Source organism: Camellia sinensis, chromosome 13, assembly GCF_055761805.1.
Source record: "Camellia sinensis isolate YWXY chromosome 13, ASM5576180v1, whole genome shotgun sequence".
Classification (NCBI taxonomy): domain Eukaryota; kingdom Viridiplantae; phylum Streptophyta; class Magnoliopsida; order Ericales; family Theaceae; genus Camellia; species Camellia sinensis.
Window position 1 is genome coordinate 69,907,015 of NC_138973.1, and position 72,089 is coordinate 69,979,103.

A 72,089-nucleotide genomic window follows, 5' to 3' on the forward strand; every position below is an offset into this window, starting at 1 on the left:
AAACATATTATGTAAAATTTGAAAATATAAAAAAAAAAATATTATACAAATTAGTGCTATATATTATGTAAATGTTTGATAATTGATTAAAAATCTACCCAAAATTGCCTAAATCGTGATATGTCAATCCGCCATTCAATTTGTAATTTACTCTCAAACAGCCCGAACCAAACCACGCAAAACCCTAACTACAATCCCTTCAAATTACTCATTCATAGCCCCTCTCTCTGTTTCTCTCTCCTCCCAATATGCTTTATTTTCACTCTTCTCTGCCTTCACCAACTCCATTACCACCTTCTTCATCACCTGACTTGCCTCCTTCAAACTCCTCATCAATATCGGCCCAGTCTTTTCAAACCTTCATTAACATCTCTTCCTCATCATCATCATCATCGCATGTCTCCCAATTAGAGCCAATCAGTAACAAAATCAAAACCAGGCAAACCATCGGAAATCTTAGAGAAATCACAAAAACCCACAAAATTGTCTCCAAACTTAGTTTCAAAAATGGTAGTTTCTGTTGGAGCAATCTTCTGTGTAAATAAAATAAATTGAAACTAATTCAAACAAAATAAAATAAAACTTACAGAATTTATTTTGTCAAACCAAAGAAAAATAAAAGACCAAGTCGAGTGTGTGACAAGCTGTCCTTAAGACAGATTCGCCCCGCTACGGTGCTTACGGTTGAGTGGCGTCTATCTCCCAAGATACAATGATCTTCACAAAATTGTTATAGCACTCCAAACAAATTTGTACGACGAATCAAACCTGTGTTCTATACTCTCTTTATTTTTTTTTCTACAACTAGAATGAAGAATATATGCACTAGAGCAAAGTGGGCAGCAAATGAGATGGGATTTCCAGACTGATTTTTTCGATTTCCAAGACTGTTGGAACAGTAGGTATTTATAGGCAAAGAATACTTGTCTGAACAGGTGTGAATCTATCCAACAGATTTATATTTGAATTTGAACAGGTAAGGTTTCAAATGAACAGGTGCAAACACCAACTGAACAGATAACTGCTGGAAATAAGATCTGTTTGAACTATGTGAACCTGTCAAACAGTGTAGATTCGAAACTGTAACTGCTGGGCAGTTATGAGTAGTTTTAGCAGTTAATCTGTTTGAAAATACAGACTGAAATTGGAAGTATATGGATAGGAAATTAATTTCAATTTTGACACAAAATTGGAATTTAATTTCATTAAGAATTTCTAGAAAATATTCAAATAAACTAATATGAGAACCAACCCAACCCACACACCACACCCACGCCCAGCACGGCACGGCACGACACGGCTCGGCCAGATGGATGGTGGCCGCGGCGCGCGTGCGTGTGTGGTGGTTTGGGTTAAGGTTTACTTTGTCCATAACTCCCCCCTTTTACAAACTTGGGGTGCTCCTTGGAGCCCAACCCAAGTGTTGTAGTCTAGAGCTTATAGATACAAAAAAGCTCTCTTAAAGTTTCAATGTGGGACAACCCATTAAAAGGAAACCCACATTTAAGTCTTTAAATGTCCATTCCTCGAACCCGAAAATGACGTCAACTTCCCATTCACTCATAAATAGTTTTGACGAACCGTCTTCACCATGTGACTTGCCATGCGGCAAGGAACACATCACCTCTTTGAACCCGCCCCAAAAGACGTTCAGGGCCCACTAAATTTTGGTCTCCAAGATGGCCCAAAATAAGCCTATATTACACTATTTTTCCAATAATCCCCCACATGAATGGAATTTGACGGAGAGAAAATGCAACAACGTGATCTAAATACAAAGAGTACAAAAATTGGAAATATTCTGTAAAGGTTAGATAGCTTTTGGCTTTGAACTTTCCCTTGTGAGGCACTATCAGATTTACTAGCTAACCAGTGAACATGATGTCTTGAACTGTTCAGCCATTTCTGTAAACCAAGACAATAGAACTCACACAGTATATCCCCAGACATAGTTTAGTTCTCACTATTGTGTTCATATTGGCCCTGAACAACCTGGTCTTCCATGAGTGCTCTAGAGAATTGTAACCCTTCACAAATCTCATAGAACCGGCCCAGTTCACACTCATATAGGTGATTCTTATGACGAGTATCCTGTCATAGTCCACTAGGTTTACCTAGATATAAGTATCATTAAAATTTTACTTAACGTAAAACGCTGCAGACATCACTATTTCATCATAGAAATGGGTAGAAGTTAGACTCCCCAATGATCCTTCTGAGTCGATCACAACTCGGTTGTCCCTTTGAACCTAGATCTTGGGATCTCCAGTCAACTAGATTGGGCTGCCGTTGTGGCAACTCTTATTTAATAGGCTTAAGTCCCATTCCCCTCGATGAATTCTCAACTAGCTCTCTTGCTAACCCTTTGGTTAGTGGATCCGCTATGTTGTCTTTAGACTTCACATATTCAATAGAAATAATTCCATTAGAGAGTAGTTGTCTCACGGTGTTATGTCGACGACGAATGTGTCGTGACTTACCGTGATACATATGACTTTGTGCTCTACCTATTGCTGATTGACTATAGCAAGTATGCCTATAGCAAGTACTGGTTTTGGCCATATTGGAATAGCTTCAAGGAAGTGGCGAAGCCATTCTGCCTCTTCCCCTGCTTTGTCTAAAGCTATCAATTCTGATTCCATAGTAGACCTAGCAATGCAAGTCTGTTTGGAAGATTTTCAAGATACAGCCGCCCCACCTAGAGTAAAGACATACCCACTGGTGGACTTTGAGTCTCTAGTATCCGATATCCAGTTTGTATCACAGTATCCTTCACGTACTGCTGGATATCTAGTATAATTCAGCCAATGTTACGAGTAAATCGGAAGATATCTTAGAACCCTTATAATTGTTTTCCAGTGTTCTACTCCTGGATTACTCGTATATCTACTTAATTTACTGACTGCATAAGCTATATCCGGGCGAGTGCAGTTCATCAAGTACATTAAGCTTCCAATAATTTGGGCATACTCTAATTGAGAAATACTTTCATGTACATTCTTAGTAAGAAACAAATTAACATCTACAGGTGTTCTAATAAGGTGATCATCATCTTTGCTGAATTTGTCAAGTATTTTCTCAATGTAATGAGATTGTGACAAAGCATATCCTTCTGATGTTTTGGTAATTTTCATACCAAGAATTACATCAGCAATGCCCATGTCCTTCATGTTAAAATGTTTATTCAACATTTTCTTAGTAGTTTGAATCATATCATTATTACTACCTATGATGAGCATATCATCCACATAAAGACATACAATGACATAACCTTTGTCTGTGTTTTTAATATAAACACATTTGTTACACTCATTACTTTTAAAATCATTTGACATCATTGCCTTGTCAAATTTCTCATGCCACTGCTTTGGCGCTTGTGTTAAACCATATAATGATTTAACCAATTTACACATTTTCTTTTCTTTTCCTGGAACAGAAAAACCTTATGGTTGTTCCATGTAAATTTCTTCATTTAACTTACCATTAAGAAAGCAGTTTTTACATCCATTTGATGAATTTCTAGATTGTATAAAGATGCAATAGCAATTAGCATTCTAATGGATATTATTTTACTAACCGGTGAGTATATGTCAAAGTAATCAAGACCTTCTTTTGTCTAAAACCTTTGACCACAAGTCTTGCCTTGTATTTGTCAATTGATCCTTCCGCTTTCACTTTTCTTTTGAAAATCCACTTGTACCCAAGAGGTTTACAACCTGGTGGCAAATCCACCAATTCCCAAACATGATTTTGCAAGATGGATTCAACTTCACTATTGACAGTTTCTTTCCATAAAGGAGCTTCAGGACTGGACATAGCCTCTTTAAAAGTTAAAGGCTCATTTTCTAACAAACATGTTAGAAAATCTGGACCAAAAGATTTTGAGGTTCTAGCACGTTTACTACGCTTAAGTTCCTCTTCCTCATTTTGATCTTGTTCTTGATCATTACTAGTAATAGCATCAAAAGATCTTTTATTAGTACTAGTCAATTGTCTAATCTTATTCAAAAACACATGTTCAAAGAAAGATGCATTCTGAAATTCAATAATAGTATTTACATGCATTTCGGAATGTTCTGATTTATGAATCAAAAACCGATATGCACTACTATTCTTAGCATAACCAATGAAAATGCAATCAATGCTCATAGGACCTATCTAAGTCTTTTTAGGACTAGGAATAACCACTTTAGCCAAACACCCCCACACTTTTAAGTATTTGTAGGATGATAATCTTCCATGCCACAATTCATAAGGTGCTTGATTCACTTTCTTTCGGGGTACTTTATTAAGTATATAATTAGTAGAAAGTATTGCTTCCCTCCACAAGTTCTGGAATCCATAACTTATTAACATTGCATTCATCATTTCTTTTAAAGTCCTATTTTTCTTTTCAGCAATTCCATTTTGCTGAGGTGAGTAAGGAGCGGTGGTTTGATGAATTATTCCATGTTCTTTACAAAACTCACCAAAAGGTGATTCATATTCAACACCTCTATCACTTCTAAATTTCTTGATTTTCTTACCAAGTTGATTTTCAACTTCATTCTTATATTGAATGAAAGTTTCCAAAGGTTCATCCTTGGTTCGAATTAAATAAACATAACTATATCTTGTATAGTCATCTATAAAAATGATTAAATACTTTTTCCCACCTCTAGTTTGAATTGATTTAAAATCACAAATGTCACTATGAATTAATTCAAGTGGTTCCATACTTCTTTCAATTGAATGAAAATGAGGTTTAGATAATTTTGCCTCAACACAAATTTCACATTTATAATTTGAATCAATGTCAAATTTAGGTAAACATTCTATATTAATTAATCTACGTAAAGATCCATAATTAACATGTTCTAGTCTACCATGCCATAAATTTGAAGACTCGAGCAAGTAAGAAGAAGATGCATTTTTATTAATAACTGAGGGTACAACGGTCATTACATTTATCTTGAAAAGGCCATCAGACATGTAACATTTTCCTACATACATCCCATTCTTAGTAAGTACAAATGTATCACTCTCAAACACTAGCCTAAACCCATTCTTACTCAACAAAGATCTAGAAACAAGATTATTGCGAATGTCCGGTACATGCAGCACATTGTTGAGAGTGAGTTCCTTTCCAGATGTCATCTTCAGAACAATCTTCCCTTGTCCTTCAACTTTGGAAGTTGAGGAGTTGCCCATAAAAAGTTGTTCACCATTGTCCACTATAGAATAAGATGTGAACATCCTTTTGTCGGCATAAATGTGACGAGTAACACCAGTGTCCACCCATCATTCTTTAGGATTTTCGACAAGATTTTCTTCAGAAACAACTACAGAAAGATTAATGTCATCTACACCATTGGAAATATTGTCCACTTCGGTCATATGGGCTTGAGCAAACTTCTGGCTTGTTCTTCTTTTGCTTTTGCCTTTGCTACGACAATCTTTGTCCCGATGTCCCTCTTTGTCACAGATGTAACACTTGCCATTAAACTTGTACTTTTTTATTTTCCCCTCGTTTGGAGCCTTGTGATGAACTTTCTCCGGAAGGCTTTCATTTCTTGGTTTTTGAAGCATGTTCCACCACATTTTCCTTAGACTCCATAGGATGCTTACCAGCCCGCTTTTCAGAATTGCAATTGTCCTCCCCAATCCTCAAATGCACAATTAATTCTTCTAAAGACATTTCTTTGCGCATGTGTTTGAGGTAGTTCTTGAATTCCTTCCAACCTTGTGGTAATTTCTCAATTAAGGCTGCAACTTGGAAGGTTTCACTGAGAGACATGCCTTCTACGTGAATGTCATGCAGAATGAGTTAGAGATCTTGAACTTGGCTGATCACAGTCTTAGAATCAACCATTACAAAGTCTAGAAATTTGCCAACCACAAATTTCTTTGAGCCGGCATCTTCCGTTTTGTACTTTTTCTCCAAAAACTCCCAAAGTTCCTTTGTTGTCTTGATAGGACTGTAGACGTTGTATAATATGTTGTCAAGTCCATTCAAGATGTAGTTCCAGCAAAGGAAATCGGCATGTTTCTAGGCATCAACCGTAGTAACCACTTGCCAGTCGGTTTCACCATCTTTCAAAATAAGAGCATCTTCACGGAGGAAATGAGCTAGGTTCAGAGCTGTAAGATAGAACAACATTTTCTGTTGCCGTCTTTTAAAATCAATTCCTGAGAACTTTTCTGGCTTCTCACCGTGATTTACCGGTACTGTCACAACAGGAGAGGGGGTTGGCGCAATTGTAGCCACTACACTAGTACTTGTTTGAGCATTTGTTTTAGTAGCCATGAATTTTAAATTATAAAACAAAATTATAATTATAATTTATACTACATAGAAAATTAATCCAAATTCACAGAATTAAAATCTGTAAAAATAAAAGAAACAAGAATGTAACTTTTATTTTTCAATTAATTTGGAAATAAAATAAAATTTATTTAACCAAATTAATTCCACGCAGAAAATTAAATTTCTGCAACACTTCAATAATTAAAAAAAACTGAAACAATTTTTTTTTTAATTAATGAACACTCAGAAAATAATTTCGAAAAATCAAAAATTAATTTCTGACAAAATTCCACAAATAAATATTCTGAATTGTTAATGACACCAGTATATTACTACTAGTTGTCAAAGAAAATAGACAGTATATTACTACTATCTGTCAAATAGCATATAATCACTATTTGTTTTTCCAACCAGAATATTATATTGTAAATTAAAAGAAAATAATTTCTATAAAAGAAGAAAGAGAAAGGGAAACAAACAAAAAATTCTATAAACAGAATAATTCGAATCTGTCTTAGGATTGTTGGAACAATCTTTTGTATAAATAAAATAAATTGAAACTAATTCAAACAAAATAAAATAAAACTTACAGAATTTATTTTGTCATACCAAAGAAAAATAAAAGACCAAGTCGAGTGTGTGACACTCTGTCCTTAAGACAGATTCGCCCTGCTACGATGCTTACGGTTGAGTGGCGTCTATCTCCCAAGATACAATCATCTTCACAAAATTGTTGTAGCACTCCAAACAAATTTGTACGGCGAACCAAACATGTGTTCTATACTCTCTTTATTTATTTTTCTCTAAAACTAGAATGAAGAATATATGCACTAAACCAAAGTGGACAGCAAATGAGATGGGATTTTCAGACTGATTTTTTCAGTTTCCAAGACTGCTGGAACAGTAGGTATTTATAGGCAAAGAATAGGTGTGAATCTGTCCAACAGATTCATATTTGAATTTGAACAGGTAAGGTTTCAAATGAACAGGTGCAAATACCAACTGAACAAATAACTGCTGGAAATAAGATCTGTTTGAACTGTTTGAACCTGTCAAACAGTGTAGATCCGAAACTGTAACTGCTGGGCAGTTATGAGCAATTTTAGCAATTAATTTGTTTGAAAATACGGACTAAAATTGGAAGTATATGGACATGAAATTAATTTCAATTTTGACACAAAATTGGAATTTAATTTCATTAAGAATTTCTAGAAAACATTCAAATAAACTAATATGAGAACCGACCCGACCCACACCCACGCTCGGCATGGCCGGCGGCGACGGCGCGCGTGTGGTGGTTTGGGTTAAGGTTTACTTTGTCCATAACTCCTCCCTTCTACAAACTTGGGATGCCCCTTGGGGCCCAACCCAAGTGCTGTATTCTAGAGCTTATATAAACAAAAAAGCTCTCTTAAAGTTTCAATGTGGGACAACCCATTAAAAGGAAACCCACATTTAAGTCTTTAAATGTCCATTCCTCAAACCCAAAAACGACGTTAACTTCCCATTCACTCATAAATGGTTTTGACGAACCGTTTTCACTGTGTGACTTGCCATGTGGCAAGAAACACATCACCTCTTCGAACCCGCCCCAAAAGACGTTCAGGGCCCACTCAATTTTGGGCTCAAAGATAGCCCAAAATAAGTCTATATTACACCATTTTCCCAACAGTTTCAAATCATCATAATCAAAACCCAAAAAAACCGTCTAAAATCTCAGTAAAATGGCCTTGCAACATTCATCGGAAAATGAAGCAGGTAATCGTCTCCTTTTTTTTAACAACTCTGTACATGCACTACTCCACCCTCACTACCACTGACTTCAGATTTTTTTGAATTTATCCTCACTTTTATTTCTTAATTTATATTTAATTAGACACTCGCTCCATAAATCAAAGTCTCATTGTTGTTGGATCAAAAGTTCAAGTGTTTTTCTACTTTGCCCAAAAGGACAAACTTAAACACAATGACCAAAATAGGGAGAAATAGCATCACTCTACTTTTAATTTTATTTTTTATGAAGATACAAGAGTTTCATCTTCATTTAATTTTACTTTTATAGTTGAAATTATCTACTTTGGAAAAAAACTGCCAATATTACTGAAAAATCTCCCGAGGCTTTCTTTCTTTACTCACCTCAAATTTAATGTTATTTCATTTTAGAACCTAGGTCAAAATTGTTATGAAATGAGTTTTTTATCTTATTTTTTTATAATTCTATATTCGGTTCATTGGACCAACTAATTTGGAAGGCCAGTTTCACCGTCCACTAGCAGGGATCCCAATTAAAGTCGAGATAAAGCCCGTATGGATTGACCCAAAAAAATTATTTACACTTAAGAAGTTTTGAACTTGAGACTTTAAAAGAAGCACACCTCTAGAAAATGATTACTTAGCCCATGCAAAGAATGAAAAAATGAATTAATCACTTAAAATATTTGTTTATTTTGTTAGTAAAAATAATGTATTAGTTGGTCATACTAAAAATAATGAAATATGAATTTCATACCATTTAAATATTAAGAAAAAGTGATATTTTTGAAAAATCAATTTCTAGGAAACAATATTTGTTCTTGAAAAAACAAGGAAAAAAAATGTATGGGGTAATTACAAAAAAATAAAAAATAAAAATCCCAAGGTTTCACTCTTATAATAAAATAAATCTTGAATTTTTTATTTTGGTAATTTAAATCCTATACTTTTAATAAGTTTTCAAACTAAATTATTTGTGTATTTTTGTTCAGTAAAACAAAATTAAAAAAAAAAGTATTTTAATCATTAAATTCAACTACACAATGTATTTTAGACATTTTAAGTATACCGAGTTTAAAGACTAAATTTTTTTTTTTCCGTCGATTTTGGTTTAGATGAAAAAATAAATTAAAAGATTAAAGTTTAAATTGACAAAATTAAAAATTTAAGATTTATTTTATTATAAGAATTAAACATTGGAATTTTTTTATTTTTTATTTTTATGTAATTACCCCCAAATTTAATGTTCTAATTGTTGTTCATCTTGTGAAATTAAATAAATAGATTTATGAAAAAATCAAATTATATACCAAGAACACATGCAGATAATTACAACTAAATTTCAACATAAATACACAAAATAATAAAAGGGTAAAGAAACGAAACCGAAGCCTGCACGGTAGCAGTTTCCTTAAAACAGATTTCGCCGCCTTACAGGTTGAGTGCTTGAGGAATCCCGACATCTGTCTCCCAGGATACGACGGTCAAAACCAGCTACGACAGAAGCACTATCTGTCTAGCTTAGCGAACAAAACAGTGGCAGCACTCTCTCATAGTAGGAACTTTTTGGCAAACTGACTAAAGAATAGAAGAAACAATTTCTGTGTTTGAGACTTGACGGGAGGGTCTCAATTTATACATGTATAGGGGAGAGAGGAAGAGCCTCCAGCCTTTATGGTTGTTCATAATGCACCATTAACCTCTACAATAAAGACAGGAGTTACAAACCCCATTAATGCAGGAGTTACAAACCCTATTAATGCTCTATTAAACTCTGTAATAAATGCAGGAGTTACAAATTTCATTACCTTTTTTCCATGAAGCTAACTTCATGAGGTAATTTCTCATTCAAATCTCAATGGTTTTTGGCCATTCTATTTGTGGTGTAAAGATCTCAATGCAAAGTATCTAGACCCACTTGGACCCAACACAATAGATGGTTGGGACCCACTTTAATCTTTAATTAAAGTCACCAAAAAACCATTTTTTCCAATAATCCCCCACATGAATAAAAATTGACCGAATGACTCAACAAACGAACACCGTTCAACAATAATGACTCAGAGATAGAGTACAACGGACTAACCCCGACATCAGAGAAGGTAGCTTTTGGCTTTGAACCTCTCCCAGTGAAAACCTATCGAGTTTACTGGCTGATCAGTGAATAAGACATCTTAAATTGCTCTCCCGTTTATGTAAACTGAAACAATAGATCTCACACGGGAATTACTCCTACCACCATTCTGTTCTCACTGGTGTGCCCTGTGTGGCCCTGGACACTAGCCTGGTTCAGTGAGTGGTTTCAAAGAATCTTGGCCTCTCAATTCTTCTAGAAACGGCCCCACTTCACACTCACATAGGTGACTCTACTTGAGTATCCTGCTATACTCAGCTCAATAGCTTAACACACTAGAGTCATTAAAAACTCAGCTTAGCCTCTACACTTGCAGGTATCACTGATAGAAGGAATGGCTGGAGGTTTAACCTCCTCAGTGACATACCACCATTACACGCAATTAGGTTGTCCCATTGAACCTAGATCTTGGGATCTCCAGTCAACTAGGTTGGGTTTCCATTCCGGTAACTTCCAAAGGCCTCAACCCCATTCCTTTTGACGACGTTTCTACTAACTCTCAAGTTAACCCTTTGGTTAGCGGATCCGCAATGTTGTCCTTAGACTTTACATAGTCTAGAGAGACAACTCCATTCGAGAGTAGTTGTCGTATGGAATTATGTCTACGACGGATATGTCTAGACTTTCCATTATACATATTACTCTATGCCCTACCAATTGCAAATTGACAAACACAATTAATACAAATAGCTGGCACAGGTTTAGACCAACTTGGAATATCTTCAAGGAAATGGCAAAGCCATTCAGCTTCTTCCATTGCTTTATCCAAAGCAATAAACTCTGAGTCCATCGTTGATCTAGATATACACGTTTGTTTGGAAGATTTCCAAGACACCGCTGCTCCACCAAGAGTGAACACATATCCACTAGTGGACTTTGAGTCGTTTATATCTGATATCCAATTTGCGTCACTATAGCCTTCAAGCACCGCTGGATATCGAGTATAATGCAGCCTATAATCCCGAGTGTAGCGTAAATACCTTAACACCCGCACAATACCCTTCCAATGAGAAGCATCGGGATTACTTGTGTATCTACTAAGCCTGCTAACCGAGTAAGCTATATCTGGCCTATTACAACTCATCAGATACATTAAACTTCCAATTACCCGAGAATATTCTAACTGAGAGACACTCTCTTTATTATTCTTGGTAAAATGTAGACTTAAGTCTACAGGTGTCGATGACACACTCGTATCTGATCCACTAAACTTCTCAAGTATCTTATCAACATAATGAGACTGAGAAAGTACAATTCCGCCAGATATTCTGGTAATCTTAATTCCCAGAATAACATTTGCAATGCCCATATCCTTCATGTCAAACTTAGAGTTTAACAACTTCTTGATAGTTTTGATCATTTCATCATTACTACCTATAATGAGCATATCATCAACATATAGACACAAAATGACATAACCTCTATCAATGTCTTTGACATAAACACACTTGTCACATTCGTTGATTCTAAACCCATTTGACAACATTGCGTTGTCAAACTGCTCATGCCATTGTTTAGGCGCTTGCTTCAAACCATACAAAGATTTGACAAGTTTACAAACTTTCCTGCTTTGCCCTGGAGCTGAAAATCCTTCAGGCTGCTCCATGTAGATTTCTTCATTCAAATCTCCATTTAAGAAAGTTGTCTTTACATCCATCTGGTGAATTTCTAGATTGCGCAAAGCAGCAATCACAATCACCATCCGAATGGATGTTATCCTAGTAACAGGTGAGTACGTATCAAAGTAATCCAGACCTTCTTGTTGCCTGTACCCTTTGATAACGAGCCTCGCCTTATACTTGTCAATAGACCCATCGGCCTTCATCTTTCTTTTAAAAATCCATTTGCAGCCTAAAGGCTTGCAACCTGGAGGTAAATCTACCAACTTCCAGGTGTGGTTCTGTAAGATGGAGTCAATTTCACTTTTACTAGCTTCTTTCCATAAGGGACTTTCTGGTGAAGTCACCGCTTCATGAAAAGTTCGAGGTTCTCCCTCTAACATATAAGTCAAGAAGTCCGAGCCAAAAGACTTTGCAGTCCTTGCCCTCTTACTCTTTCTTGGCTCATCTATCTCCTCAACTTGATTATCTAAGTGATCATCTGTTTGATCAGCTATGTGATCATTGTCACTTTCAACCTCTTTCATGGAACTCGGAATTTTCAAAGAAAGATGCATTTCTTGATTCCATGATAGTATTCTTGTGTATATCTGGAATAGCAGACTGAACCACAAGAAATCAATATACACTGCTAAATTGTGCACAACCGTCGAATACAAAGTCAACGGATTTTTAGGCTTATCCTAACCCTCTTGGGTATAGATATTCCCGCCTTTTGCATAACACCCCCACATTTGTAGAATTTAAACAAAGTCTTTTGACCTTTCCCAAAAATTCATACAGGGTCTTTAAACAATTCCTTGTGTCACAATGATTAAGAAACTCTCAAAATCATATCACAGTAAATACATTCCCAGAATGTCATCAACCGAATTAGGCACCCAAATATATTTGATCCAACCTATCACTCTGAAGCCAATAGTCTTACTATTAGGAAACACAAATCCAGTGTTCAATAGTCTACTATATGGAACTTCATAACATGGCCAGTAGTCTTATCACTAGGAATCACTAATTTCTCAGCATGTGGTCAGTAGACTTTCTACTACTAGCAATCACAATGTCTTAACCTGTGATTAGTAGTCACTTTACTACTAGGAATCACAACTTCCTAACATAGGATCAATAGACTCTTTCATTACTCGAAATCAGCATGTCTTGACATATGATCAGCAGCCTCTCTACTACTAGGAACCATCATGTCTCGACATGTGATCAGTAATCTGTTCACTACTAGGAACCACAATCTCATAACTATGTAGCCAGTGGTCTAACACCTCCTAGGAACCACCAGTTTTCTATCTCTGTGATCAGTGATCTTATACTCACTAGGAGCCACCAATTTAAGAATATATTTGGAATTTAAAAATCCAAAAAATATTCACCCACTATAATAGGTTGTCTCATCTTTGCTTTCAAGCAAAGTCACATAGCACTCATATATGCTATAATTAACACAAGGATAACATACTAATTGCCTCTGATTAATTCAGAAATGTTATCATGCAATATTATGATTTCCTTTAATCACACTAGATCTCTCTACATCATCTTTTAAGAATCTCGCAAGGCTTAACGTTGTCAGGTGGAACAATATTTCTGTTTGTCACATTTTGAAACCATTTCTGAAACATCACAACAGAATTTCACTTCTGTGATTCCAGAAATTAAACTTAACTCTTAGAAAATCCCTCAGATGGAAATTTAATTCAAAACTAGTCTCACCATTTAACCTAGAATCGAACATGGTCAGGAATGTTCCCAGGAAGACTGGAGGGTCACATCGGTCCCACTTAAAACCCAGTTAACCTTTTGACAAAACATCCAAGAGCATGTTGACTCCTAGTTCATGGGAAACAATTTTAAAATTAAGATTTCCAAGGGATAAACCAGGTTATAACAAACCAATTTCCAAGCAAATAAAATTTGCTACCAGAATTATACCACTCATAAAAGTTAATCGGTACTCCCGGAACTGAGCCCATGATTTCTGAATAAAAACAAAAATATTTTAGCTAATGCTAATATAGCGATCCCGGGTTTACCCTTGTTGTACAGTGATCCGGACATGTGTCCGTGGATGTTGGATGTTGTTTATTATCTTGTTTGCATCCTTTTTACTTTGTATATTGAGTATGGGATGTGTTGGGCAGGTTTGTTACAGGTTGGTTGTGTTTGGGAGCCTAGTGTTGCTGCCCAGATTTTTGGTCCTTCGCTCGAGCGAGGAGTCTGTCGCTCGAGCGAGAGTAGTGTTGCCCCGGTTCTGGACCTGAGAGTTGTAGTTTCTGGCTCGAGCGAGATTTTCGTGGCTCGAGCGGTCTGGGTTTTTCTTCGCTCGATCGAGAACTTCTTGGCTCGAGCGAGAGTTTTCTGTGTCTGGTCGCTCGAGCGACCAATCCTTCGCTCGAGCGAGCGTGTTTTATATCAGCGGACAACAGCGTCTAAAACATCACTTTTTCAGTCCTTTTCTTTGATTAAACCCTAAATCCGACACCCTCTCTCTCTAAACTTGCACTCTCTCTAAGATTTGATCTCCCTAGGGTGTGAATCTAGCCTAAGGCCTTCGTTAAAAAGATAGAGGGCGTTGAGAGCTTCGATTTAATCTGAAAAAGGTTGGATTTGGAGCAAGTTGATCTTGGAGTCTTCATCTCCTTTTGGGCTAAAACTTCGAGGTAGGGATATCCTACTCCTCTCTATGGGTTTTGTCTTTAAATTTTGGTATTTTGAGATGTTGGGCTTGGTTTGGTAATTTTGTGAAAGTTTGGGGCTTTTGTGTAATTTTACAAAAGTTGGGGGTTTTATTCATAATAAACCTAGATGCATGTTTGGCATAGAAAAATAGAATGATTGTTGAATCATTGATGAAAATGGGACCTAAGGGTTGAAATGGTAATTATGGAAAATGGCCTAATTACATTGTTTAATTAATTGGGATAATTAATTGGTGAGAAATGAGGAAATGAAATGTTGATTGAATATCCATTTGTGCATTTATTTTCTGTTTTAGAAATAACTGCTTTGGGCTATCGGTGGAGGATAGTCGAGATTGTTGTAGACAATGCATGATGATTAGGTAAACGGAAACTAATCAATGGAATGTGTCATGGAACTTGACGGTTGATAGAATACATTAATTGTGTGTATTGTGTGATTGTATATAGAACCAATGTGTTTATATACGTTATGTGTAGAGGAGGAGATAGGGGATGTACTCCGCGGTTTAGGGGAAGATAGGGGATGTACCTCTAAACCGGATAGGTATTGGGAGGAGATAGGGGATGAACTCCGTAGACAGAGCTCATATGCTTGTCTAGAGAAGTGAAGATAGAGCTCATATGCTTATCTTTGTGAAGTGAAGTGTGGATACAGCTTGTATGCTTATCTGTGGATATTGTTGATATACATATCTGTTGTAGAGTGTGGATACAGCTTGTATGTTTATCTGTGGATATTGTTGATATACATATCTGTTGAGAATGTGGATATAGCTTTTATGCTTATCTGAATGTGAGATATAGTTTTTTTATACATATCTGTGGAAATGATGATAGAGCTAGCATGCTTATCTGTTGAAAAAGGGAAAATGAAAAGTAATTGGGACTTGTAAGTCATTGACATAAATATGTAATTTATGTGATTGTATCAGTGTTGACCAACTATCAATTGCTAATGTTTTAGTCATTGTCCATGGTTGGTTTAGTGTATTTCTACTGGGCTGTGGCTCACCCTATATGGGAATATCATTTTCAGGTACAGGAAGCATGCCACCTCCAAGGACATAGCTGGGAGGCTAGTGGCGGGCATAGTTTTGTCGTTTTACTTTTGATGTATTACATGTAATTTCAAGCCAAGGGCTTAACGTGTAAACGAGTTAGAACTCTTTGTTGTAACCAAGTGTTAACTTGGAAAGCTGTAAGCCCGTAGGGCATTTTGTTATGAGGTTAACATGTAATACTTATGTCTTGGAATTCTAATGAATGAAAGGAATGCGGTTAGTTTATATGTAAATGCATGTCTTATCTGATGGGTTTAATGTTATTATTTTGAGGGCGTTACAGCTAAAATTTGATTTCTTTTCTCAAAACCACAACACTTTGGAAATAATCAGATTATAACCAAAGACTTTCTCCAAATTTGGTTTTCCAACACTTTGGGAATAAAATGATTAAACCCAAAGAATTCCTCAAACTCCAAAAGTTTGAGACTAAATCCGTCTTAGTTGTCATTTCTGAACAAATAATACTCTTTAGCCAAGGCTAAACACTTTGGTTTCTATTCTAGAAAACCAAACCAAGTTCCAAACTTACAAGCAATTTAAAAATTGCTACAACCAAATACATGCATATAAAATGCTTCTAATAATATAAGCAAATAAAACTTGCTGCTTCAAATTGGTAAACAAACCAACTAAATCTCTGAAGCCCTCTTGGCTGTTGCTCTCTAGCAAACTCAAACCTTAAGACACTTTAGCTGAAGCCCTCTGGCAAACTGTAGCCCTCCGTCTAATGCATTCTTTGCAAGCTTCAAATGTTCTCATGCTCTCTAGTAGAAAATGAAGCCCTCCTGCTAAAATGAAGCCTACTGGCTTTGCTCAACTCATGCCCTCTGGGAAAAAATTTCTTCAAATATAAAGGAAAAATAAACCAATCCAATTGAGGATTATAAGTAGTCCATACAATTCCTTTCTACGCTTAGGTACTCCTACAAAGAAAGTTAGTAGCAAACCACAACAAAATACAAACAAATAATCTAAAAATTTAATTATAATAAATAATTGAAACCATCTAGCCAACTTTTAATTATATAAGTAACCAATGCATTAAAATGCCAATTAAATAATTCAGATTAATGCACCCAAATAAATAATTCATATTAATGCATACAATTAGAGAATTTAGATTAATCATGTACACAATTCATAAAACTCTATAACTCCAAATACATTAAATTATGTAATCTAGCCTAGAAAATAATAAGCATGTAACAAATTGAGACTAGAATAGAATTAGCATGTAATACATCTAAAACACACATGGATCTATTCACCAGCAAACACAAATATATTAATTTACTTAGAAGGATGAATCAGTGCAAGAAGGCATGAAAATAGTTTTATGTGCGTGCAAAGAAGCAAAATCATGAACTGGCAATTAACCGACAGAAAAAGAAACAATGGCCTATTCATGTAAATTACTTGAATCTCTAAACATGCAAATTTATATTTTGTATCATTGAAACAGTGAGCAACTCCACAATAGTTCCTAGTAACTTTATACAAAGCTGACATAATTGTCTATATAAATCTATTCGATTAATTTCATAGAAAATATATATAAATCTGTTTTAAGCTTGTTGTTCATCTTGTGAAATTAAATAAATAAATTAAATAAATAGATTTATGAAAAAATCAAATTATATACCAAGAACACATGCAGATAATTACAACTAAATTTCATCATAAATACACAAAATAATAAAAGGGTAAAGAAACGAAACCGAAACCTGCACGGTAGCAGTTTCCTTAAAACAGATTTCGCCGCCTCACAGGTTGAGTGCTTGAAGAATCCCGGCGTCTGTCTCCCAGGATACGACGGTCAAAACCAGCTACGTCAGAAGCACTATCTGTCTAGCTTAGCGAACAAAACAGTGGCAGCACTCTCTCATAGTAGGAACTTTTTGGCAAACTGACTAAAGAATAGAATAAACAATTTCTGTGTTTGAGACTTGACAGGAGGGTCTCAATTTATACATGTATAGGGGAGAGAGGAAGAGCCTCCAGCCTTTATGGCTGTTCATAATGCACCATTAACCTCTGCAATAAAGACAGGAGTTACAAACCCCATTAATGCAGGAGTTACAAACCCCATTAATGCTCTATTAAACTCTGTAATAAATGCAGGAGTTACTAACTTCATTACCTTTTTCCATGAAGCTAACTTCATGGGGTAATTTCTCATTCAAATCTCAATGGTTTTTGGCCATTCTATCTGTGGTGTAAAGATCTCAATGCAAAGTATCTAGACCCACTTGGATCCAACACAATAGATGGTTGGGACCCACTTTAATCTTTAATTAAAGTCACCAAAAAATAATTTTTTCCAACAATAATAAGAATGATGGCCTGATAGAAATATAAGCGGAAGAGGATTTGCAAGATCATATAAGAAGCATTTTTTAAGCCCTTTCTAAACTTAAAAGCCTAAACTAGAGCTAACCACAAAAATCATAAAAATCTCGAACAGGTTCAATCTAAGCCAAATCGTACGAGTTTAAGAAACTTTTAGATAGTGTTTTGTAGAATTTTAAAATTATGATTTGAGAATAGAGTTGTATTTTAATTTTGTGAGTTTTGGAATTATGATTTAAATCTGAAAAATTAATTTGGTTATGAGTTTTGAAAAAAGTTTTGAATTGAGTTTGAAATTTTTGATGTGACATATGATATTTGATTAAAAAACTTACAACTTATTACTAAACACACAATCCAAAATTCTATTCAAAGCTCATAAAATTTTTAAAAAAAAAAAATCTAAAAATATTTTTTATTTAAAATATAAAAATAACAGGTGCAAAAAAAAAAAAACTATTCCGATCAACCAGCCGAACGTCCGGGGGGATAACTAGGTAGATGAGTTTTCAAACGCGGATGAGGAATAAATTTTGAAAGTTGTATCCAAACAGAGGGTTCACATGAAGTGGTAGAATTATAATTAGAACACTACACCAAACATAGCCTAAATTTTCAATTCTAGCCTCACTTTTTTCACACAATGGGCTAGGGTAATGACCTACATGCTAATCTGTCTGTTGTACAGTTAACGAAATCATCAATCTTTCTCTCCTATCACTACTATAAAAACACTAAATAATAATGGTTAATCATGATCTCTCATAAACAATCTCAACTTTTTCTTTCTCATTAAGCATGATCTTTGAAGGTGGGATTGTTTATGGTTATAGTTTATCACAGTTTTTTAATCGTAATATTACCTTCAAAAAGCTGTGATTGTTTCTACAAAACAATTTTTTTCTGGTATTATTAATTTCAGTTTACAAAAATAAATTGTGATCAATTTTGGCCTTTTTTTTCTTTTTTCTTTTTTTCAAAAAATGGTTTCATGAAACCTTTTGATGCTACTATAGCTACTATGTTCTAATGAAGAACTTCAATCAAACAAATTTTGTAACAGTTAACAAAAATTAATCCATAATTGATCAACTATAACCTTTCAAAGAGAATTCAGAAATTTCATATTAAAACCACCCTAATCCACTCCATGAAACAACAAAACAAGTTGATAAGTTCGACAAATTAGGTTTGCATTTGCTTTTAAACAATATAAATGCATTTTCACTTCCTTCAACGTTACCAAGATCTGTTTTCCAACAGGCGTAACGGATGAAGATTAAAGGATGCATTTAACTTGCATTCGATGGTGCATTTGAACATCAGATATGGTGTATTATGGATCCGTTGGGAATTGATTATTTTGCTAAAAGAAAATGTTTAAGACTCACATAAAATTTTATGTACTCACAATGATATAGTATCATATGTGTCAATTTTGATTTATTACAAATCCAATAATATAAAGCCTAACACCCTTGCCAAATCATTATAGATGAATTATTTAGTAAAAAAAATTATTAAAAAGTTGTGATTATTTCACAATTACCAAGTGCTTCTCGGGCACGTGATAAGCAGCAACCAATAATACTTTATTTCATGATTCTTAAAATTTGCTCAATTTTAAATAATAGGCTAAAAATACAAAACTATTACATGCATCTAATTTAATTAATGAATAAATTACACTTTGTAACCCTGTATTTTTTACCAAATGTCACTTTGATCATTACACATGAAATTATGACAGTCAACTCCTGCACTTTTAGTCAATTGTCAATATCTTCCTTTTATTACTCTGCTGCATAAATCTTTAATAAAAATAATAATTTAATAAGCACATGCCTACGGAGTGTAATTTACCCTTAATTAATAGATTAAAAACAGAAAATTACTAAATTCAAGAAAATTTAATATAATATTAATTACGTATTAATAAAATAAAATTAGACCGTTACTAAAATCAAGAAAAATTAATACTACCCTAGAATTAGGGTGCCTATTGTCTTGATCAAAAAATAAATAAAAATTAGGGTGCCTATTGTATATGTCAAGCACTACTGGCACTGTTGTGCTCACGGTGAGGCTCACTCTGATTCTTATTTTAATAATTGAAAGTATTTATTTTTTAGAATATATTGTGTACAATATACTTATAAAAATAAGTTAATTGGATAACGATAACCCTTTAATCAAAACATATTTATATTCAATATTATATTTAAAATAACACTTACTATTTATTTTTATCAATACAAATGCGTTTTGATGAAAGAGTTACTGTTGTTAGGTCAACTTTATTATTTATAGATATGTTCTTCGTGGTATACGCTAAAAAGTAAATAGTTCAAATTATCAATATAAGACTCGGAGTGAGCCTAAAAGCGTGCACAATAGTGCCCGCATGCTTGATGCACAATAGGCACCCCAATTCTCTATTTAACAAATGGATAATGTTAGGGATATCAAACTTTTTATCAAATAAATGATCATAATAATAATGGGCATTGCTAGACATTTATTACCATTTTTCTTAACCACATCTTATTAAATACCCCAGAGACATTTATTAGCATTAACCATAATAATAATGGGCATTGTTAGGCATCGGCTTCTTTTACTAGTATATATATTTGAACCACACACATTCCCATTCCCATTCCCATTTCCATTCCCATTCCCATGTGTATTGAGGTCTGAAAATCATTATTGTGACAAAAGTCTACTGTCTTTCAGGTATTTGTTTATGATTTATGGCATTATATTTTTTCCTAGTTAATAATTTGTTATTTTTAAATAGAAATTTCTACAACTTCCTTCAAATGTAAAGATGTTTTAGTCTGAATTCCAAATTAGAGAGTGAAATTAAATAAATGTTTGTCATTCAATCAAGCAAATTTGTTAACAGAAAACAATGTTAATTCATGTTTAATATTTGTAAAATTAGTATATTTAAATCCATTTTTACTAAACTCAAAAAAATAAAATTAAAAAAATAAAAATTTATTGTATTTTCCTTCAATTACTTACAAATAATATAACATTAATCGCACTTGCATTTTTTTAATAGGGAAATCATTACTTGAAACAAATTATGCCTTGATTTTTGTATGTGCGTTTGTAAATTTACTCAATATTTCCTGTTTAATTTGTCTGTTCATTTTCATTGTTATTTGGTTTATTTGGTTTAGCAGTTTGACATGTCTTTTTTACTCCCTTCATAATAGAATATTGCTAACCATTATGCTCTATTTTTGGTTCATTAAAATGAATTGTAATTCCATAGACTTTCTTATGGAATGACTATTTATTTAAAATTGTGAAAGGTAAATCTATTTATAATGCGTTTGTTATTATTTTTTTAATTTAATCGAACAAATGAATGAATATTTTGATGGAATGGTAATTTCATTCCACTTTAATCATTCCAATGAATGAAACACTACCTAAGGAGTTGGCCTGGTGGTCAAGGCCGGGGAAATGGGGATGTGCTCTCTCTATGTTCTTAAGTTCAAAATCTCCTTGCCCCAAACAATTTTTTGGGTTAGTCCATACTTTAATTGGACCATTTGTTAGTAAACGGTGAGATTGGTGGTTACCAAGTTATCATAAATAAATAAATAATAATGCTCTCTCGCACTCTTATTAAAATAAATTTAAGAAATCGATTTACAAAAACAAATTTTACATAAATAATTTAATTAAAATAATATGACAATGACATTTTAAAATAATAAGTTAGTTTGATAAGACTTATGTAATTTTAAATGAATTTTCCTATATGATAAATTTATCACCTCATTGGTATAATTTTTCTCCATAAAAAAACCCAATGGTTAGCCATCAATCCAGTCAAATTGATATTTTCAGTTTTCAACTAAAATTAAATTGGAGTAATGCAAGAGATTGATTTTTTAATTTATTAATTCTTAAATAAATTACTTCATTGGAAATAAATTTAATTATTATAATTTTAAGTGTTTTTTTTTTTTTTGGGTCAATACATAAGAGAGATATTTACAACCAATCTATCATGCCCAACCTCTCTATCGAAATTGACCCAGTGACGTCTATACAACTATTAGATCAAATATCCTAATTTAATTTTACGAATTTTAAATATTCTCCTTCAATTGCAATGATAATAGGGCTAGTGTATATCTTAGGTACAAGGATATTCATTGTTCAAAGTTTCCCGATTTCGATACAATTCTAATTTAATGCCAAACATAGGTGTCGTTGGTTTTTTTCCACGTTACATACAAAAAAATAAAAATAAAGGATAAACTACAATTCTAGTCTGTAAAATATAGATTCATTGCCACCATTTTGGTCCCTTAATTTTTAATTTGTTCAATCAACTAGGCCTAACCTAATTAACCACCATGACTTTCTTAAGAACTTAGTCCCCAGGGGAGGTTATTCAACTCTTCTTAGAGAGAGTTGAATTTACAAAGGGTGGAAAGACTAACTTTTAAAGGTGCTAATCTAATAATTAATAACTGATTTTAGTATATCAAAATTTTGCTTCAAAATTGCCAATTTTAGTCAAATTAATATAATCTCAAAACGGTTGTTTAAATCGTTAAGAAAAAATAATTATCAATTTTACTATGGTCCTAAAAATGTATATTTTGTGTCATATTGGTCTCTCAAGTATCAATTTTATCAACTTCGTACTTTAATATTGTATGGTTATGTTTTATTTTCTTCATTAATGTTTCATGACAGACAAAATTAAAAACTTCAAGGACCAAAGTGATACGAGTGACAAGAAACACATACTTTTAAAGAACTTGTGTGTATTTTATTACAATTCCGTTAACTATTTAGACGGTACGCTTAGAATTGGAACAAATTGACTTAAATTGACATTTCAATGATGAAATTGACAAAATTAAAACTTGAAGAACCAAAAAGACAATAAACGCATACTTTAAGGACTACAAATATATTTTGTCCAAAAATAAAATATGTGAACCTTATGTGTATAGATAAGGTACGATTGTAATTTCATTAATTGCCTTAAATAATTATAGATGATTGTTGTGATTTTTTATCACTAACTACTTTGCTTTTTTATTATTTTCCAGATCATCCCATGGACTTACATGCTATTGTATTATTTCTCTGTCTATGCTCTCACCTTGTGGGACACAATGGAATTGAAGGAGACTGGAGGAGTTTAACTAAAGAGGAAGATTTGGAGTTGGAGGAGCAACTTAAGCATCTCAACAAACCAGCAGTCAAGACTATACAAGTATTTATTCTCAACTATTATTAGAAACATTTAGACTGCGGTTGGATCACTAATTTAGATAGAGAAATGGAATAGCTAGGTAAAGTATAACTATATTTGATTCACTTTTCACTCTCGTTTTCTATTTTCTTTTTCAAATTCATATATAAATTTAAAATCCAAACACAGTCTTAATTCAATTTTGCTATTCTTGTTTCATTGGAGTAAATTATATTTGATTAATAGACTTGCCATAATTGATGTTGATGTTATCAGTTGCATATCGTACCCCAGTTTGAAATGTTCCTGGACTGGGAAATTGGTAAAATCTTATCCTACCCCATGTTTGTCTGGAATCACACTAGACATACATACGTAGTGTAATGACCATAATGGGAGAATATTTTGGTGCTTTTACCAATGCAGACCCTTCTTAATCTCTCATTTGGTTTCTCATCACCTTATAGAGATCAATAATCAGTAATATCCCATACTTAATGTCTTATTTTGTATCTAACTCTTATGGAACTTAATAATCACAATATAAAGGATATATAGAGACAATCCCAAACAAACACAATCTCTATGTACGGCATGGGATCCTTTTGTCTCTAATATGGAATGAATTAAATTTATATCAAATTAACAATAAAATATTAAACTAATTTTTTAAATTAAAAAGTTATTTATTGGGTTAAAAAAATCTATCTCTTCAATTTCAAATCAGAACATACATATCTATCAACAAACTATGTCTCAAACATAATAAATAAAAATTTAAGTTGAGCCGGTTTCCTAGGATGTCCTGGGACTAGTTTCGAGGACATTCAATTTCAATATTGCCCAGTTAAATTTTCTATGAAAATCAAATTGCAGAGATTAATAGGCAACTTAGGCCGAATATCATCGATGTCTTGAATTGTAACCATCAAATTTGACATTCTAAACTTGAGAATACAGAATACGGTATTATTATCTTTGTGCAAAATTGTGAACAACCTTTCATGAATTGAACAATTGTATATAAAAATTAACAAAAAGATTGTAACATTTACAGAATAATTATGGAGATATATATGATTGCGTGGATTTCTACAAACAGCCTGCATTTGATCACCCTTTACTGAAGAACCACACTTTCCATTTTCAGGTTTGTCTCCATACATCCTCTTATCTCCAACACATAATTGAAGGCTACTTAATTATTTATTCAACATTGTAGTTCGCACAATAGGTTTTGGGATTACTGCACATCCTAAATTCGAATGGAAGCACATCCATATGCACACACTAAAGGGGAAAAATCACAAAAATTTGCATACAAAAGAGAATATACTATGAATCATAGTGAGTACAACAACGAAACCAAAAACCTTTAAAATTTGACACCAATACCAAAGTCTTGAAACTCTGCCCATTTCTCTACTTACGATTAACTAATTCCAAAATCTACACGTTCTTACTTACTCACTATTATTGTCCCCGGAATTTTTTCATATCCCCTACATCTTTACAAGCCATCTCAATCTCACACCTTTACAATACTTCTTTTTATTGGCAAAGGGAATAATTGTATTGATCAAATCCAATAGATAAAATATAATTTTGGGTTAAGCATCAATAAAAGAGAGGAGAGTGTAGAGAAGATTCATATTTATAGGCAAACCATAGAAATGTTAGTCCCATACAATTAGTAAAACCCTACACATTGAATTACAAGTGAACTTTTGATTTCACAACCTAACCCAAAATACAGTATGAATCTTACAAAATTTGATTTGATACACACCCAACACTAATAACTTTATGAGGCTTATAGAAAACAAGACATGCACGAACCCAACAGTAGAATCCAACTCTTGTGAATTTTCTGTAAGCCATTATGTGATCAATTTATGTGGAAGTCTCCTTTACCTTTTTTCGAATTGAGTTGAATTGCAGATGAAGCCCACTTCATTACCCAATAGATCAAGAGATCAAGTTTCCTCAAAAGATAGCAAACCTCTACGTATAGGACTAAAGGGCGGAGGTTGCCCGGTTGGAACAGTTCCAATTAGAAGAACTACTAAAGAAGATCTCATTAGAAAGAAACTTGCTTCAAAAATAATGACTCCGGCAGATGACACCGGTGGTGCTGATGTAAGTTATCCTAGTCAATCAAGATTATATAGCTTCACAATACTAGTTTTGCACTATTGCTTGTTTTCTATATTTCGTTTTATTTGTTTATATGAATCACCTTCTTGAATGAGCTGTCAACACACACATAAAACACTCTAAACACATTTTTTGATCCTATAAATTGATTTTAGTCCTCATTTTTTGAAGCTATGTTTAGCCTCATCTTGTTGAAAGTTTTAGGCAAACTTTTGATAATAATTTTACTTGTAGATGTGATTGTTTACATGGCTTGAATCTGCACAACCAAAAACACTAAAAATTAAATCTTACAGTTAGGGCACAATGCATTTTTTGAATGAATAGAGGGGGGGGGGGGGAGGAAATCAACAAAAAAAAAGCAAGCGCATAAATATATACACGTGTGTTGGGTTGGTTTCCCTCGTAGGTGGATGATGGCCTAAATATTCGGTAAAAGCCCATGTGAGTCTCAAGCCTACATGGAGAGATTATGGTAGCGTTTGGTTTACTTTTCAAAACTCAACTCTGTTTTTAAATCATGATTTGAATACAACTTGTTAACCAAACATATTTTTTAAATACAACACAAATACTTTCAAAACTCCTCTTTTTTTTCTTTTTCTTTTTTTATTATTAATCAATCAATCACTTTTTCTCTCATATCTCTCCTCTCTCCTCTTACATTCTCTCACATTCTATACATCAATAAAAAAAAATTGCAAATCATTTCAAAATTATTTTCAAAACTCATAACTAAACAAATTTTCTCTTTTCAAATAATGATGCGAAAACTCAAAACTAAAAATATAACTGTACACTCAAATTATAATTTTAAAATTAAACCAAACAGATAATGTTTTTTGTTTGGTTTTTGGCCCGTGTGTGTGAGGAGACAAAAACCCTCTCTACTACCCTAGAGAGAGAGAGTAGAGTGCAACCACCAAATAGAGGAAAAAGGGAGCCAAGCAGTTTTTTGGAGAGATATGAGGAAAAAGGGAGCCAACCCTGTCTAGCTTTGATCAAACAGTTCGATCGGCAAGCATTCATGGTCCGATTGAGCTGAAATTTGGAAGGCGAGTTCACACTCAAGGCTCTAAGATCTGAATGGTGGAGATCAGATTTGGAGCATTCTGAATTTGGTTTTCTAGCTCGTGAACAGTACCCTGTTTTTGTGAGATCTTTCCTAAATTTTGTAACTAGTTCTTTGGTTGCCAAGAAAACTTATTTGTAGTTGTTCTTGATTGTTTGCCTCTGGTACTAACTAGGGAGAACTCTTGTACACCCATTATTCTTTGATAGTGGAGATATTTGATGGACTACGGTCCCGTGGTTTTTTCCTCTCATGGTGGAAACGTTTTCCACGTAAAAATTGCTCTTGCCTTCTTTTTTTTTGATCGGCAAATTGCTCTTGCCTTGTTGTGTGACTTTTAGATTTATTATTTTAAGATTACATATATATTGTGCTCTATTCAAATTGTTTCCTAATAGATTCACACAAAGAGGGAGAAATTACTTATGCTATTTTGTGCCAGATTCGGGTATTTTGAATTGGCCTTTGGTTTTCTCCCAACAATATGGATATGTACAGATTCTCATAGTGGAAAAGGTTATAGGGAAAATATAAAAGTAACATATATGTTTTGGACATTTTTTACCCAGTATGCCATAGTTGAGACAATAGATGGTCCAAACAAATACAGTGGAGCGTCAGCGGTGCTTAGTGTACACCAACCAGATGTTGTGGGTAAACAATATAGTGCAGGGCGAATGATGATTGCAAATGGGCCTGATAGCTTACAATTTGGGTGGAGGGTAAGTTGATCTTCTTGCTTGTTGTAAATTTAACTTCTTACTTATTTTACAAACAATTTTCAGAAGTAAAAACTAGCTTCACATAGACAAAAGCATTTGTTGTCATTATGTTTTTGGTTTGTCTCAGGTGGATCCATCTTTGTTTGGTGATGCACGTACTCGACTATTCATATATACGAATGTAAGTATCATTGCTTTTTATTGCATATTATTTTGATTGACTATTTTTCTTAGTAGCTCTTACAATATATTCTTATATGTTTGTCTACCAAACAGGCAGGTCAATCTCATTGTTTCAATACAAATTGTCCTGGATTTGTGATCGTGGACACAGAAATAGCTCTTGGTTCAGGATTTTCAGAGGTCTCTATACGTGGAGGGACACCGGTTGCGATGGAAATCTACATCTTGCAAGTAAAATTTGAAAACTCTTAATATACATAAAGTCCACACCTAGACCACTGTATTGGCACATCACAAGTTCCCAAGTCATGCTACCATTGTGTTAAATAATTATTACACCAATAATTATGAAACAAAAATCATAATTAAGTAATAAGTGGTAAAGAAATAGAATTTGCATTCTTTTGTTCAATTATTCAATTTTGATGTCCATGGAAAAATATATAGGACCTAGCTAATGGAAACTGGTGGCTTGGAGCTGCGAATACTAATATCGGATTTTGGCCAAAGAGAATACTTGGCGGCGGATTAGCAAACTTAGCTTCACATGCTGAATGGGGAGGAGAGGTATTTAGTCCACCGGGCACCCCAAAACCTGCAATGGGGGCAGGTTATTTTCTAATTGAGGACACCAGATATGATGCATACTTCAGGAATATTGCACTTAAGAGTCCAAGTGGACAGGATATAATAAATCCTCAAACATACGAGTTTACAAACAATAGAAAACTGTATGGTGTGAAAGATGAAGGATACAGGGGGGCTCACTTTGGGCATTTGGTACTATATGGGGGCCCTGGAGGTTCCTAGAAGGAGAACACAAATTTGGTACTTTTAAAATTTCATTTTGGCATGGATTAATAATGTAAAACTGACCACCCCTTGCCCTTCTATATATATATAATTGCATGTGCTTTGCAAGACTCAAGTGCTATTGTTTATGCTTGGGTGATGCACAATCCAACCCTTTTAGCTTTGCAAATTTTAATCTTCTTGACTGTAATGTCGTCAATAAAATAAAAAATAAAAAAAAAAATTGGATTATTCATACAGGACCTATTTTGAACATTTACGGGTGCTAAGCCAATGTAATAGGAATTACTCACAATTATTTATTTATTAGCACCCACACAGAGATTGTTTGAATATGATTACCAAAATTTTCTTACATAGATTAAGATCTTAGCAAATCATTATAAGAACTCAAAAAGATAAAAATAAAATAAAATAATTTGATTTTGTTATTTCATGGCTTAGCAAGACTCAATATACAACAAAGGGAAAAAAAATACCAAATGAAAAATAAAGCCATAAATCAAACTAATCAACCAAACCAAGCCTTAAGTCTCATCAAATGGAGTCGACTACATAAATCAATCCAAATTAATCTAAATACAACAAAATATCACTTAAATATTACTTTTCTTACATTTTTAACAACAAAATTACTAACTAAGCATATATAATCAAATTTATCTATCATGCAATGAATAATTTAGTTAACTGCAATATAGATTTGTCCAATTAATAATTAAACATCAAACTCTTTTTTCTAGAGTAAACTACTAATAGATCCTAATAGTTGGACTTAATTCCCATCAAGTCCTATTGAAAATTAGTAATAATAAAATCGTCGCTAAAAATCATTTTTTGTCACGATTGTTTTTGTATATGTCGCTAAAAATTGACAATTAGTGACTTTTTTTTGTCACGATTTTATAAATTGTCACTAAAACTTACAATTAGTGATTTTTTTGTGACAAAATTATCAAACGGTCATTGAAAGTTAAAAATTAGTGACTCTTTTTGTGACGATTTTTTAAACTATCGCTTAAACTTATAATTAACGACATTTTTTGTGACAAAATTTTCAAACTGGTGTTGAAAATTAACAATTAGCGACGTATTTTCATTGTGTTTGATGAAAAATACGATTAATTATCATAGAACCTATTGAACAATAAGTACACATATTAAGACCTACACGTAATTAGTGACATTTTTTGTGACAAAATTTTCAAACTGTTGTTGAAAATTAGCAATTAGCAACATATTTTAATACTATTTGATAAAAAATACCATTAATTATCATAAGACTTATTGGACAATAAGTATATCTATTACGACCTATACCCAACTCCTATTTTTTCTATTGTTTGGTAACTAGTTGAATTATTTTTTGAGGGGCCTTTTACTATGGTTTGGGCTTTCCATTACGTGGAAATTTAAAATTAGAGCAATTAATAATTGTGAAAATTATAATTCAGTGGGATAATTATAAAATAATTACAATATAGATTATTTTTTATTTTTTATTTTTTTGTGCAGCAACACAAATAAAAATAACAAAATTTTTCATTACAACAACAAAATTTTGGACAAAATTATATTATTCCTTCTGTCGACATATCAAAAATAACATTAAAAAATAAGAAAAGAATACAGGGGAAAACATAGTTCTTCATGAATTCGATACGAATTTCTCAACCATAATCCTCTGCATGCCATATGCAAATTTCCCACCCCAAGGCCAATATTTACCATCTTCTAGTATTCATTTTATGCATTCATTAAATTGGGAAATAGCACAAAAAAATATCTCAATGATACTATAAAAAAGGAGAGGATCAACCGCAAAGATGGGGATGGTTGAATTGCAACAAATCAAAAATTTGTGAGATAATCTGTCATGTCACTATGATTAAATTAGAACAACTTTTTTAGGAGTCTGAATCTTTTCAATGCCAAATAGTCTGTCTATAATTTATTTTAACTTCCAAAAAAATACCCAATAGAATGATTAAAAAACAAAAATTAACAAAATCCATACACTTGGAAATAACCACGAATAATCCATATATATATATGAACAGATGCGACGAGATATATAATGAAGAGAGAAGGAAATGACATGAGGGCCTAGAATGAAAATTTTGGTGAATGAAGAAAGAAAATTTGGGAATATGTAATTCATAGATTGAAGGGCGTACCTGGAAATAGAAATCAAGGATTTAGGCAACTGTAGTAATTAGCTCCGTAGCTCCTTAATTCATTCCTTTGCTCAGTCTTTGTTAGAACTAATAGGGAAAAAAATTAGACCAAAAATGAAAATAAGTTATAAATGAAAATCTGAAAATTGCTAAATGTATAGGACAGATGAAAACAAAGAAGGTTCATTCACTCCTATGGAGTACCTTTCTTGGTTGGCTTGCATACAGGATGAAATCTCAACTCATAATATTGGATGCTTCTGTTGTTTTGGCTCCAGACAAGGTAATCAGGCTATATGATTTGTCACGCTCCAATTTTAATTACACAGAAACATTACCAAAAGCCTGAAATTTAGGTCTTTTTTTTTTAATTAAAAATATCTATTACTATTGAGTAATAGAAACATAGTACTTGTCCTCTCTCATGATAAGTACACCAATAATAATAAAAACACATGCCAAGCTCCCGCTACGGAGTTACAAATAAATAAGTACAAACATCAAGGTACAAAGAGATTACACATAAGATACACATGAACTTCCTAATCCTTCAAGCCATCAATCCGAAATCTCTTCCTGTAAAAAAAAAAATGAAACAACAAGAGGTGAGCACAATTGCCCAGTAGGAATCTCATAGTTCTAAAATAATAACCATCCTATAGATAGAAATGATCATGCATGTAGGGTGATACCATATAGTAGGTGACATTCTATAATTTCAAAATATCATACATAGAGTACCTTTTTCTCAAATTTTATTTGAACATTTAAGGAAAACCTTTAACCATCAAAAACTATCCCTTTTATCAGAAAACCAAAAATCCTTTTTGGAAACGAACATGTTTAAGGAACCACATCATTTTATATTTATTAACACATTCCAAAATATTCTTCTTTTATTTCCCATTCTCCCCTTTTCTAGTTATAACGTCATAACCTCAAGTTCAAGTTCCTTAATACTTCAAAAACATCCCACATGCGTGCTATTCCCACACATCTATTCATATTTGCTGTAACTCCTCAATACAAAAATCTAAATCTCTTTTATAGTCAATAATTGTTATCCCATACTCAACTCCTACTTATCTAACCACTACATCACATCCACACTTGCATTATCAACTATAATTCAACATATCACAACTATATTATATCCACATGTGCATTATCAATCATAATTCAACATACCCCAAGGATAATAGATCCTTTTACTTCAATTTCTCAATTAATCATAAAACAAAACTTTTAATTTTTTCCTTATAGATACAAACAACCTGATGAGTTCTTTATCACTAACCCCTTATCCAGTTACCATTTCATTATCCATTCCTTTCAAATAACTTCTATATGCATTTCCATTTCGTTCCCGTTTACACATCAAATGGTAATTTCACAAGTTCATCGCAGGTCACATATATCATCACCGACCTCAACACACGTCACAACACATTCCATCTTTTGCTGACTTGATACGGCGGGATAGCAAGCACCCAATTCATAGCACATTCCACCTTTTGCCGGCTATTATGTGGCGGGAAGTGAACTCCCAAAAATCATTTTCTCAAAAACCATGTCCTTTTCGAAAACTGTTTTCAACATTTTAAAAACCATCCCTCACATTTGCCAGCTATTATACGGCAGGACGTGGGCACCCAAAACATTTTTGAAAACCAACCGTTTTTTCACTTTCGCCGGCTACAATACGGCAGGACTGTGTGGACACCCAAAAACACTTTTCCCACATTCGTCCAATGATATGCCTAGACAGGGCAATTGGTCACCCTGAATTCAAACCAACCCCACATTTACCGGCTATTATACGGACAATTATGGGCACCGAAAAACCATTTTTCAATTTTGAAAACAATCCCCCACATTTACCGGCTATGATACGGATGGTTGTGGGTACCGAAAAACCATTTTTCAACTCCCCACTTGGGTACCAACACAACACGACCCAACACAACTCAACCCATACTCCACACACCCAACACAACTCAACACAATTCAACATAGTCAACTCACTTCAACATACTCAACACAATTCTACATAACTCGACACAATTCAACATAATTAACACAATTCAACATAGTCAACTCACTTCAACCTAGTCAACACAATTCTACATAACTCAACACAATTCAACATAATTCATGGTGAACTCTTAAACTTTCATTTCATCATTTCACCCCAAGGCTCATGCCATCCATATCATTAATAAATCATTTTCCCCAATCTTCATTTCACATTATAGCATGATTTACAATGTCCATAATAAGGATTCATTCGCTAATTTTTAACATGATTTTCAAACACTTCCAAAATTCAATTAAACTTCTATATTTATAACTCAATACCTCAATTTCATGATTCTACTTTCAATTTGCGCAAAATCATTAATTATCATCATGAATCAACTTAGGGTTTTTAAGCGAAATTAAACCTTTTCACAAAACACATTTTATTCCAGCCCTTCTATTACTTTTACACCCAAACTCATGACCCAAGATCATAACCCAACAAATAAACCCAACTCTCTTCAAACCCTAACCCCCAACCTTGTGATTCATCACAATATGCATGAAAATATAAACTTTTGTATTTGTATAAAGAAAATACCACAAATCTATCCATAAACGAAGGTATTGAAAGAGAACTAGAAACCCCTACCTCTTGAAGCCAAGAGATGGTGACCCAAAAATCAAAGGTGACGAAACCACGAACTATTTTGACCAAAACGATGCCCTTGACAAGATCTACACTTTTCTCAAAGGACCATGGTGAAAAGATCACTCTAGGCGAGTAGATCTAGAAATCTTAGTGCCAAAAGCATGAGTTTTGGAGAGAGAGTAGAAACTCACAGTTTGAGAGACAGGAAAGAGAAGAAAAGTGAAATGAAAATATGTTTTGCGCCTATTTATAGTAGCGAGGTAATAATAGAATAATAGCCCCAAAATCAAATAAAAAGAACAAGTCAAAAATCCCCCAAAAGTAGGGTCTAAACCAGCCCAAAAATCTGGAAAAAAAAAACACGCAGGGTGGACCCTTTGGGCAGGAGGGTCGACCCTTTATGTAGAAAAGGCAATCTGGTGCAAGCAAGGGGGTCGACCCTTTGACAGGAGGGGGTCGACCCTATTTTCCAGCAACTAACACAAAAATTCTGCAACATAAGAGGGTTGACCCTCTCCCAGACTGTTGTCTGCCCTATTTTCCAACAACACCTCCAGAAACTTCACCAACAAGTAAGGGTTGACCCTTAGGAAGGCTCGTGTCTACCCTATTTTCCAGCGACGCCTCCAGAAACATGACAACATGCAAGGGTTGACCCTTAGGAAGGCTAGTGTCGACCACAAGGCAAAGTTTCTAAGTTTCCAAGGAACTTTTGACAAGAACAAACACGAACGAACAAACCCAATGAGTTTAAATCGGATTGTACTCCTTCAAAACCAATAGAAAACAACTCCAAAGACTCCCAAGATAAAAATAAGGATATTAAACACACTCTCCAAAGGATTAAAGCGTGCGGGCGTTACATGATTGAATAATAAAATATCAAGCATAGAAAAGTCCATACAAACTAATGAATATAAATATACAAAGCAGAACAAAAATAGACCACAATTGACAATGAGGATTCCAATTTATTCTTCTTTTTCGTTTCCCAAGGTATCCCCAGGCTTCACCCAGGACTAATCCTCTGACGTACGGTCAGGCGCCAAGGCGGGGACCTCACCCAAGAAAGTTTGCTGCATCAACAAGGACTCGAACCCGAGACCAATTACTTAAGCGACCAGAGCCCCTTCCATTCAGGCCAACCTTCGTTGGTCCAACAACTTCTTCTGCATACATATAACAGGTGTAACGCCCTCAAAATAGTAACATTAAACCCAACAAATAAGACATGCGTTGATATGTAAAAGTTCCACATTCTTACATTTATCAGAATTTCATTACATAAGTATTACATGTTAACAACAAAAGCAAATGCCCTACGGGCTTATAGCTTTCCAAGTTAACACTTGGTTACAACAAAAAGAGTACTAACTCATACACATTAAGCCCTTGGCTTGAATTTACATGTAATACATCAAAAAGGTAAAACGACAAAAAGTATGTCCGCCTCTAGCCTCCCAAGCTATGTCCTTGGAGGTGGCATGCTTCCTGTACCTGAAAATGATATTCCCATATAGGGTGAGCCACAGCCCAGTAGAAATATACTAAATCAAGCATGAACAATGACTAAAAGATTAGCAATTGATAGATGGCCAACACTGATACAATCACATAAATCACATATTTATGTCATACGACTTATGAGTCCAAAATACTTTTCATTTTCCCTTTTTCGACAGATAGTATAGCGATCCCGGGTTTACCCTTGTTGTACAGTGATCCGGACATGTGTCCGTGGATGTTGGTAGTTGTTTATTTTCTAGTTTTCATCCTCTTTACTTTGTATATTGAGTTATGGGATGTGTTGGGCAGGTTTGTTACAGGTTGGTTGTGCTTGGGAGCCTAGTGTTGCTGCCCAGATTTTTGGTCCTTCGCTCGAGCGAGGAGTTTGTCGCTCGAGCGAGAGTAGTGTTGCCCCGGTTCTGGACCTGAGAGTTGTAGTTTCTAGCTCGAGCGAGCTTTTCGTGGCTCGAGCGGTCTGGGTTTTTCTTCGCTCGATCGAGGACTTCTTGGCTCGAGCGAGAGTTTTCTGTGTCTGGTCGCTCGAGCGACCAATCCTTCGCTCGAGCGAGGGTGTTTTATATCAGCGGACAGTAGCGTCTTAAACATCACTTTTTCAGTCCCTTTCTTTGAGCAAAACCTAAATTCGACACTCTCTCTCTCTAAACTTGCACTCTCTCTAAGATTTGATCTCCCTAGGGTGGGAATCTAGCCTAGGGCCTTTGTTAAAAAGATAGAGGGCGTTGAGAGCTTCGATTTAATCTGAAAAGGTTTGGAATTGGAGCAAGTTGATCTTGGAGTCTTCATCTCCTTTTGGGCTAAAACTTCAAGGTAGGGATAACCTACTCCTCTCTATGGGTTTTGTCTTTAAATTTTGGTATTTTGAGATGTTGGGCTTGGTTTGGTAATTTGTGGAAGTTTGGGGCTTTTGTGTAATTTTACAAAAGTTGGGATTTTATTCATAATAAACCTAGATGCATGTTTGGCATGGAAAAATGGAATGATTGTTGAATCATTGATGTAAATGGAACCTAAGGGTTGAAATGGTAATTATGGAAAATGGCCTAATTACATTGTTTAATTAATTGGGATAATTAATTGGTGAGAAATGAGGAAATGAAATGTTGATTGAATATCCATTTGTGCATTTATTTTCTGTTTTAGAAATAACTGCTTTGGGCTATCGGTGGAGGATAGTCGAGATTGTTGTAGACAATGCATGATGATTAGGTAAACGGAAACTAATCAATGGAATGTGTCATGGAACTTGACGGTTGATAGAATACATTAATTGTGTGTATTGTGTGATTGTATATAGAACCAATGTGTTTATATACGTTATGTGTAGAGGAGGAGATAGGGGATGTACTCCGCGGTTTAGGGGAAGATAGGGGATGTACCTCTAAACCGGATAGGTATTGGGAGGAGATAGGGGATGAACTCCGTAGACAGAGCTCATATGCTTGTCTAGAGAAGTGAAGATAGAGCTCATATGCTTATCTTTGTGAAGTGAAGTGTGGATACAGCTTGTATGCTTATCTGTGGATATTGTTGATATACATATCTGTTGTAGAATGTGGATACAGCTTGTATGCTTATCTGTGGATATTGTTGATATACATATCTGTTGTAGAATGTGGATATAGCTTGTATGCTTATCTGTGGATATTGTAGTTATACATATCTGTTGAGAATGTGGATTTAGCTTTTATGCTCATCTGAATGTGAGATATAGTTTTTATACATATCTGTGGAAATGATGATAGAGCTAGCATGCTTATCTGTTGTTAAAGGGAAAATGAAAAGTAATTGGGACTTGTAAGTCGTTGACATAAATATGTTATTTATGTGATTGTATCAGTGTTGGCCAACTATCAATTTCTAATGTTTTAGTCATTGTCCATGGTTGGTTTAGTGTATTTCTACTGGGCTGTGGCTCACCCTATATGGGAATATCATTTTCAGGTGCAGGAAGCATGCCACCTCCAAGGACATAGCTGGGAGGCTAGTGGCGGGCATAGTTTTGTCGTTTTACTTTTGATGTATTACATGTAATTTCAAGCCAAGGGCTTAATGTGTAAACGAGTTAGAACTCTTTGTTGTAACCAAGTGTTAACTTGGAAAGCTGTAAGCCCGTAGGGCATTTTGTTATGAGGTTAACATGTAATACTTATGTAATGAAAGGAATGCGGTTAGTTTAAATGTAAATGCATGTCTTATCTGATGGGTTTATTGTTATTATTTTGAGGGCGTTACAACTTGGTATCAGAGCGTACCGGGTTCGAATACTTTGGGTACGTGGGAAGTGCTTAGGATCACAATGGGTTTGTCTCGCTTGATAGAGACTTAGATGTAGTATCATATGCTATGTGCTTAAGTGATAACATGCTTATGTGACTATGTGGGTATGGGATTTAATTTCTGGGATGTTGATTGGATCCTTGAGTTTCTGGGAGTCTTGTTGGAAAAGCACTTGATCAATGCTGTTTCTAACCGGAACTCTAGTAACGCCTTGGGACTATCATTATCCGGAAATGAAATTCGTAAGTGCTTATGTGTTTATGTGCTTATGTGGAGTGAATTACAGTTGTCCATGCATTAGGACGTGAGTGTTTAGTTTCGGCACATTCGTGAATGTGCTAATGTTCTGTGTTGCCTTTATTAGGATGTCAGGACGAGGAAGAGGAGCTAGGCGTGGTAGACCTGCGAGGCAGGAAGCACCGTCACAGGGTGAGATTCCGGCAGTGCAGGAGGGAGTTGGGCAGGCCAATGTGGCCGAGCCAGTGGGTCAGCAGGCTATGGGTGCCTTGGCCAGAGAGATAGCAGGAGCTTTGGGTATTCTTAGAGCTGAGAATCAGGCAGCTGAGACAGGGCCTTCCTTCTTGAAAAGGGAGTTCTTCCGGTGTAATCCGGACGAGTTTATCGGGGATCCTAAAGAGCCGCTTAAGGCAGATGAATGGCTCGAACAGACAACGAAGACGTTTGAGATGCTTGGCATCGAGGACGGAGCACTGAAAGTGACCTTGGCATCCTTCCAACTGAAGGGAGATGCGGGTCAATGGTGGAAGTACGAGAAAACTCGTGTTGGTGGTACTTGGGAGGCGTTTGTGAATGCTTTTCAGGAGAGGTTTTTATCAGCAGCGGCTAGGGAAAAGCTGAGGGATCAGTTTAGCCGGCTTAATCAGCAGGGCTTGTCAGTGGCCGAGTTTGAGGCTACTTTTACCAGTCTGTCTAGGTTTGCACCTGAACTGGTGGCGTCTGAGGAACGCCGTTGCTATGAGTTTGAGCGGAAGTTGAGGCGGGGCCTCAAGTTGAGAATTGGTGGGTCTTATATTCGAGAGTATAGACACCTAGTGGACGCTGCAGCTCATATGGAGCTTATGATGCAGGAGGAGGATGAGGGTCAGAGAGGCTCCAAGAGGAGCCAGGATAGTCAGGGTGATGGCAGGAGACAGAAGGGTTATAACCCTCAGCAGTCTCAGGGTGCAGTCTCTAGATCGACCTTTCCAGTGCCGAGTGTAGGCTCGGGGAGAGGCAGTCAGGGGGAATTCACTTGTTACAAGTGTGGCCAGCTGGGTCACAAGGTTTCAGTTTGCCCGCAGAAGGGTGGGGGTCAGAAAGCTGCTTCTTCTTCAGCTAGACCGCAGAGTCAGAGTTTGGGCAGGGGGCAGCTCTTGACTTGTTATCAGTGTGGACAACCTGGGCACATGAAGAGGTTTTGCCCACAGTTGAGTGCCACTTCGGGAGCGTCTGGTTCTAGGCAGACGCAGGGTTTTCAGCCAGCTCAGTCTGTGCAGGCCTCGAGGGCCAATCCGGGAGTTTCGTCATCCCAGTCTGTGCAGCAGTCTTTTGCTCCGAGAGGTGAGCAGGTAGACCAGGGGCCTACGGGGCGCGTGTATGCTGTTACCGCGCAGGATTTAGTACCGGCTCCATCAGTAGTGAGAGGTACTTTTCTATTTTGCAACTCAGTTGCTAGTGTGTTGATAGACACGGGTGCATCTCATTCTTTTGTATCTGCTGCATTTGCATCTGTTTTGGAATTGGAGTTAGCACAGTTAGCATCTCCTATTTGTGTGGTATCGCCTTTGGGTGGTGAGTTGATCCTGAAACAGGGTGTTAGAGGATGTGATATAGAGGTCGCCGATTATAGGCTTCCTTTTCCGTTTGTTGTCATGCCCATGAAGGGTTTTGATGTCATTTTGGGTATGGACTGGTTATCGTCATACCGGGCTGTTATTGATTGCTACCGCCAGAGGGTTACACTATGTACCTTGAGCGGGGAGTGGTTCCATTTCTTGGGAGACCGGGTTGGTAGTGTTTTGCCACCGGGGTATGATTCGCGAGGGCGGAGTGAACTTAGTAGTCTACTTGCTAGTTTTGAGAGTGGTGAGAGTGGTGAGACCCAGCTTTTGTTGCCGAGGGTGGTTTGTGAGTATTCGGATGTTTTTCCCGAAGATCTTGTTAGTTTGCCACCTCACCGAGAGATAGAGTTCTCTATTGATTTAGTGCCCGGCACGGCGCCGATTTCTATGGCACCTTACCGTTTTGCTCCAGCAGAGTTGGTTGAGTTGAAAGTTCAGCTCCAGGAATTGCTAGATAAGGGCTTTGTTCGCCCTAGTGTTTCACCGTGGGGAGCACCGGCCCTCTTTGTTAAAAAGAAAGATGGTGCCTTGAGATTGTGTATAGACTACCGGAAGTTGAATCGGGCTACGGTTAAGAATAAGTATCCTATGCCCCGTATAGATGATTTGTTTGACCAGTTGAAGGGTTCCCGTTGTTTCTCTAAGATAGACTTGAGATCGGGTTACCATCAGTTGAGGGTCAGGGAGGAAGACATTCCTAAAACGGCATTCCGTACTCGGTATGGCCATTACGAGTTTTTGGTGATGCCATTCGGGCTTACCAATGCACCGGCAGTCTTTATGGACTTGATGAACCGGATTTTCTGGGAGTTCTTAGACCGATTTGTGGTTGTTTTTGTGGACGATATCCTTATCTATTCGTCTTCTGAGGAGGAGCACGAGGCACACTTGAGAGTGGTGCTTGAGTTACTTAGAGCCCATAGGCTGTATGCCAAGTTTGGGAAGTGGGAGTTCTGGCTGAGGGAAGTCAAATTCTTAGGCCACGTGGTATCCGGGGAAGGGGTGTCTGTTGATACATCCAAGGTTGAGGCAGTGCAAGATTGGGCACAGCCTAAGAGTGTGTTTGAGATCCGCAGTTTTCTGGGATTAGCTGGGTATTACCGTCGGTTTGTGAAAGATTTCTCCAGGTTAGCGTCACCGTTGACTAGACTGACTCGGAAGGGAGTCAAGTTTGTGTGGAGTGAGACTTGTGAAAAGTCGTTTCAAGAGCTGAAAGTTAGATTGACCACCGCTCCGGTATTGACTATTCCGGAGAGAGGGTTGGGTTATGCGGTTTATTGTGATGCCTCACGAGAGGGTTTGGGCTGTGTGTTGATGCAGGAGGGGAAAGTGGTAGCTTATGGCTCACGTCAGTTGAAAATACACGAGAAGAATTACCCCACACACGACCTAGAGTTAGCAGCTGTGATCTTTGCCTTGAAAATCTGGAGGCACTACCTTTATGGTGAGAGGTTCGAGGTATTCTCGGATCATAAGAGTTTGAAATATCTGTTTACACAGAGAGACTTGAATTTGAGGCAGAGGAGATGGATGGAGTTCATCGAGGATTATGATTTTGAGTTGCATTATCATCCGGGAAAGGCCAATGTTGTGGCCGATGCCCTTAGTAGGAAATCCATTAGTGATGTAGCTTGTATAGCTATCCGGGAATGGGAGATGTTGGGAGCACTTGGCGAGTTTGATTTGCTACTGGGCGAATCTGTTGAGACTGCGGCCTTGTTTTCTGTTGTTGCGCAGCCTACACTTGTGATTAGAGTGTTAGAGGCACAGAGAGGTGACCTTGAGGTAGAATCCCTCCGAGAGAAGATCTCCAGTGGGAAAGTTGAAAAGGGTTTGACGGTGTATCCCGACCTGAGTGTGAGATACCGAAGCCGTTTGTTTGTACCGGAGTCTTGCCGAGAGGAAGTACTCCGAGAGTTTCACCATTCGCGCCTTGCGGTGCATCCGGGAGGTACTAAGATGTATCAGGATTTGGGTCGCCAGTTTTGGTGGCGGGGTATGAAGAAAGATGTGGCTGTCTTCGTATCGAAATGCCTTACTTGCCAGCAAGTGAAGGCCGAGCATCAGAGGCCAGCGGGTTTGTTGCAACCCTTGCCTATTGCCGAGTGGAAGTGGGAGCATGTCACTATGGACTTCGTTGTAGGTCTTCCGAGGACTCAACGGGGTAGTGATGCTATTTGGGTGGTTGTAGACCGGTTGACTAAGTCGGCGCACTTTATTCCTATGCGCGTGAGAGATTCGGTAGATCATCTTGCCGACTTGTATATTCGGGACGTAGTGAGATTGCACGGGGTCCCAGTGACGATCGTCTCAGATAGAGATCCTCGTTTTACTGCTAGGTTGTGGCAGAGTTTGCAGAGTGCCTTGGGCACTAAGTTGACCTTTAGTACGGCCTATCATCCTCAGACTGACGGGCAGTCCGAACGTACTATTCAGATCCTCGAGGATATGCTTCGGGGTTGTGTCCTGGACTTCAGTGGGACGTGGGAGAGGCACTTGCCATTGGTAGAGTTTGCCTACAACAACAGTTTTCAGTCTAGCATCGGTATGGCACCGTTTGAGGCCTTGTATGGCCGACCGTGTAGGTCTCCAGTTTGTTGGGCCGAGGTGGGTGATGCACCTTTGTTGGGTCCGGAGTTGGTTAGGGAGACGACGGAGAAAGTTGAGCTTATCCGTAGGAGGCTTGTTACAGCCCAAAGTCGACAAAAGAGTTATGCCGACCGTAGGAGGAGGCCTTTGGCGTTTGAGGTAGGTGATCATGTCTTTCTGAAAATATCACCTAGGCGAGGTCTGATGAGGTTTGGGAAGAGTGGGAAGTTATCCCCTCGGTTTATTGGTCCTTTTGAGATCCTTGAGAGGATAGGTGAGGTTGCTTATCGTTTAGCCTTACCGCCGCAGTTGTCCGGAGTGCATGACGTGTTTCATGTGAGTATGCTTCGGAAGTATGAACCAGATCCATCACATGTGCTGGATTGGAGCGACTTAGAGGTAGATGAGGATGCCTCGTATGAGGAGAGACCGGTTCGGGTCTTGGATAGGCGGGATCAGGTCCTGCGTGGCAAGACCATTCCTTTGGTGAAAGTCTTGTGGAAACATCACGGAGTGGAGGAAGCCACTTGGGAACGTGAGTTGGAAGTCCGAGAGAAATATCCGGACTTGTTTGTTGATATGTAATCTTGTATTTAAATTTTACATCTTGTTGAACTTAAGAGCTTTGATATATGTCTTAAGTTGTGAAACATTGAAAATGTTTTGGTTATTGGAAGTATGTTTTGGAACTTGCCTAATATGGAAGTTGAAAGTGACATTATATGTGTTAAATATATTGTTGAAATTGGAAGGATAGTGCATAATGTTAATGCATGTTGAAAATACATATGTTGTTTACATATTGTGATATGTCTCTTGTTAAAGGGATGGGATGACCGGTAATGGGTCGAATTGTTGAATGTTAAAATGTAACATTGTTTAAAATGGAGGAAAACTTGTTTTTGAAAACTTGTGCTTAATTTCGGGGACGAAATTCTGTAAGGGGGGGAGGTTATAGCGATCCCGGGTTTACCCTTGTTGTACAGTGATCCGGACATGTGTCCGTGGATGTTGGTAGTTGTTTATTTTCTAGTTTTCATCCTCTTTACTTTGTATATTGAGTTATGGGATGTGTTGGGCAGGTTTGTTACAGGTTGGTTGTGCTTGGGAGCCTAGTGTTGCTGCCCAGATTTTTGGTCCTTCGCTCGAGCGAGGAGTTTGTCGCTCGAGCGAGAGTAGTGTTGCCCCGGTTCTGGACCTGAGAGTTGTAGTTTCTGGCTCGAGCGAGCTTTTCGTGGCTCGAGCGGTCTGGGTTTTTCTTCGCTCGATCGAGGACTTCTTGGCTCGAGCGAGAGTTTTCTGTGTCTGGTCGCTCGAGCGACCAATCCTTCGCTCGAGCGAGGGTGTTTTATATCAGCGGACAGCAGCGTCTTAAACATCACTTTTTCAGTCCCTTTCTTTGAGCAAAACCTAAATTCGACACTCTCTCTCTCTAAACTTGCACTCTCTCTAAGATTTGATCTCCCTAGGGTGGGAATCTAGCCTAGGGCCTTTGTTAAAAAGATAGAGGGCGTTGAGAGCTTCGATTTAATCTGAAAAGGTTTGGAATTGGAGCAAGTTGATCTTGGAGTCTTCATCTCCTTTTGGGCTAAAACTTCAAGGTAGGGATAACCTACTCCTCTCTATGGGTTTTGTCTTTAAATTTTGGTATTTTGAGATGTTGGGCTTGGTTTGGTAATTTGTGGAAGTTTGGGGCTTTTGTGTAATTTTACAAAAGTTGGGATTTTATTCATAATAAACCTAGATGCATGTTTGGCATGGAAAAATGGAATGATTGTTGAATCATTGATGTAAATGGAACCTAAGGGTTGAAATGGTAATTATGGAAAATGGCCTAATTACATAGTTTAATTAATTGGGATAATTAATTGGTGAGAAATGAGGAAATGAAATGTTGATTGAATATCCATTTGTGCATTTATTTTCTATTTTAGAAATAACTGCTTTGGGCTATCGGTGGAGGATAGTCGAGATTGTTGTAGACAATGCATGATGATTAGGTAAACGGAAACTAATCAATGGAATGTGTCATGGAACTTGACGGTTGATAGAATACATTAATTGTGTGTATTGTGTGATTGTATATAGAACCAATGTGTTTATATACGTTATGTGTAGAGGAGGAGATAGGGGATGTACTCCGCGGTTTAGGGGAAGATAGGGGATGTACCTCTAAACCGGATAGGTATTGGGAGGAGATAGGGGATGAACTCCGTAGACAGAGCTCATATGCTTGTCTAGAGAAGTGAAGATAGAGCTCATATGCTTATCTTTGTGAAGTGAAGTGTGGATACAGCTTGTATGCTTATCTGTGGATATTGTTGATATACATATCTGTTGTAGAATGTGGATACAGCTTGTATGCTTATCTGTGGATATTGTTGATATACATATCTGTTGTAGAATGTGGATATAGCTTGTATGCTTATCTGTGGATATTGTAGTTATACATATCTGTTGAGAATGTGGATTTAGCTTTTATGCTCATCTGAATGTGAGATATAGTTTTTATACATATCTGTGGAAATGATGATAGAGCTAGCATGCTTATCTGTTGTTAAAGGGAAAATGAAAAGTAATTGGGACTTGTAAGTCGTTGACATAAATATGTTATTTATGTGATTGTATCAGTGTTGGCCAACTATCAATTTCTAATGTTTTAGTCATTGTCCATGGTTGGTTTAGTGTATTTCTACTGGGCTGTGGCTCACCCTATATGGGAATATCATTTTCAGGTGCAGGAAGCATGCCACCTCCAAGGACATAGCTGGGAGGCTAGTGGCGGGCATAGTTTTGTCGTTTTACTTTTGATGTATTACATGTAATTTCAAGCCAAGGGCTTAATGTGTAAACGAGTTAGAACTCTTTGTTGTAACCAAGTGTTAACTTGGAAAGCTGTAAGCCCGTAGGGCATTTTGTTATGAGGTTAACATGTAATACTTATGTAATGAAAGGAATGCGGTTAGTTTAAATGTAAATGCATGTCTTATCTGATGGGTTTATTGTTATTATTTTGAGGGCGTTACAGATAGGCATATAAGCGCTACCCACATTCTCAACAGATATGTATAACAACAATATCCACATTCTCAGATAAGCAAATAAGCTATATCCACATTCTACAAAGATAAGCATATAAGCTCTATCTTCACTTCTCTAGACAAGCATATGAGCTGTATCTACGAAGTTCATCCCTTATCTTCTCCCAACACTATCCGGTTTAGAGGTACATCCCCTATCTTCCCCTAAACCGCGGAGTACATCCCCCATCTCCTCCTCTACACATAACGTATACAAACACATTGGTTCTATATACAATCACACAATACATACAGTTAATGTATTCTATCAACCGTCAAATTCCATGACACATTCCATTGATTAGTTTCCGTTTGCCTAATCATCATGCATTGTCTACAACAATCACGACTATCCTCCACCGATAGCCCAAAGCAGTTATTTCTAAACAGAAAATAAATGCACAATGGATATTCAATCAACATTTCATTTCTTCATTCTTCTCAATTAATTATCCCAATTAATTAAACAATGTAATTAGGTCAATTCCCATAATTAACATTTCAACCCTTAGGTCCCATTTTCATCAATAACTCAACATTCATTCCATTTCTCTATGCCAAACATGCATCTAGGTTTATTATGAGTAAAACCCCAACTTTTGTAAAATAGCACAAAAGCCCAAAACTTTCACAAAATTACCAAACCAACCCCAACATCTCAAAATGCTAAAATTTAAAGACAAAATCCATAGAGAGGAGTAGGATATCCCTACCTCGAAGTTTGAGCCAAAAAGGAGATGAAGACTCGAAGATCAACGTGCTCCAAATCCCAACTTTTTCAGATTAAAACAAAGCCCTCAACGCCCTCTATCTTTTTAACAAAGGCCCTAGGCTAGATTCACACTCTAGGGAGATCAATTCTCAGAGAGAATATAAGTGTAGAGAGAGAGAGTCTCGGATCTAGGGTTTGATCAAAAAAAGAAGGTGAAAAAGTGATGTTCAAAACGCTACTGTCCGCTGATATAAAACAAGCTAGCTCGAGCGAAGCCTTTGTCGCTCGAGCGACCAGACACAGAAAACTCTCGCTCGAGCCAAAAAACTCAAAAGTGCGCTCGAGCGAAAGAATGCTCGCTCGAGCCAACAACTCAAACCCTCAGGTCTGCAACCAGAAGCACGCTCGAGCGACAGACCTCTCGCTAGAGCGAAGAACAAACCAGACCGCTCGAGCCAAGAAAAGCTTGCTCGAGCCAAGAAACGCAACTCTCAGGTCCAGAACCAGACGCCATCGCTCGCTCGAGTGAAGCCACTCTAGCTCGACCTACCAGACGCAAACTCAACTCTCGTTCGAGCGAAAGGCCAAAAATCTGGGTAGCAACACTAGGCTCCCAAACACAACCAACCTGAAACAAACCTGCCCAACACATCCTATAACTTAATATACCAGTTAAGAGGATGCAAACAAGATAATAAACAACTACCAACATCCACGGACATATGTCCGGATCACTGTTCAACAAGGGTAAACCCGGGATCGCTATAACAGGACTTTCCATCCAAATATGACAAATTAAAGAGAGCAACCAAAATTCTGCTAACTACAAATATGATTTAAGAAACTATGCCATTTCCATGACAGAAATAAACCCAGTCCTTCCATTGTAATAAAGCCAATACTTAAGTGTTAAATAGTTGATCTAATCTAACCTATTTATCAAGGCCATACTTAAGAAGAAGTGGCCTAGAGAGGAGAAAAAAATTGAAATAATGAACCGAAAAAAAAATTAAAAACATAAAAAAATGAAAGAAAGATAGAAAAGAAAAAGAATAGGCTTTTGATTCAATAAAATGTAATGTGAAAAAAAATTACTCAATTGATCTCACTGTTAATTGTTCTTGAACAGTTAATTGTTCCACAAGTTCTTTGAAGCAAAAGATATTCTTGAACAATTAATTGGTCCACACTTAGTTCATATACATAGACACGAACAATTCCCAAACACCAGGTCTTGGGTGAATTGCTATTGCGACAAATGAGGGTAGAACTATAGCTTCCTGCAATTGCAATGTATTAATCCAATAGGCAAGCAAAAAGAATCTGAACAAAATATAAACAGAAAAATAATTCATATGTGCCATTATTCAATAAGGCTTCCAAAGAATACGAATGTGCCACGAGAAGCATAATGCAGGTGGGACACAAAATGCACCAAAGATAGAAATGAGATTATTCACTGGAAAAGTAAAACACTGACATTTAAACAATCATTAAAAAGATGATTCCTCATCTTTTCAGTGTGCATTAACAGACTCAGTTTAAGCTGCTAATCAAATCCTCTTTTCTTGCCAAAAATTAAATAAGAGGTGTTAATTTCAATGGGGATCATCTAGATAACTAGGCCTTCTGCGGATGTTAATGTCAAGTAGGAGTTTCTCACTACTGTCTCCTCCACCCTTGGATGGTAGTCACACTTGCAAACTTGGATTGTCACATGGAAGGGAACAATTTATTACGAGAAACCTTCCTCCATTTATCATTTTCCAAACTGCTTGGATCTTTCCCCAATATCAACAAAAACACCATAACGTAATATGTACATGGTATATACCCTGAAAAGTTGGGCTTATTTCTCTTACCTATGCGGATAAAATCAGAGGAATTAAGATGGAGAGTTGGGGAAAAATGTTACCAGTAAACCGAGACACCGGTTGGTCTCTTCGATAAATCCAATTGGAAATAGAAAATGCCAGAGATACCTCTCCTTCCATTCAACTTCTTATTAAATACTATCAACATTCAAGAATTCAAATCCCATAAACTAACATAATTTCGTAAATAAAGGAAACCGAATCTGAAACTAAAACCCTTTCGCACTCGTACACCCATATCTATATTCACTAAGAATTCTATACTAAAAGACTAATACTACTCTCATAAAGATTTACTTTTCTGCTGGACTAAAAAATATCCAATTGTGACTAACATTCTGTAACAATACATCCAATAGGAATTATACAGGCTCCTAGTTTGCAAGGTAAAGCAAATGACTTCTATATCCATACTATAAACCCATTTGGGATTTCATCTAAATGGAAAAATAAAAATAAAAATCATCCACTTATAACAACATTAGAGATTAAATAGTGTGCGTAATAACAATATCAAAAAAATATATCTGTACACATGTAGGTTGAACAAAATTCATCTGCTTATAACAACATTAGAGATTAAACAAACTTTTCATTTTGTCACCTGTTAGTACTATATAGTGATCCTGGTCTTTCCCGTCATATATTGTGTTCCGGACTTAGGTTCCAAGGTTGTTTGTTGTTGCCTAATTCTTGTTTCCATCCTTAAATTCTTCGTATTTGAGTTGTGGAATGTGTTGGTTAGATTTGGGACAGGTTGGTTGTGAGTTAAAACAAAGGGTTGGTTGTGAGTTGAGACAAAGGGTCCAGATTTTGGCTTCTTCGCTTGAGCGAGGCTTTTGTCGCTCGAGCGAGTCTTGGGTCTTAGCTTCTTTGCTTGAGCCAGCGTTATTTTGCTCGAGCGAGCTTTGTGTGGTGTGTCTCTTCACTGGAGCGAGAACTCTTGTGCTCGAGCGTGCGTCTACGTCTTTGAAAAAATTGAAGGTTGTTATTCTTCGCTCGAGCGAGGCGTTTGTCGCTCGAGCGAACGAACTATATGTTTTGTGTTTCTTCGCTCAAGCGAGGACTCTTACGCTCGAGCGTGCGTCTGGGTTGCAGACTTGAAGCTTCTCATTTTTCGCTCGAGCGACGCTTCGTGCGCTCGAGCGAGGTCATTTTGTGTCTGGTCGCTCGAGCGACCACTCATTTGCTTAAGCGAGCCCTGTATATATCAGTTCGCAGCAGTGGGTTTATACATCACTTTTTTATCCTCTTTTCATCTCAAATCCTATATCCGACTCTCTCTCTTTATATACTCATTCTCTCTACAAATATACCTTGTTTTAGAGGTTCTCTACCCTAGTCCCTTTGTGTAAAAAGTAGAGCTTTGTGTGGGCTTCACACTGATCCGAAAAAGCTTGAGTTTGGAGCAATTTCAAGTTTCTTCATCTTCTCCTTTGGGCTCCTAACTTTGAGGTAGGGATAATCTACTCATTTCTATGAGTTTTGACATAAATGTTAGTTATTTTGTATAGATGGTGGTGTTTGGGAGTTTTGAGTAAAGTTAGGGTTTGAATTGAAATTACAAAAGAGGGTTTTCATGTCTTTGGGCTATATTGTGTATGAGAGGTCTTGAGAATGGGTTCATTTGTGTTAAATTGATGAAATTGAGTATTTAGGACTTGATGGTTGAAAATGGGAAGATTTGCCCTAATTGGAAAGTAAATAAATTAATTCGTATAGATATGAAATTAGTTTTAGAATTATGTAATTGGAGGGAATTGTGGTTAAATGGTGTAGTTCGATTGATAAATCACTCACCTATGGAAAAGTGTAATAATTTATCTGTTTGACAGATTTATTTACCTGTTTAGAGATAACTGTTTTGGGTTATCGGTGGAGGATAGCCATGATTGTTGTAGAACTGTATGATGATTAGGTGAACTGAAACTAATAAATTGAATTATATCATTGAATATGACGGTTGGATTAACACATTGTATATGTGCTCAAATTGATCATTGTACATGACAAAGTGTTTAAATATATTGCATATGTATTTTGTTTAGGAGGAGATAGGGGATGTACTCCATAGTTTGGGAGGAGATAGGGGATGTACTCCATAGTTTGGGAGGAGATAGGGGATGTACTCCACTATTTGGGAGGAGATAGCGGATGGACTCCATTGATAACTAAGTTGGCCGAAGTGTCCATGGTGAAAGTCCCGAAATCTTGAATACGTTTGAATGACGCTAATGACTGAAATGTTAATAATATTATGAGTTGTAGTCTTATTTTGAAGTGTTAATGATTGAAGTGTTGATAATATGAATTGTAGTCTCATTATGAATTGATTGGGATAAACAAATGGAAATGGATTGAAATACGGTTGTAAGTGTTGATTGGTCATGGAAAAGATGTATGTTGGTTTATAAGCGTTAACCATTTGTCAAGTGCTAATGTTTTAGTTATTTCTCATATTTGGTTTAGCATACCTCTGCTGGGCTTTGGCTCACCCTTCTTGGGACACCATTTTCAGGTACAGGGGGCATGCCACATCCAAGGTCTTAACTTGGAAGGTCTCGAGGCTGGAGTCTCTCTTTTGTTACTTTATTTATGTTTATATACTTTTATTTCCAAGCTGAGGGCTTTATTTGTAAAGCGCTTCTGACTCTCTTTTGATGTAACCAAGTGTCTACTTCGAAAGATGTAAGCTCGTAGGGCATTTATTTTGTTGGATAACATGTAGCATCTTTTGTAAAGAACACTCTGATGAATGTAGATATGATGTTTCTTTTATTATTTTTGGATCTTGTGCATGATTGTTTTAAATCTTATTTTGAGGGCGTTACATACTATTTGTAAAGCATAAGAATATAGGTTGAGCAAACATTTTGAAGCAAAAACATCCAGAGAGAAGGAAAACTGGAGGATAACCAATCCCCTCATCAAACTTGCATCCATATATAAGTTGGTAGAGTAATGAAGGTGAAGCTTTCACAAGAATATTTAATCCAAAAAAATTGCAATTACCTTAAACTAGTGTAATTGCACTGGGAAGCTCATTTAGATTGAGGTTTCTTCTTGCAACACACTTTCTATCTTTCTGGGCATTAAATTACCTATTGATTAAAAAGAGGAAAACCACGAAAAGGGAACATGTGTGGAGAATGTGTTAGAAGAGGGTGGATTCCGGATTCGAGAAGTCGAGAAGGCAATAGGGTGGTTCCAATAGGCAAGTTATGCTAGATTTTTCCTGAAATCAATTAAAAGTGGATAAACTTTAGTTAAACCTTTTTAATGGTTGGGTATAAATATAATAGTGAAATCATGTGATGGTACCACTAAATAATGTGAGAGTTCTTACATCACTGCCGTTGCAAAGATAATATAGTTCAGTAAGCGAGAGAGACAATAGTAGTTTACTTAATCCTAAATATATTTACAAGATTTAATTGGCCAGTGATACCGTGATAAATGATTTGTAACTAGAAAATTTAAATAGAAATAGCTTAGAATAATGTATCCATAACATTTTTAAAACTGTAATTAAAGTAATAGATGTTCTGATTAAAAATAAAATGATCACATAAATTCTTTTTGTATATTATTCTATCATAAAATACATTCTTTGGAGAACTATTAAAGAAACAGTATTAGAAACAAAAGAAACTTAGCGTAGCCAGGAATTAGTGAAGAGAGGGCACAAATTAATGACGACATTAAATTTTTTTTTTTCCATAATAAACAACAATGAGATATTATTAAACTTAACTATTAAGAGTTCATTTGGATAAATGTGAATTCTAAATTAAAGGATTTGATTAAATTTTATACAAATATTGGGGAGTAACTATTTTATAGGTGGATTGGAAAATTAAAAAGAAGATAGGTTGAAATGGAAATGAAATATTTTAGTAGAGAAATTCTATAAAACATACCACAAAAAAAGTGTCAATCATATGTCGCAATTATGATTTTCGTTGTTTTTGTTATAACACATTATAGAGATATAATTTTGTTATAACTTCTTGTGGTTGTTATTTTGGTTATGACTATATATCAAGTAATAGTTAGTTATGACTCATTCTGCTATTAGTTATGACATATTGTAATTTTTTTTTTTAATTGAAGATGTGTTGCTTGATTATAATTTATATAGTTTTCATTTTAATTATGAATGGAAAGAAACACATGGAGGATAAACTCCACATGTCAAATATAACTAACAATCCAATAAATTCTATATCTTTATTGAAATTAATTATGTTTGCATGTCAATAATGATAGGCATCATCATTATATTGAAATTTTCATAAATAATAATATGACTTATCATAATCTCTTTATTTTCAATCAAAATAACCATTATTATTCTCATAATTTCAAAATGTCATCGACATTTTACTTTAAATAATATTTTTATAAATTTTTTTATTTAAAATATTTTCTTTATATTTAAAAAAAAAAAATCCCGAAACTCGGGGGGACATGTGACCCCCTGGACCCTATGTGCCTCCACCTTGTCCATTGTCAAGGCTATTCAAGGGAGCGAGTATTTGCTATCAGATTTTGGTTATATTGTGCAAGAGATTGCGGAGGCAAGCATGGGCTGCAGAAGCTTGTGGTGGAGTCAAAAAAATAGTTTAGAAGAGGCACTTGTTAATTAAAATTTTGAAATTTTTTCTTCATAATTAATAACAATAGATAATAATTTTTAAATTAATATTATGCACAAAATCTTAAATATTTAATATCAAACTTTACAAATTTTGTTTTTACAATTGACCTTGTAAAAAATCAAAATTGAAAATATATGTTCATATTTGTAACTAGTGTATCATAGGTAATACAAAAGAGTCTTGTATGTCTTATAATAGATTATATAATAATATATAAATAATAGTGATAGCACATTATCATCGATATATGATATCACTAATCAATAGTAAAATAACACATGGAAAGTCAATCACACTTGTTAAATATAATTAACAATTCAATAAGTTCTCATTTTCGTAATGGGGTTAACTATGTTTACATGTAAGTGATGATTTGATATCACTGTTGCACTAAATTTTTTTAATAATGTGGTTTGTTGTAATTTTTTTATTTTCAATCAAAATAACCATCATTATTTTTGTAATTTGAAAAATGTCATTAAGAAATCATTCTAAATGTTATTTTTATATAAATTTTTTATTGGTTAATTATTTTCCTCATATGTAAAAAAAAAAAGAAAAAAAAAAGAAAAGAAATTGCAAAACTTCAGAGCGGGCACGTACCCCCCCCCCCCAGTCCCTACATAGCTCCGTTATGGGGCCATTGTTGTCATGTGGCAAGTCTTTATTGGGGCACATCATCAATAGCACGAACAGTATCACTGTTGACTGCAGCAAAACCAATCCCCCCCTTTTTTTGGTAATATAACCAATCCCTACCTCGGTAACCTGTGCAAACTATAACTTCATATATAGCTAAATCAACAATGATTCATCCCTTAAAATTAGAGCTTTAATTGAGCTAGTGATGAAAAAAAAAATCACATTAGATGGGGTCCACATACAAATTAGAGCTATTAGAGTGCTCTCTCTCTAAATTAGAGCGCTCTCTCTCTGAATAGGGCCACACACAAACAGGGCCGAACATTATCTTGCTCACACAAATAAGTCCGCATCCAATTGGAATAATTAATAGCTAATTTTTTTTTTGGGGGGGGGGGGGGAGGTGGGGGAATCGAGAAAATTATCAGAAAGTCCTATATGAGAATCAATTACTCCGAACAGTCCCATCAATTTTCTAATGCACCGATAGGTTCGCTTTCTTTTAACAATCTTACCATGAGATTCTATTTTAAATTTTGGTATGATTTGGTGGACGTTTCTACCCTTCCTCATTGGGGGACGCCATCTTAGGGAACTTGAATCCAATATTTGGAGCACATTTTCGTTACTCCAATGTAACAACATAACACGCTAAAAAATTCCGTAGGGTATTTATAAAAAATGTAACTCTACTCCAACATAGCACTAAAAGACTCATCCAACACTATAACGTAACACATTAAAAGACCCCTTAATGTATTTTGTCCAAACGTAACATTTCAATACTCTAACGTAACATACTAAAAAATTTCTTAGTATAGTTTTTACAAACATAACACTCCTCCAACGTAATACACTGAAAAACTCCTCCAACGTAAAAAAAAACTCTTCAATGTACTTTTGACAAGCGTAACACTCCAACGTAACACACTAAAAGACTTTTTAGTGTACTTTTTCGAGATGTAATACTCCAACGTTACACACTATACTTAAAAAATTCCTTAGTGTACTTTTCACAAATGTAATAGCGTAACACACTGAAAAACTCCTCCAACGTAACACTCCAACGTTGCACACTACACTAAAAAACTCATCAATGTATTTTTCACAAACGTAACACTCCTTCAACATAGCACACTAAAAAAGTCCTCCTTCGACAACACTCTAAAAAACTCTTTAGTGTACTTTTCCCAAACATAACACTCTTTCAACGTAGCACACTAAAAAAGTCCTGATTCAACAGCACTCTAAAAAACTCTTTAGTGTACTTTTCCCAAACGTAACACTCTAATGTTACACTAACACACTAAAACCTCTTTAGTGTACTTTTTCCAAACGTAACTCCCCAAATGTAACACTCCAATGTGACGAGCAAATGAGTCATTACTATGAAACTAAAATAAGAAAAACAATTATGAGGTAGATCATGCTAGATTACAACAAAGCTAATATGAGACTAAGACAAGAAAAATATAAGCTAGGAAAAACAAGATTACAACATAATTACTGTGACACTAAAACAATAAAACAAATATAAGATAGAACATACAAGATTACAACAAAACTAACATGAATCTAAAATAATAATAATAATAAAAAAAAAAGCAAGTATGAGGTAGAACATGCAAGATTACAACAAAACTAATATGAAATTAAAGCAAGTGAATAAAATAAATAAATAATTATAAGCTAAACAAACCACTTAGATTACAACAGCATACTGTGAAATATAAAGTAAGAAAATAAATATGAGATAGACAAACTACTTGGATTATAACAAAACACTATGAAATAAGAAGAAAGAAAATAAATATGAGATAAAAAATATAAGAAAATGAAAGACTAGAAATTCACCTTCCAAAGAAAGATTGAACTTCTTGATTTCCAAACTTCCTCTTGATCACCCTCAAGTTGTGGAGTATGTTGTTGAAATCTCAGCAAGAAAGGTCAAATTTTAGCTTTGATGAAGTTCTGGGTCGTAACAAAATAAACTCTTCTTTGATCCAAGTTTAGACCTCTCTCTAAAAATATTTTCACTCAATTGGAACAAAATAAACTCTTTCTTTGATCAAAATTTAGACCTTTCTCTCATCAAAAATTTTCACCACCTCTCATAGCACTAATGGTGTAGCACTTGTATCCTTCAAAGTTTATGGGAAAGTGTATTCAAATCCTTTTTTTATTTATTATTATTTTGGAAATCTTTGGTGTTGTTATGGATTGGTTTTGGAGGAGTACAATCCGATTTAAACTTGTTGGGTTTGGTTGTTCGCACTTATTCTTATCAAAAGTTCCTTAGAGACTTAGAAATTCTATTCTAGGGTCGACACCAGCCTTCCTAAGAGTCGAGCCTTACCTGTTGGTGATGTTTCTAGAAGTGTTGCTGGAAAGTAGGGTAGACACCAGACTGGGGAGGGTCGACCCTCTTATGTCTGTGTGTTAGTTGCTGGAAAATAGGGTCGACCCCCTCCTATCTAAGGGTTGACCCCCCTTGCTTGTGTAGATTGTCTTTTCTACCTAAAGGGTCAACCCCTGTGTGTTTTTTTTTTTCCAGATTTTTGAGGTCCGAATGGGTGTAGACCGCCCGGAACTCCACTCCGCGCACGAGGGCGCGAATTGTTGTTCTAAGCTACTACAGTTCGGACTCATGTCATGGTTCTGAATCTAGTCTCACAAAGTGCAATGTAAGACAGATAAATCACCAAAGAGTCCAAATCCAGCAAATCGTTTTTGGAAAATCAATTTTGATCAAGAAGTGCCAACATGGACTGCTTTGCCAGATTTCAGAGTCACCACCTAAATATTTTATTTTGGGAAATTTAGGAAACCCTAACTCGTGCCTAAGGCCACGTGTCCGTCATCACCAAAGTGGCCTTGGCTCGGGAACTTAGGTATGAGGGGGAAAGGTCATGAAATGAGCACCCCCGCTTGCCCGATCAAAGAATCGGCCTCTACGAACATGATATGTTGTTTTTGAAAACACATACGTTCTTATTCCGATTATTAATCTAGAATTACTATGTGATGCGCACAGCATACAAGTATAGACTCAATCACGCAGATTGGAACAAAACAAATCATGTTTGTTTGTGAAAATGGTTTGAAAATGCTACTCGCAAGTAGGCTAAGTCGTGGATTTGCCACCCTCAAGTGGTCTTAGAAAAACATGATTTTGCCACTTCAAGTGGTCTTAAGACTCACAATCATCGAGTTGTTCCAATTTAGGCAATCAAACCTTCACCCACAGGCATTCAAGCAGTTCATCACTTAAGCAGTTAGCCTCGTGGCAAGCATGCTATCATGGTAACATTTATACACATGCAGGGATGCTAAAGCATAAACACTCACAGTGTACTCCGAGCCAAAAAAGAAGCTAGTTAGTAATCAATGCATGATCCTAACTATGTCAAGAATGCCTAATGCAACACATGCAAAATGCAACTAAGATAGACTCGGCTATTCTAGAATGGCATATGAAATGCAACAATTTGATACATGTATTTAAATAGGAATTGAAATACAACACAGTTTATATGATACGCCGAGCCTGGTGCATGCAAGACAGATGAATGGATGCACGCATGCAAACATAAGTATGCTAATTGAAATATGCCCTAAAACTAACCATCGAAAGCAAGTAAGTAAAAGGGAGAAAGAAGTAGGGGTTGGAAGACATTCATCACACACACGCACACTTATTACAAAATTGTGCCCTCTCGACGGAGTGTCTGAAAAAATACGCTAAGCTAGCTATGCTAAGCTAATCAACTAATCTAATAATCTAATAATCTAATTAGACTAATTATTACACAACACAAATTGAATGACTAGCAAATAGTAAGCTAATTATTACAGAACTTTAACTAATTAACAAATGAATTAATTAAATTACAAATTCATGCTAAGCATTAAAGTGTGGACTAGGCTGCCTCAGCTCTGCCCTGAAAAGTTGAAGGGGATGCATGCTCGGTTGCCGTCCCGAAAAGCTCTCCAAATGCTCTTTAGAGGCTCTGTCTTCAGGGTGTCCTTGAGAAATAGCTGTTGGATCTCACCAAAATAGTGTTGAGGAGTGCACCAGTGGCCTGCCGGCCATGAGAAGTTACTGCCGACCAAATATGCACACTACCGACCAAGGATGAAAGGCTGTCGACCAGCAATAAGAGGGCGCTGGCCACTGATGTGCTGGGGCACCAAGCTGTAGCAAAGCACAAAATAGAGAAAATGGAGGGTCTCCCAAGGGTATGTACGCACTATGCTACTCCATATCACTTCAAAACATCAATGGAGGGGGCATCATTGGATCCAAGACTATCAATCACGCATCTCGATGCATGATGGCCAAAGATCCAACATGTACAAATTCAATAAATGCATGACAAACAAGACACCAAGACCACCTCCTTATCATGAGAAATCAAAGGCAATCACTTCAAGTATGAAATGAGCTAATCCACCTTGTGTTCAAACACAACACTGGGTTGAACACAATGCAACGCAACATGATCAACCTATCAATGCTAATGGCATGCAAACAATGCTAATGCAACATGAGCATGCAAACATAATGCAATGCAACATGATCAACTTAGCAATACTAATGGCATGCAAACAACAATGCAATGTAACAACATGCAAACAACATGCTAACACAATGCAATGCAACATCATGCAAACAACATGCTATGTGGACTTAAACCGAATATGGACAAACCTCAATCATGCCCAAAACAGTGGCCAAAATGCTGAAATGATGGCATAAAAAGCAAGATAATGCATGCACATGCAATGGCTCATCAACTAAGCATGAGAGCACAACCCTCAAACATGATCAAGAAGTAATAAACATGGGAGTGTGACAACACTAAATACTCTAAAATCATGTATGAGATGATGCTAAATCACTGAAACAACACAAGTATGGCATGCAAGAGTTCTTAAGCATGAAAGCTAGTGAAGGGGACTACACAAGAGGCATACAATACATGACACCAATGATGGAACCAATCATGGACAAAGCTTAAATAGGTCAAAAAAAGGACCAAAACATGCTGAGATGGGAGCTCAAAGGTCTAGGCATGCATGCATACACATTAGGCCACAAACAAGGCAACAATGCATGACCCTTAAAAGCACTGAAAAGGGTGAAACAAGTGAGAATATGGCAATGCTATATGCTTTGAAATAACATGGTAAATGATGCCAAATCATGTACATGTCACAAATGAAGCATGCTAGGAGGCTCAAAGCTTGAAATTAGCATAGGCACTTGCACTATAGCTATGCAATACATGAACCAAAAGGCCAAGAACATCCAAAGTAGTCCTAGAGCATGTTAAAACAATGTTAAAGTATGTATGGAGCAAAGCCAAAACAAGCTAGCATAAAGGGTCACAACATGGAGTATGCAAGGCCAATAAGGAGGATTACACTACACCTACCAAAACCAAGCATGAGATGGCTTCACCAACAAAAATCAAAGTTGTATTATGGCAAAATAACACCCAAAACACATTGATATGGCAGCCCAAAAGCCTAGGCAAGATGGCATACATAAAGGCTCATACTTAAGGCATAAAGAACCAACCCTCCCAAGCATTGAATGAGTGAAAGATGTGAGCGCATGACCACACTACATGCACTGAAATCACATACCGAATGATGCTTAATCATGCAAATGGCCCAAGCAATGCATACTAGTGACTTGGAAACTCAAAGCTAGTGAGCAAGAATGAACCATGGCGATACAAAGCAAGGCATGCATGACCAAAACAACTTCAAACAGAGCTTAAGCATAGAAAAACATGAAGAAAAGCTTCCTGGCATAGAGCCAAAATCATGCTAGAATGATGGTCCAAAGCATGATGCATGTTAGGCTAGTGAGTGGAAATGCACTACAAGTGCAAGGAGCATGCAAGAGGCTATTAAACCAAGCCTAGATAGAGCTATAGCATGCTAAAAAAAAACCAAAAACCTACTGAGACAGACCCAAATCAAGCTTAGCAAACATGCTACTTTGATGAGCTATCAATAGAAGCAAACAAGAGAAGAGGAGGGGGGACAGCCCCCTCCTATTTGAGGCCTCAAAACCAAGTTTCCACCACTGAAATTCCTCTAGAATTCAGTGGTAGAAAGGCCAAATAAAGGTGATCACAAAGGCTCAAAGTGATGGTACAAAACAAAGCCTAACAAGGCACAAAAGGGAGTGGATCACCCTCAACACCAAAGATGCCTCAAACAAACATCTTAAACACTTAAAATCAAAACTTTTTCAGTTGAAATCAAGGCCTAAAACAATATGGAAGGATGGCCAATATGGTATACAAACAAAGGCTTAAAAGGGGAATACACTCACCCTTAAAGCACAACTTCGAAACCAGTAGCTTCTGAGGCAAAAACCAACTTTCTAAGCTCAAATAACACTCCCAAGAACCTCAGCTCAAAGATGGTGGTATGTTGCTAGGTGTTGTAGTGCAAAAATGAAGAGAAATTAACTAACACAATATAGAGAGAGAGAGTGAGAAATATAGAGAGAGATATAATGTCTCTAAAAGTTGTTGAACCTTTGTAAAGGGGGGGAGCCTCCCCTTATATAGAGGCATGCAATGCAAAGCTTGTTGAACAAGCTTGGAAAGGGCTTCATCCCTCCATACACGTGTATGGAGGAGGGATGAGTGAAAACCAGCTGGCTCAAAAGATCTGGCGTGAAATCTGTTGAGACAAGGTGTTCTGCCGGCCATCAGTGGTGGCCGGCAGGCTTCATCAATGGCAGACAGGGACAACTCCATGGCCGGCAGGGCCAAAAGGTGGTCGGCAGTGCCTCACAAGAAGCATGCTGAAAGGGCCAACACATGGTCCAAAAATGAGATAGAAAGAATACAGGGTTTGGAAAGCTCAAACCTGTGACGTTCCGCCGCAAAATTCGAATACTCGACGAGCAATCGAACTTGTCCCTGGATGTACCTGCAAGCATATCCAAGTCTTGAGGACGGTCAAAAATGGGGTGTCTACAATGGGCCCTATTTAAGGGTGTTTTTGGGCCTATTATTTTATTTGAACTTAGGGCTATTTCTTATTACTATAAATAGGCCCAAACCTTTTTTCTTTCATGATTTTCTTCCCTTTTTTCCTCTTAAACCGTGATTTCTCTCTTCTTCCTCTAAAACTCAAACTTTTTCACTTAAATCTCTAGATTTACTCACCTAGAGCGATCTTTTCACCTTGCTCCTTTGAGATTAAGTGTAGAGCTTGTCAATGGCTTCATTTTGATCGGAGCAAAACGTGGTTTTGCCGCCACCGACTTTTGAGCTTTCTCTCTTCTCTCTCATCTAAGCTTGAGGTAGCGATGTTCTACTCTTTAATATGCGCTTTAACCTAGATATCTATCATTTTTGCATAAATGGTGGAGTTGGGAAGTTGGGGTGAAGCTAGGGTTTGGGTTTGAATTTTTGAAAGAGGGGTTTTCTATTTGGGGCTCGATACGTGTATGCGAGGTCTTGAAAATGGGGTTATTTGTATATAAATGATGAAATTGAGTCTCAGGGGTTGATGTTTGAAAAGGGAGAGATTTTCCCTATTATGAGTTAAATAAATTATTGGTATAAATATTGAAATTGTTATGAGAAATATGAAATTGGAAGAATGTACGTGTGAGTTGTGTAGTTAGATTTGATAAATCACTCATCTATGGAATATATGATAAATTATGTGTTTGTTAGATTTATTTATATGTTTAGAAATATCTGCTTTGGGCTATTGGTGGAGGATAGCTATGATTGTTGTAGAAACTGCATGAGGATTAGGTGAATTGAAACTAATCAATTGGATTATGTCATTGAATATGATGGTTGGATTAAACCATTGAATATGTGATTTGATTGGTCATTGTATATGAAAACATGTTTAAATACATTGTATATGTATCTTTGTTGAGATAGGGGATGTACTCTATTGGTAATTAAGCTGGCCAGAGTGTCCAGGGTGAAAGTCCTGAAATCTTATATATTTATGGGTGCCGGTTCCTTCGGACGTGGTTCCGTAAAATGGCAAGAAATAGAAGTGTTGGATTTGATGAATGTATTGAATTGTGAACAATTGAGTTGTAGTCTCATATTGGTTACTTGATAATAATGAATTCGGCTAATTGATTTACCCGAAATGGTAGAATGGAAATGAATTGAGATATTGGTTATCTATATTGAATGACTTTGAAAAGAATATGTGTTGGTTAAGAATGTTGAACAATTATCCGATGCTCATATTTTAGTTAATTCTCATTTATGGTTTAGCATATCTCTACTGGGCTTTGGCTCACCCTATTTGCGAAACCATTTTTAGGTACAGGTGACATGCCACCTCCAAAGACATAGCTTGGGAGGCTTAGGGGCTAAAGGCTCTACTTTTGTATTTTGTTTTGAGTTAAATGTTTATTCAAGCTGAGGGCTTTACTTGTGTAGAGACTAGACTCCTTTTTTGTTGTAACCAAGCAACGTCTTGGAAAGATGTAAGCCCTTGGGCCATTTATTTTGTTGTTCTAAACTAAAGTTACATGCTATAGTTTCAAGTTGAACATTCATGAAAGTGTAATGCATGTGATATCTTTTGTAATATTAACTCTGATGAATAAAAATATAACATTTCTATTTTATCTCTAGGTCTTATGAATGGTTGATTTGTATAATATTTTGAGGGCATTACAACTTGGTATCAGAGCGTACCGGGTTTGAATACTTTGGGTACATGGGAAGTGGTTATTACCACAATGGGTCTCGCTTTTTAGAGACTTAACTATGGATGTTATATGCTTATATGATAACATGCTTATGTGGTTATATGGGTATGGGATTTGATTTCTAGGATGTTGATCGGGTCCATGGGTTTCTGGGAGTCCTGTTGGAAAGGCATTTGATCACTGCCGTTTTTTAACTACAACTCTAGCAACGCCACGGGACGATCATTATCCGGAAACGAAATTTGTATGTGTTTATGTGATTATGTGCTTACGTGGAGTGAATTATAGTTGTCCATTGTATTAGGACGTAAGTGAGATAGCTTCAGCACATTTGTAATTTGCTAATCTCTTTGTTACCTTCATTAGGATGTCGGGACAAGATCGTGGCAGTAGGTGTGGTAGGCCTAGGAGGCACGAGATGCCTATACTGGATGAAATAACGGCGCAGGAGAAGGGAGTTGGTCAGGCCATCGTGGCCAAGCCAGTAGGTCAACAGGCCATGCGCACCTTAGCTTGTGAAATGGCAGGAGCATTAAGGGAATCTATGGACATTCTCAGAGCTGAGAACCAAGTCCAGGCCCACGTAGCTGAAGCTGGGCTGTCTTTTCTGAAGAGGGAGTTCTTCCTATCGAATTCGGATGAGCTTTTGGGTGACCATAAGGAACCACTAAAGGCAGATTAGTGGCCGTAACAGATGACAAAGATGTTTGAGATGCTCGGCATCGAAGACAGATGGTTAAGGGTGACCTTGGCGTCCTTCCAGCTTAAGGGAGAAGTGGGTCAGTGGTGGAAGTATGCACATGGGCACAGTGGGGGGACTTGGGAGCCTTTCTTGAGGCTTTCCAGGACAAGTACTTGCCAACTATGGTGAGGGAGAAGTTAGGGGATCAGTTCTCCAAGTTGGTGCAGATGAATACACCAGTGGCCAAGTTTGAGGCCACCTTCACTAGTTTGTCATGGTTTGCACCGGAGTTAGTGGCGACCGAGGAATGCCGTTGTTTGGAGTTTGAGAAGTGACTGAGGACCAGACTCATGTTCAGAGTTGTCGGGTCCACGATTAGGGATTATGGGCACCTTGTGGATGCTGCAACCCATCTTGAGACTATTATGCATACAGAGGAGGAGAGGATGAGGGGTTCCAAGAGGAATTAGGATAGTCAGGCCGACAGTAAGAGGCAGAGTGGTTCTAACCCTCAATAGTCCCAGGGAGCGCATTCGAGATCTACCTTTCCAGTGCCGAGTTCGGGTCCTGGAAAAGGTGGTCAGGGAGATATCACTTGTTACAAATGTAGCTAGTTGGGCCATAAGTCTCCAGCTTGCCCTTAGAGGGGAGGAGGGCAGCGAGCAACTTCATCTTCAGCCCGTTCTCAGGGCCAGAGTTAGGGTAGAGGCCAGCCGCTCACTTGTTATCAGTGTGGGCAGGTGGGGCACTTGAAGAGGTTTTGTCCACAGTTGGGTGGCACACCTGGTGTGTCAGGCTCGAGGCAGACACAGAGTCACCAGCCAACTCAGTTGGTACAGGCCTCTAGGGCCAATTAAGGAGCTTCTTTAGCTCAATCAATGTAGTAATCTTATGCTCCAAGTGGTGAGCAGGTAGATCAAAGACCTACGGGGCGCGTGTATGCTGTTACCATGCCAAATCTTGTACCAGCTCTGTCTGTTGTGAGAGGTACCTTTTTGTTTTGCAACTCGGTTGCTAATTGTTAATTGATACGGGTGCATCCTATTCCTTTATATCTTCTACATTTGCATCAGTTTTGGGGTTGGAGTTGGCACAGTTAGCATCTCCTTTATGTGTTGTACCACCTGTTGGGGGTGAGATGATTTTGAAACAGGGGTGTCGGGTCTGTGACATAGACATCGCCGATCGTCGGCTTCCCTTTTCTTTTGTATTGATGGACATGTCTGGTTTTGATGTCATTTTGGGTATGGACTGGTTATGGTCATACCGGGCTATTATAGATTGTTACCGTCAAAGGGTGACAATATGTACCTTGAGCGGTGACTTTTTTTATTTCTTGGGGGACCAAGTGGATAGAGTCTTATCACCGGTATACGAACTGCATGGGCGGAACGAGCTTAGTTGTTTTCTTGCTAGCTTTGGAAGTACTGAGTGTGATGAAGTTCGAGTTGAGTTGCCAAGAGTGGTTAGTGAGCACTCAGATGTCTTTCCCGAGGATCTTATTAGTTTACCACCTCACCGAGAGATTGAGTTCTCTATTGATTTAGTGCCTGGCACGGCACCGATTTCCATGGCACCATATCGATTTGCGCCAATTGAGTTCAGTGAGTTAAAGATTTAACTCCGGGGACTACTAGATGAGGGTTTTATTCGCACTAGTACTTCCCCTTCGGGAGCACCGACCTTCTTTGCTAAAAAGAAAGATAGGGCCTTGCGACTTTGTATTGACTATCAAAAATTGAACCGGGTTACAGTTAAGAAGAAGTTCCCTATGCCTCGTATAGATGACCTGTTTGACCAGTTGAAAGGATCCCGTTGTTTCTATAAGATAGATTTGAGATCGAGCTACCATTAGTTAAGAGTCAGGGAGGAGGATATTTTGAAGACGACATTTCGTATGCGGTATGGCCATTATGAGTTTCTGGTGATGCCTTTTGGGCTAACCAATGCCCTAGCTGTGTTTATGGACTTGATGAACCGAATCTTCTGAGAGTTCTTAGATCATTTTTTAGTCATCTAAGGAGGAGCACGGGGAACACTTGCGAGTGGTGCTTAAGTTACTTAGAGCTCATACGCTATATGCCAGGTTTGGGAAATGCGAGTTCTTGCTAAGAGAAGTTAAGTTTTTAGGCCATGTGGTTTCCGGGGAAGGGGTGACTATAGTGTAATAACCCTCACGCTATCCTAACCATACTCATATGCATTCGTGTGATTCTGTCTTGTAAACTTGCATTTCGAGTCTTGTCCTTGTTCGTTTAAGTGTTACAGTAAGTTTTGTACCTTGTTTGGTTTGGGTTTAGCCGAAGTCACTTTAGCTTAGAATTATCTTGGAACCACTTTGTTTGGCCTCCACCTTCGCCCTGACATATTGGTCGAGATGTCATTATCTGGGCCGAGGTGTTCATCCCCAAGGCCGAGGTGTGAATCATCTGGGCCGAGATGTTACCTTTGCACCTAAGTGATCTTGTCCCGGAGTGGTATGACCTAGATCAAGGTGTGGCACATCTAGGCCAAGGTGTGGCACAGCTTAGTCAAGTGTTGTCCTTCCTAGCCGAGGTCATTGTTCCCTACTTGCCGATGTCTTGCTATTAGCCGAGATCATTACTCGCCAGAGTGCCCATGCCGTCTTGCTTATTGAACACCCTTTGTCATAGTTTTATCTTGTCACTCAGCCACCTTTCTGTGTAGCACCAACTAGCCGCTGCCACGTGCCTCTATAAAGGGTTAAGTCAGCCAGCAGACTTAGAAATGTATCATTTTGCTATATGTCTTTGTTTGTAAGGACAGAGAAGCTCTAGAAGAAGAAGAAGTTTAGACTGAGAGAGTGGGCTTTCGAGCTTGATCCCTAGAGATCAAACCATTAGATCCGCGCATTAAGGTTAGATTCTTGATTTACTCTTGTCATTCTTATCGATCATCTAGCTGCATAGCAGGATCGAACCCGTTTTGCATGCCATGCATCGATTTAAAGCTAGTTTTAGAAAGAGAAAATGGTGTTCATGTGTTCTTGAAAGAAAAGCCTTGTTTGATCTAAAAGTTTGCATTAAGTTTCATGTTTTTGCATTCGTTCTCGCTAGATCCTTGAGTATGGGTGCCCAGGTCCATGTTTTTTAACTCATAGCATGAAATCTCAGATTTCGTAATAACAAATCACGATCTTTGCATTCATCTCCCTCATGTTCATGTTCTTCATGCTCATAATGTTCTTCAAGAAAAGGAAACCCAGATTTTTCCCGACTTCGTTCCGTTGAATGTGGCCATCGAGACAACACCTCGACAAGGAGGTGTGGGACCTCGGCCTAGACCTGGTAGTTACCTGTTTCCCCGAGATAAAGAACTGTATTTATTTTGATTCGACCTAGTCTTGAGGAATGCCGAGATCATCTGCATGCATGAGAAACTTGTTTGAAAGTGCATTCAACAGACTTTGCCATGTGTTTGTAGGGTTTGGACTTGCCTTGAGCCCGACGTTTGAAGAACTATGTGAGTGGTATTTTTAATAAAGCTATGTTATAATGCTTTGATAAAAGTCTTGTTTTGCTTCGTTTTGGAAAGTACTTATAAGCATGAATGGTTATTCCAAATTGGAAAAATATATTTATATTATCTTGTTTTGATGACATTCTTGGAAAGTCCGTACGTGCTAAGGGACTATAAGCATTTGTAGCACAAAGTTTGGAAGTCCGTATGTGCTAAAGGACTATAAGCACTTGTAGCACAAAGTTTGGAAGTCCGTACGTGCTAGGGGACTCTAAGCATTAGTAGCACAAGTCCTTAGTGTCCGGGGACTATAATGCAACGATACCATTGAATTGAGATATCTCCCTGTCTTGCCTTGCCTTGTCTTGTCTTGTTTGCCACTGACGGTTTACCGCGTGGGTTTTGTTTGCCGAGATGTCATCACTTGTATTATAATGATGTTAGTAAGCATCCTTTGGAACTTGATAGATTTGCTAGATGGACTTGGTTCATCCTTTGACTTGCACTAATTATGTTATGTATTGTTTGATAAAGATCTTGAATACCAGTTATGCAAACCCCTTTATTTCTTATACCATTCACTGAGTATCCAAGCTCACCCTCTCTATATATATGTAGGTGATGAGCAGGAAGGCGGTGACGCCTAGGTGTAACTCGCGAACTTGTTTTGGGTTTTGTTATGTCGGCCTAACTTGTCTTCATGTCGGCAGTCATGAAAACTATGCTTCTCGGCTTATAATGTCTGTAATTTACACATGTCGGCTGGAGAAGCCTTTTGATCAAGATGTAAAATGTATTTTGTATTTTATTGTATTTGTATTCAAGTTGTAATATTACATAAAGTTGTATGCCATTCCATGTAACTGACGCACTGCTCTTATGGACCACTTGTATTTTAAAATTATTGCTTCCGCACTCGTGAGCCCCATATATATTCATACCCTGTTTGTGTGTGTATTTTGAAAGTTGGCCTTTGGTGATCTCGGATTACTGGCCATCACAGCACTAAATTACTAGGGGCGGTTTGGGGTCGTGACAGATTGGTATCAGAGCACAAGTTCCTTATAGTACATTATTCACACACTTTGAGTCCTAAAGAGCATAGGATGTCCCTTAGAATGATTTTAGGATTGCATCATGTTGCTTGTTACTTGACAAGGTGTACATCATCTCGGCATAACCATTTGTTATTTGCATACATGGTTCTTGGCTCAGTTTGTTTTAAGGTTGCTTTTGCCTACTCATAGCATCATGAGGAGAGGTAGACCATTAGTTGGCCGAGATCAATTAGAGGATAGATTGGACAGACTAGAAAGACTAGTTGAAGGTTTAACCCGTGAATTGAGGCAGATGAGGCAACAGAATGCAAGCGCTACATCTACCCGGCCGAACAGACGGATGGCCGACATGCAGCTCCACCTCTTCCAATACCCCAAGTGCCTCCACAACCAGCCTTGTATGGAGAAGGGACGATGGCTTTGATCAAAGAGTTCAAGAAGATGAACCCACCAAGATTCGCAGGGGGCATAGAGCCGATGAAGGCCGAGGCGTGGGTTTTAGAGATGGAAAAGCTGTTCGAGATCTTTCCTAGCACCGACACTCAGAAGGTGACATTAGCAGCATTCACATTAGACGACGACGCTCGTAGGTGGTGGATGATGATCCGGGAGGCTAATCCTGGTTTAACTTGGGCCAGATTTTTAGAACTGTTTTACAACAAGCATTTTTCGCTTAGTGTTCGAGATCGCAAGACCACAGAGTTCCAGACTTTGACTCAAGGGAACAGAACAGTGGCAGAGTACGATCGTGCCTTCACCGAATTGGCGAGATATGCGCCTCATATGGTCAGTGATGAGTATAGGAAAGCCAGGAAGTTTGAAAGTGGGCTACGTGGACCAATTCAGGATCGAGTCAACATGCTCAATATGCCGACTTACGCCGAGGTGTTAGACAAGGCCATCTTGGCAGAAGCTAACTTAAACCGATATCAAATTTCAGGAGAGAGTCAGAAGAAGAGACAGAACTATGAAGGTCGTCGGATGCCGTTTAATGCCAAGAAGAAGGCGAATGTGGGCAGTTCCAGCAACTCAGATCGGGATGGAAATGCTAAGCCGACGTGTGCGAATTGTGGGAAACCGCATCTACGGATTTGTCGCTGGGCGACAGGAGCCTGCTTTGAATGTGGCGAGATAGGCCACCGCGTGAAAGACTGTCCAAAGGCAAGAGCTGGTGATGGTAAGAAAAATAGGAGCACCTCGGGTTCTGCACAAGGAAGCAACGTCGGAAGGACACAAATGAGACAGGGCAGAGTTTTTGCTTTAGTGCCAGGAGACACCCAGAATGTTGAAACGGTAGTGTCAGGTACACTCTCAATTTGCTTTCAAGTTGCATACGTCTTGATTGATTCAGGCTCTACACATTCTTTTGTATCTGTTAAATTTGCCGAGAAGTTGAACAGACCGTTAGAACCCCTTGATTATGTGCTATCTATATCTACTCCATCTGGGGAAACTATAATTATTGCATCCATATATAGGGCGTGTGTTGTGGTGATTGAGGATGTAGAATTATTAGTCGATTTGATGCCATTAAGCATGACTCACTTCGACGTCATATTGGGAATGGATTGGTTAGTAGTGCATCATGCATCCATTAATTGTGTTACTAAGAGCGTTACATTGAAGACCCCAAACAAAACCGAGGTCTTTTTCCAGGGTAAGGGAGTAGTGCCCCCACCCTACTTAATCTCATCCATGAAAGCCTATAAGTTGATCCAAAAGGGGTGTCAAGGTTATTTGTGCAATATATTAAGTAATTTGAATGGAAGTGTTGAGTTAGCCGACATACCAGTTGTTAAGGAATTTCTCGACGTCTTTCCAAATGAGCTGCCTGGTCACTTAATCGACAGAGAAATAGAGTTTACTGTGGACCTCGTGTCGGGAACGCAACCTATCTCCAAAACACCCTATAGGATGGCCCCTGCTGAACTTAAAAAACTGAAACTACAGTTACAAGAATTGTTGGATAAGGGATTCATTAGGCCGAGCACTTCACCGTGGGGAGCACCCGTTTTATTTGTTAAGAAGAAGGATGGCACCCTTCGCCTTTGCATTGATTACAGAGAACTCAATAAGGTAACCATCAAGAACAAGTGCCCATTGCCTAGGATTGACGATTTGCTTGATCAATTACAAGGGGCACGAGTCTTTTCCAAGATTGACCTTAGGTCGGGCTACCACCAGCTGAAGGTTAAAGCCGATGACATTGAGAAGACTGCTTTTCGGACAAGGTATGGCCACTACGAATTTTTGGAAATGCCTTTCGGAGTGACCAATGCTCCTGCAGCATTCATGGACTTGATGAACAGAGTCTTTAAGTCGTATTTAGATGAGTTCGTAGTTGTTTTTATTGACGACATATTGATCTATTCCAAGAGTACAATCGAGCATGAGAATCACCTAAGACTTGCCCTGCAAATCTTAAGAGACAAGAAGCTGTACGCCAAGTTGAGTAAGTGTGAATTTTGGCTTTCCAGCATCTCATTTTTAGGGCATGTGATTAATGAAGAGGGAATATCAGTTGATCCGAGTAAGATTGAAGCCATTGTGAATTGGCCGACGCCGACCAACGTGTCCGAGATTCGTAGTTTTCTGGGCTTGGCGGGTTATTACAGAAAGTTTGTGAAGGACTTCTCAAGGATAGCAGTACCATTGACACAACTAACTAAGAAAGGAATAGCATATGAATGGAACGATGATAGAGAATCGGCTTTCCAAGAATTGAAGACGAGGTTGGTTATGGCACTAGTTCTTGTACTTCCGTCAGGTAATGAGGAATTTCAGATTTTCAGTGATGCTTCACATAAAGGTTTGGGTTGTGTATTAATGCAAGGGGGCAGAGTCATAGCATATGCATCTCGTCAGTTGAAACTTCATGAAAAGAACTATCCAACCCATGATCTTGAGCTAGCAGCCGTGGTGTTTGCTTTGAAGATTTGGCGCCACTACTTGTATGGAGCCTCTTGCCAAGTTTTTATGGATCACAAGAGTTTGAAGTACTTGTTCACCCAAAAGGAACTAAATTTGAGGCAGAGAAGATGGCTTGAATTATTGAAGGATTACGACATGCAGATTTAGTATCACCCAGGTAAAGCAAACTCGGTAGCCGACGCATTGAGTAGGAAGTCAGTGGGAAGTTTGGCATGCCTAGCCATGATTTCAGTGGAGCCAACTACTATTGGGGAAATAAAGGCAAGGCAAATGGAGGATGAATTCCTAAAGAAAGTAGCCGACGAGATTACCACCAAGCCGAAGGCGGGTTACACTCTTGAGAATGGAGTGCTTAAGTTTGAAGGAAGACTATGCGTGGCTGACGTCCCAGAATTGAAAAGAAGGATTTTGTAAGACTCTCATGGATCCAAATTTGCAGTTCATCCAGGGAACAACAAGATGTATCAAGATGTAAAGCAAACCTTTTGGTGGCCGAATATAAAAAGAGAGATAGCCGAGTTCGTGTCTCAGTGTTTGTATTGTCAACAAATGAAAGCGGAACATCAGAGGCCAGCAAGACTTCTCCAACCTTTGCCGATTCCTGAGTGGAAATGGGAAGACATCTCCATGGACTTCGTGACTGGTTTGCCGAAGACACAGAAAGGAATGGATTCGATTTGGGTTATAATCGACAGGTTAACTAAGTCAGCGCATTTCTTGCCGGTTAGGACTTTGTTCAGTGCTGATCGACTTGCTGTATTGTATATGAATGAGATCGTTAGACTTCATGGTGTACCGATGTCCATCGTATCAGACGGAGATCCAAAATTTGTTTCCAGATTTTGGTAGAGTTTACTAAGGGCTTTGGGAACCGAGTTGAGGTTTAGTACAGCTTTTCATCCCCAGACCGATGGCCAAACAGAGAGAACAATTCAAACACTTGAAGATATGCTTAGACTGTGTGTATTGGACTTCAAGGGAAGCTGGGAAGAGCATTTGCCATTAGTAGAGTTCGCTTACAACAACAGCTACCAAGCTAGCATTGGCATGGCGCCGTATGAAGCCTTGTATGGAAGAAAGTGCAGATCGCCGATATGTTGGTCCGAAGTAGGAGATAAAGCTTTGATCAGCCCCGATTTAGTTCAAAGGACAACCGAAAAGATTAAGCTTATCCAGCAGAGAATCAGAACCACTCAGAGCCGACAAAGGAGCTACGCCGACCAGAGAAGAAAGGAGTTAGAATTCGAAGTCGGGGATCATGTGTTCCTGAAAACCTCGCTGATGAAAGGAGTTTCAAGATTTGGGAAGAAGGGTAAATTGGCACCCCGTTACATTGGACCGTTTGAAATTCTTGAGAAAGTTAACCCGGTTGCCTACGGACTTGCTTTACCACCGAGATTAATTCAAGTTCATAATGTGTTTCATATCTCGATGTTGAGAAAGCATATACGGGATCCACTGCACGTGATCGATCATTTCGGGATTGTGGTTGATGAAGGCCTAAGCTATGAAGAAGAGCCGATACGCATCATCGATAGACAAGTGAGACGATTGAGAAATAAAGCAATACCGATGGTGAAGATTGAATGGAAAGAGCATTACGGCAAGGATGCTACATGAGAAATAGAAGAGGAAATGAAAGTCCGATACCCAGAGTTATTCTCGAACCAAGGTAACTCAAGTTTGGGGACCAAACTTCTTTAAGGGGGGTAGGATGTAATAACCCTCACGCTATCCTAACCATACTCATATGCATTCGTGTGATTTTGTCTTCTAAACTTGCATTTCGAGTCTTGTCCTTGTTCGTTTAAGTGTTACAGTAAGTTTTGTACCTTGCTTGGTTTGGGTTTAGCCAAAGTCATTTTAGCTTAGAATTATCTTGGAACCACTTTGTTTGGCCTCCACCTTCGCCCTGACATATTGGTCGAGATGTCATTATCTGGGCCGAGGTGTTCATCCCCAAGGCCGAGGTGTGAATCATCTAGGCCAAGATGTTACCTTTGCACCTAAGTGATCTTGTCCCGGAGAGGTATGACCTAAATCGAGGTGTGGCACATCTAGGCCAAGGTGTGGCACAGCTTAGTCAAGTGTTGTCCTTCCTAGCCGAGGTCATTGTTCCCTACTTGCCGATGTCTTGCTATTAGCCGAGATCATTACTCGCCAGAGTGCCCATACCGTCTTGCTTGTTGAACACCCTTTGTCATAGTTTTATCTTGTCACTCAGCCACCTTTCTGTGTAGCACCAACCAGCCGCTGCCACGTGCCTCTGTAGAGGGTTAAGTCAGCCAGCAGAGTTAGAAATGTATCATTTTGCTATATGTCTTTGTTTGTGAGGAGAGAGAAGCTCTAGAAGAAGAAGAAGAAGTTTAGAGTGAGAGAGTGGGCTTTCGAGCTTGATCCCTAGAGATCAAACCATTAGATTCGTGCATCAAGGTTAGATTCTTGATTTACTCTTGTCATTCTTATCGATCATCTAGCTGCATTGCATGATCGAACCCGTTTTGCATGCCATGCATCGATTTAAAGCTGGTTTTAGAAAGAGAAAATGGTGTTCATGTGTTCTTGAAAGAAAAGCCTTGTTTGATCTAAAAGTTTGCATTAAGTTTCATGCTTTTGCGTTCGTTCTCACTAGATCCTTGAATATGGGTGCCCAGGTCCATGTTTTTGAACTCATAGCATGAAATCTCAGATTTCGTAATAACAAATCACGATCTTTGCATTTATCTCCCTCATGTTCATGTTCTTCATGCTCATCATGTTCTTCAAGAAAGGGAAACCCAGATTTTTCCCAACTTCGTTCCGTTGAATGTGGCCATCGAGACAACACCTCGGCAAGGAGGTGTGGGACCTCAGCCTAGACCTGGTAGTTACCTATTTCCCCGAGATAAAAAACTGTATTTATTTTGATTCGACCTAGTCTTGAGGAATGCCGAGATCATCTGCATGCATGAGAAACTTGTTTGAAAGTGCATTCAACAGACTTTGCCATGTGTTTGTAGGGTTTGGACTTGCCTTGACCCCGACGTGTGAAGAACTATGTGAGTGGTATTTTTAA

The 72,089-nt window shown here is 37.4% G+C and overlaps 1 protein-coding gene across 1 annotated transcript; it reads left to right on the forward strand.

Annotated features, from left to right (window-relative positions):
- Positions 1 to 8,010: 8,010 nt before the first annotated feature.
- LOC145805470 (protein neprosin-like) lies at positions 8,011 to 28,101 on the forward strand. The gene is made up of 8 exons (XM_082900606.1): positions 8,011 to 8,044; positions 23,012 to 23,178; positions 24,215 to 24,307; positions 25,099 to 25,296; positions 26,956 to 27,108; positions 27,236 to 27,289; positions 27,385 to 27,522; positions 27,739 to 28,101. The coding sequence occupies exons 1-8, from the start codon at positions 8,011 to 8,013 to the stop codon at positions 28,099 to 28,101; spliced, it is 1,200 nt and encodes a 399-aa protein (XP_082756732.1).
- Positions 28,102 to 72,089: the final 43,988 nt, after the last annotated feature.

Coding starts and splice junctions, on each gene's coding strand:
- LOC145805470 (XM_082900606.1), top strand. CDS start 8,011: ATGGCCTTGCAACATTCATCGGAAAATGAAGCAG. Junction 24,308..25,098: donor ACCACACTTTCCATTTTCAG/GTTTGTCTCCAT, acceptor GTTGAATTGCAG/ATGAAGCCCACTTCATTACC. Junction 27,109..27,235: donor GCTTACAATTTGGGTGGAGG/GTAAGTTGATCT, acceptor GGTTTGTCTCAG/GTGGATCCATCTTTGTTTGG.